Genomic DNA, 72,089 nt, shown 5'->3' with positions numbered 1-72,089 from the left:
TGCAGCCGTAGGAGAGGTCAGAGGGTCCGAAACAGTGTGCAACGTTCCTGTATCCCAGTGGCCTGATGAATACTGTCTCCAAAGTCTCCCCCTCTAACAGAGCAATAAGCTGTGGTCTCGGATATTTGCCAACCATTCATCCACAGGACATTTTTTGAAGTTTCAGGACCCTCCACCACTCAATAGACAGGATTGTTATGTATGATGATCCTGGTCTGGGGGCCGTTGGTAACAGCTTCCAAATCAACGCTATTAAATCCATCACTAATCAAATAATTCACAGCTTGGCCACTTCTCCCTGTCACATATGGACGTGTCTTACCTTCTTTGAGCAGTACTCCGAATTCAGGTAACTGTTCTGCAACAGAAACAGTCCACCTGGGATTTTGCATGAGGCAGAGCTAACAATCCGAGATCAACTTCACTCTGGCGTCACGATTTTTCTCCAATTCACCGCATTTTATGTTCTGCAGCTGATGCATCGCAGTCCTTCCTTGTGCGTTGGCGTTTGCCAGGTCCTGCACTATTCGTGACACATGGTGCCGTTTGCGCCGCCGCACCAGGTACTGCCATCCAAGCTCGTTTCTTGTGCTTGAGGTTGTTCCCGCCCTTCCCCGTCATTCTCCGAGGTCATGAGACTATCAAAGGCGCCAGCCTGTCCCATGATGCTGTAGGTGTGATCAGAAGGGCGAGGCCCTCGGCGTTTACGGCAACGGCTGCGCGTGGGCATGCAGCACACACACACTCGGACATTACGGCTACCCGGCTGGTACTCGCTAGAATTTCTTTAATCCTATGATGGAAGCATTTTTATTTTTATTCCTACATTCAGACGATTTAATTCATTTCACGAAAGCAACAGCACTGACGGGGTTAACAAAGGGTATATATAACCATCAAGATCAAACTTGGTTTGGATAGTCTTTCCCGAGGTGAATCAAAAATCGCTTGGGGGTATGAAGATTGTAAACATACATACATACATCATCTGATCATGTGTTGCCCCATGAAGAGCAGTGGAGCCCGGGGCTAGGCAAGTCGGTCCTGACATTTACGATGAGCGTGACCAGCCTCGCTCATCCTTGAGTGGCATTACGTGGGCAATAAACCCCAACCACCTCTTGGATATAAATCGACACAGGCTCAATCCGGTGGAGCACCTTAATTACCCACTAAACCACCTGGCGCCATAGCTTGGTTATATGGTTACCACCCAGTGTAGTAAACGGTTTCCTGGTGTACAGGAAACCATTTGGCTTGTCACACAGTGTAGAGTCACCCGTAGACGGAAGGAAGAAGAAAGGGAAAGGCATAAGAGGAAGGAAAGAAAAAAGGAAGAGATGAAAAGGCAGCCACCCGAGAGCAGCACTACACTGAGTGACTGAATGGTAAGCGTCCACACATACCACAAATAAAACGAAAAATACAACGAAAATGGATGTATTAATGGGGTGCTTCTGAAAAGCCTAGTATTCCGTCAGATAGCTCCACTGTAGCAGTAAACACATTCCCGCGCTGTTTAAAAAGCATAATTTTATTTGTTAAATATTTACACTTGTGTGAAATTGTGAATCATAGTAATGTCATATGCCGTAATATAAATAATACAAATAGAACACGTATATATAACATATCATGAATTGTTTATATTTATCATAAACTGAAATTAAAATATCACTGATGGCATGTGATGGCAATCCGCCATTTCAGTGGTCCTATATTATTTAAAATCTGCTACATTTAGTGCAAGTTAGATTCTTAATACATAGTTTGTTCAGAGTGTAAAGTACGCCTAGTGGGTATCTTGACTCATCCAGTCTCTATGTGGGCAGAAATTTAATGTTGAGTAAATACTGGCATTCACCATCATAAATCATCCGGTCTGAGGAACCGTCCCAAAACCAAGATCGTTTACGCGTCATTCTTTGCCCGGTCTCACCGAGGGTAGACGACTGTGGAAGGTTAACAAGCCAAGACATCGCCTCCAAATGATCCACAAGATACACACGGAGTCAATATATATATATATATATATATATATATATATATATATATATATATATATATATATATGCAAACGTTAACAAGCCAAGACATCGCCTCCAAGTGATCCACAAGATTCACACGGAGTCAAGTTCAGTATTCACGATTTTATATATATATATATATATATATATATATATATATATATATATATATATATTTATATATATATATATATATATGCAAACGTGAGAACACATGACGAGTAAATACTACTGCATTCTCTTAAATGTCTACCCCTAGTGAGACTGCATCCAGGTCAAGAGGACTGGTATGTGCACAAGCTACTGACTCAGTCAGTGGAAGATTTTACAAACATGTGTGTGGACAGGTGGCCTGGAGACAGTTCTCACATGACCATACCATAAGGGACTTGCCAAGAGGGGGCAATGTGTGTGAGATATTGATGATAAGATGACCTTAAGGTATTTATTTGGTAGGCACTTGGTGAAATGTAAAAATTAAAATAACCACTAGTTCTCAACAGAAAAAGACAAAACTTCACTGTAACACTTTATTTACAAAAAGCTACAATGATACATATGAATATGACTCACTCATGGTGCAAGGAAGCTGCAGGGGAAGGTCTCTCTCTCAGCTCAACAGTCAGGAACTCACATTACTGAACTATATGTGTTTGTGGGTGTGTCCATTTACGACAGTAATGTAACCAACGTCGGGTACAGGGACATGAGAAATGGGCGTAGCTTAGTTAACAGCTAAAGAGGCAAGATGTGGGATGAGATTCACACAAAGATATCGCTCAGTGAAACACTGCCTGTACATAGTCACTTATGAACCAATGACGAATGTTATGAATTTAGCTTGTTTCTACTCTGAGTGAATCCGTGACATTACACGCCATCAAAATAAAATTTTTCATAGAATCTTGACATCCCTCGTGAAAAAACTTAAACACGGGACTGTCTTGTGGTGCGCATGCGTGAAGCAAGCGAGCAAAATGTTGAATGCCAGTATTTACTCAACATTAAATTTCTGCCCACATAGAAACTGGATGAGTCTAGATACCCACTAGGCGTACTTTGAGTCTGAACAGACAATGTATTAAGAACCAAATTTGTACTAAATGTAGCAGAAATTAAATAGTATAGGGTCACTGGAAGGACGGGTTGCCATCACATGCCATCAGTGATATTTTAATTTCCGTTGATGATAAATATAAACACTTCACGATACGTTATATATAAGTGTTCTATTTGTATTATTTATATTTCGGTATATGACATTACCATGATCCACATTTTCACACAACAGTATAGATAATTAACAAAGAAAAATATGCTTTTTAAACAGTGCGGGGAATGTGTTTACTGCAACAGTGGAGCCATCTAGCGGAATACTAGCTTTGAAAGCACCCCATTCCACCACAATGAGGTCTCCCTAATACTAAATAAAATCACGTAAAAAGGGGTCGGGGGCGGGGTAAGAAGTCACTGTCTTGAAGGGATTAAAGGTTTATAACCTCTTTATGATGAGAGCCGTATAAAATAATCTGGCCCACTGGCAAGAAAATATGAAGTAAGGATGACGACTGTGTAAGTAGGAGATACGGTTAGCGTAGGTGTGTATATATATATATATATATATATATATATATATATATATATATATATATATATATATATATATATATATGGTAATCGTAGCAGTATGTGTTTAGAGTAGCAATTGGACAGAGGGGGTTACCTAATCTATCTAAATATTGTATTTAGTAGGTAGAAAGTGGACTGGTAGCTGACCTTGCACAACATCCGCAGGCAGGGAACTAAACCACATTTCACAGGCATCGTCAGAGTCTGGGTTGGAACTACTACATATACATCTACGCTACTATAGTCTGTTTTCTGGGGTAGGCTGGACTTGTTACCCATTGACAGCAGCTGACCTAAGAGGAGGAAACCCGACGTCTTAAGTGGGATTATTCATAGTGGTTGTAGACGCCACAACACACACACACACACACCACTTGGTGGTACATTGGTGGTCGTCGAGCTATATGGCATCATCACTGAGAGCTTCCAAAATACATAAACTATACACACCCCATTCATAAAAACACAAGTGTCTCTCCTGCGCTGCAATCGCCAAGCAGGTCATGAAGGTTGCATATATACTGTGAGTGAGAAGGGCGTGTGCTGTCCACATATCGTCAATGAAGTACACACAGTCTGCTACTGTGATCTGACATTGGTATGAAGTTTAATTCTACTCCACTTAATGAAACTCGTTTCGTTTCGTTTTTAAAGGCTCCAACATGCCTGCATGCGTCGGCCTTTGTCACCTAATGGCGGCTCTCCATGCTGCACAATCTACTGCAGCCTCCCTGTTCAGTCCCTTAACCCTGAGGTCACACTTAATGACCTCGTCCCATGTCTTTCTCGGTCTGCCCTATAGCCCCATCCCCAATATTAACAATTCTCACCTTCCTCACCCAATTATCATCCCCCATCCTCTCCACATGCCCAAACCATCTCAATCTACCTCTCCTCATCCAGCCCCATCCTACCTCTCAAATCTTCCATCATAAACCCAGCACCCCCAGACCTTGCACGCAGGGACGCACTACACATCCACCTAATCATTGTCATTTCTGTACGTCAGAGCCGGCGAAAATCCTCCTTTACCGCACAGGTATCACTACCATACAGCATTACACTCCTAACACATGCTGCATACAAAAACCCCTTAGCACGTAGGAAGAGTCCTCTCAATGTCAGGGGAGGCAAGAGCTCCCTGAACTTCTTCCAACCACTTCTCACCCTAGCCACAGAGCTAGCTCCAGCCCCAGCTCCTGCAAACAACATGTCTCCCAAATAACAAAACTCTTCCACACACTCAAGAGATTCACTAGCAAGTTCAATCCTTTCACGTCTGACAATCTCCACCTGCTCTCTCCGACACGCCGTACACATAAAATCAGCATTATCTCGCAGTCTACCTCTGATACCACTACATCTCTTGTGCACCCATTTATCACAAACACCGGACAAGATGGAATTACTTCCTACGCCCTTGTGGCAAACTGCACATGGCCACTCTCCCTCGTCTTTGACAGTACCTCCACCAATCCTATAGATATCATCATTTTTGTTTTATCTGCATTTACCCTTAAGCCCTTGTGCCCCATATCATCTCTCCACTTCCTAAACCTTTCCTCCGCCTCCCTTTCATTCTCTGCAATCAACACCAAATCATCAGCATACATCTCCCACGGGAGTCCGTTTCTGAGGTCACGTGAGACGGCTTCAAGTACCATGATAAACAACATGGGACTCAAAACTGACCCCTGATGCACACCATCGTTCACGGAAAACTCATCACTCAAATCTCCATTCACTCTTACCTGGGTGCGAGCACCCACGTACATAGCCATGCATAACTACCCTAACTAGCCACTCTCCACGCCAAGTTTTCTCATTGCCCATTTCACCACCTCTCTAGGGACTTTGTCAAAGACCTTTTCCAAATCAACAAAAACAAAATACAGATCCCTTTTCATACCAATATATTTTTCCTGAAGTTGTCGAACAATGAATATGACATCAGTGGTCCCCCTACCTGGCATAAACCCAAACTGCATCTCATCAATATTTACTCTCTCTCTAATCATACCTTCTAAAACTCTCTCCATTACCTTCATTATCTGATCTAAAAGCTTTATACCTCTATAATTTCCTCTTTCCAGGGCAACACCCTTCCCTTTATACACATCTACAACTACACTGTTCAGCCAATCATCTGGGACAACACTCAATCATATTTACCAGGTAAGTGACTAACCTCACCCCTATATCTCCTGAGGCCTTCAACATTTCCACAGTCAACCCAGACACACCTGCTGCCTTCCCCACCTTCATCCTGCCTATTGCCTCACTGACAGTAGCAGCATCAATCAAAGGCCAAGGGCCAAACACTGCATCTGCTGGCTTCAAACCTTCGCTGTCCCAGTCAAACTCCTCATTCAACAACCGGCTATAATGCTCTCTCCATGCATTTTTAATATCCTCATTGTTCACCACTACCTTTCCTTCATCATTCTTCACACACTGCTCACTTATAATATCCCGATTATCCATCTTCATTTGATTTGCCACCTTAAATATATTTTTCCTTTCCCCATGATTTAGGTTATCAAGTAAAAGTCTCTGTGACTCAGACTTCGCCCTGTATACCTCTCTTCTAGCCCTACGCTTGGCAGCCAGGTATTCCTCCTTGTTACCACCCTTCTTCCATTCCCGGAAAAGCCTTTTTTCCTTAACTGCAGCTTCTACACCCTCATCCCACCACCATGTTACTTTATGTCTTGGTGGTCCTCTTGTCCAACCACATATTACATCAGCAACTCTCAAGAGATTGTTCTTGAGGGCTCTGTACTGTTCATTAACGCCTCTGTCTAAATCTACGGCTCCCTGTTCAGCCACCACTCTCCTCATCTCAGTATAGAAGGCATCCCTTACTACTTGGTTTTCCAGCTTCCATATTTTCCTCCTAGATACACAAGTCCTATTTTTCATCACTCGTTCTTTAAGCACCATATCACAGATCAATAGTTTGTGCTGCTGCACACACTCCTCACTTCCTATAATTTTAACATCTCTCACTAACCTCCTGTCAGCCCTCCTAACCAGAAAATAATCTATCTGACTGCTATATTTTTCCTAAAATATGTGTTGCACAGAATCATGTCCGTTGCCTCCCCAAACTAGAGTATCCTTTCCCCTTCCGCATTCCTTAGACCATACGCACATCCCCCATGTACTCCTTCATAACCTTGTGCTGCTTCACCTACATGACCATTTAAGTCTCCTCCCAAAACCACTTTCTCATCATCCCGCATACCACTCACTACACGTATTAAATCATCCCCAAATCTATCTTTCTGTACTTCATCCAGTCCTGCCTGTGGAGTATATGCCGATATAATTGTAGTTATCTTTCTACCGAACAGATTTTTCACTACCAATATCCTATGGCTTGCTCTCATAACATTCATAACATATTCCACCCATTTCTTCGCCACCATCGCTCCAACACCCCCATATCTGTCTGTTCCCCCCTGCCGAAACAACTTATAGTAACAGTCCGTCCCAACAATCTTTCTGGCTGATTCACCCCTGCAACGGACTTCCTGCAAAGACGCCACATCCACCCACCTCCTACTGAATGCCTCAACGACTTCCCCCGCTCTTCCCCTCAAACTTCCCACATTCCATGAACCCACCCTCATCCCCCTGGGTGATTTACTGTCCTCAGGCTTGCTTTGAATTTTAATCTGAAACTGAAGGTGCAATATAGAATATTTAATGTCCATGCTTTCTTTTCTACCTATCACATCCAAAGATCAATGGATCCTAGTAAGCAAAAAGAATCAACATGAGAATACCTACTGTACATAACAATCAGCATTTTCAATTAACAACATATGAATTTCAAAAGATCACCCAGGAGAGAGAGAGAGAGAGAGAGAGAGAGAGAGAGAGAGAGTACCAATTGCAGCAGCATCTATAAACTGCTTAAAAAAAAAAAATCTCATGCTTCATCCTAAAACTTTTAGTAAGTGGCTGACGGACAGCCTGCTTCCCCGCGTTGCTCTCGTACCGGTATCTACAAATATAGCCTACTTCAACAAAAACCCAGAGTTTAAAACTGAAATACCCACTTCAACGGGCGACCATGGAAGGGGTGGCGCAACACCCACCCCATGGAGCCACGGACAAGGTGTTGCAACACCCACCCCAGGGGAAGACCACAGGGAGGCACATAGGGCGCACGAAGGGCCCAGTCAAGACGGACCTATATCACCCACTACCTTGTGCCCCTCTTCCCCTCAACAGAGCCAAACACGAGAACGCCTCCCCGGCAGACTACTCTCCAGCTGGACCAGCACTCGCCAGGATCAGGGTGGGACTTGTAGAAATACAGTCCCAGGTAGCACAGCGACAACAGCCACTCCGAGTCGGGGAGAAGTCGGCCACCGTACGCTTCTCAGCTACTACCCCCTTGCAGGACTGCGGTGACGGCCACCATCCGCACTGGGAATGGGTCAACCACCGTACGCCCTTCACCTGCAGCCTCCGCTGGGAACAACACCACGGTGATGGCCACTGTCAGCACCAGGGAGAGATCAGCCACCATACGTCTCTCTGCTGTGACCCCAGAGAAGGGTAGAACCGCAGCAACAGCCACTGTCCGTGCTGGGGAAGGATCAACCACCATGTTCTTTGTCTGCCACCTGCTCAGGGAGCAGGACCATGGTGACAGCCACTGTCCGCTCCAGGGAAGGGTCGGCCACCATACACCCTTCACCTGCTGTCCCAGGGGCAAGTAGTACTGCGTTGATGGCCACCATCTGTGCCAGGGAAAGATTGGCCACCGTACGTCCCTTGTCTGCTGCCCTTGAGACTACCCTCACAGAGGACATCCCTTGCTTGCCTCACCACCCATCCAGAGGCCAATCAGGACACCCTTCTCTTTCTCCCCACAGAGGCAATTCCCAGGCGGAGTTGCAGTTGGAGGATATCTGGCGAGACCCCATGGTGAGTCTAGGGATCCGTGCCCTGCAGCCAGGGCCCAGACGATGCCCCTCACTGTCAGACTACAGGAGGTAGGGATGTCGCAGGCAGTCCCTGACAGGGACTCGATCCGAGCGAGACTGCAGCCCCCATCACCCAGGGGTGCCCCCAGGACTCCGGGGTGTGACCTCCTCAGCGCCATCAGCACGCAGTCGTCCTCCAGGAGCGGGCGCAAACAAGCATGTCCGCTCTCCCTGTTCGGTTCCAGTCCCGAGGGCCACCTTCCCCACCGAGGCCCCACTAGGGAAAAGCCTCCCTCCATGACGCCCAACAGCCCACTCTGGATGACCCGGCCCCTGGCAGTGGTCCCATGACTCCCGTGGGAGGGCACACCTGATGAGATCCCTCCCACACCAGGACGACACCTGTGAGCAAACCAAGTCCACAGCAGCCCAAACCAGAGTCCACCTGTCTTATTGTGACTTTTACCTGTACAGTGTATAATATTAACCCGCCCCATCCCGACGTTTTCTGGACAGTGGTACGCCCCAGTCCCGAAATTTTTGGACCTTTTTTTTTTTTTTGGCTCAAACATCTGCTTTTGGTGAGAAACATCGAAAATTCATAGAGAAATCGCTCACCTGAGGTTTAAAATACTCGATCCAGGTAGGAGTACCTCCTTACCTTACAGGGTTTTCTATCAGGCTGGCTGCAAAGAAAACGAGTTCTATGGGAGGATAACTATTCTACACCACTCATAAACGGTATTTATTTATTTATTTGGTACGAATTTATATGTAGTACAAGAGTATATTGGTTTTCAAATGGTAATATAGGCATTATAAGCATTGTTTCACTCACTAACTCATCACCATTCCTGACCTTTTTTTGCCACATTACCTGATCATCATTTCTGCCTGTTTCTTCCTCTAATGTTTGTCCTCCACATTGTCATCGATTGGGGAATCACTCTGGCCCTGAATTTTGTACTGTGGCATGACATGGCTTTACTGGCCAGGTCACTGATAACAGGTGAATTGCTGAGAAAAGGTCATGCAGGGGGGAAGAGGAGATCATGCTGGGTAAGGCATTGTCCCTGCCTGGAATCTTGTAGAGGAAGGTGTTCCGTGTATACGTGCCAAAAATCACTCGCGAAAATTGAAAATTGTGCAAATTAGGGACCTTGCAATGTTGCTGCGTTAATTTACGTCTCTGGGATATGAGTGCACATCATGTGAGGACGTGAATTCACGTCTCCGGGACGGGGCGGGTTAATGTTGTGTTCAGTACTGTGTTGTGACTAAGACAATATATGTTTAAGGTTGGTTGATCCGAGTTTTTATGCCCTGTTGCTCTAGTTGCATGCTCTAGACCTGGTCTCGAAGGGAACCCCAGATCAGTCGCTAATGTTCTGAGGACAAGAAGTTGACCCTTGAACACATAGCATAACAAAAATATTATATTGTAGTCAGTTTATTTTCATCTGCTAGAACTGGGCCACTGTCACAGTAAGTTGAGGCTACATAAAATTCCATCAATCTTGTTATGAGACTCCGTGGTTACTATTGTAGCGCACATATGCTGTGCACCACATAACTTCCACATGATCACCACACTGCCTCCACACTTTGCACATGGTACCATGGCAGGCAGGCCTGTCAGAACTGCAGTTATTACACTTATGTAACGACAAACGATATGAAACAGTTATGTAACGACAAACGATTGCATTATGTTACACTTGCTACAATTATGTAACTACAAACAATATATAACAATTATGTAACAGTTGCATCAACAAGATGTAACTTTTATGTAACTTTAACTACAATTATAAGGCCAACACAATTATGTAACAGTTGCATTAACAAAATGTAACTACAATTATAAGGCCAACACAATTATGTAACAGTTGCATTAACAAAATGTAACTACAATTATAAGGCCAACACAATTATGCATTACTCCTATATTATGTAACAATTCATACAATGGTACAATTATTACTACAATGTTTCTACAATATTATGTAACAATTCATACAATGTTACAATTATGTATTACTACAATGTTACTACAGTGTAACAATTACAATACAATTATGTAACAGGCCTACGTGACCCTGGAATCATGCTGAAAACCACAAGGCGATGCTATAAGGGTCAAAAGTCAAGCAGCTAATCACAGGACAATCAAACGATGCTATGAGTGTGGAGACGTGTCTAAGCCAATCACCTTCGTTCCCACCAAGGCACAAGGCACCAAAGCTTGGCTTGATTGGCAGGCACATATGAAATACCCGCTGTAGCAGCAGAACACTACCGAGACGTCGCGAACCCCACCCCAGGAGGACACCACGGAGGGGCTTTGAGGGTGCGTGCACTATCCAGGCAGTATGGGCATATGTCCCTTACTACCTTGCACCCTTATTGCCCACAACAAACCTAGTGGGGACTACTCAGTGTGGGGGCATTACCCTCCAGCCCTAGCCACGTTTGGGGTGGGGCTGAATATATTCAGTCCCTAGCAGGACCCTTGTGATGGTCTGTAGCTGCACGAAACATGTTACAGCCTCTAGCCACACACATAATGTGACGGCCTGTAGCCGCACGAGCCAAGTGATGGCCTGTAGCCACACGAGCCAAGTGATGGCCTGTAGCCGCACGAGCCAAGTGAAGGCCTCTAGCCGCACAATAACAGAGACAGCCTCTAGCCACTCAATTGCTGCCAACCTCACCTTTTCTGCGGAAACTGCGTAACGGCCTCCAGCTGCACTCGGGGAGAGAAAGTAACGCCCCCTTTCCTTCTGCACCTGCTTCCGGGAGTAGGACACCTGTGATGGCCTCCAGCCCACCGGCAGGCAGGTGACAGCCTCCACCCACACCTCAGCATCACATCACTGCCCGTGCAGGACATTGGTGATGGTCTCTAGCTGCACCTGTAGTCAGGTGATGGCCTCCAGCTGCACCTCCCCCACAGTCTTGTCAGGAAGTTGGGACCTGGTGATGGCCTCCAGGTGCCCTCCTCCTGTTGACCATGGGACCTCGGTGATGGCCTCTAGCTGTGCCAGGGAGAAACACACCAACCAAAGGCTCTCACCCCCTGAGACTTCCCCTGCGATGGATGACCCTTGGTTGGCTCACTCCTGTAGCCGAGCGGGACGCTCCTCCGCTTCTCTCCATGGAGGCAGCCCCCTGGAGGAGCCTTCCTGCCTGGAAGAAGTGCGGTGAGGCCCTGTGTTGTCCTTGGGAGTGCGGTGAGGCCCTGTGTTGTCCTTGGGAGTGTATGCAGTCCAGCCGGCACCCATGGGACACAACCAGCTGACGGACTACTGCCAGAGGCGACACAGCAGCCCAACCCTGATGGCGGCCTGACGGGAGACCGCAGACACCGGACTCCCCGCGGCGCCCCTGTAACCCTGGGGCACGACCTCCCCAGCCCTAGATGACAGCGACCTCCTCCCCAGGGTGGGCACAGACAAACGCGCCTACTCGTGCTGTTTGGCCCAAGCCCCGAGGACCAGACTACCCAGCCAGGTGCAATGAGCAGAGGGCCTCTCACCACGCCCAGCCGCAGCCCACAGAAGACAATGTCACCCTTGAGGGTCGTCCTGTGGCCCTTAAGAGAAGGGATACCGGATGGAACTCCTCCAACACCTGGGGGCCACCTGACTCCTGCAGCCCAGTCAGAGCCTTCCGGCTTGCCCAGTGTAACAGTGACTATCTAGTGCATATTGTGATACTAGTCCTCATGTTATATACAGTGCCTAGCTAGCACTCTGGTGACTGAATAGTGTACTGTGTGTTCTCTATATTCATATTGCGTACTGTGTCTAACTAATGCCCATACCACCGCATATAGTATATGGCGTGACACTTATTTTCATATTGTGTACTCGAACTCAAGTAACATACTGTATGAGACCTACCCCCAACTTGCGTAGTGTCCGTCTAGTGCCCTTACAACTGGATAATATCCTGCGTGATACTGACACCACACAACCCAGTCAGAACCCTCTAGTCTGTCCAGTACACTGGATACTGAATAGTGCATTGTATGTAACTTGAATTCATATTGTATACTTGGAGTTATAATGAAGATAATACACGTGTAAGGTTGCTGTCCAGAGTTTTTAAGTCCTGCTCTTCACGTTGTGTGTTCTAGCTCCGGTCTCGAAAGAGGACCCCAGCTCTACGGCTGGTGTTTCTAGGACGAGAAGTCGGCCTAAATAACAGTATAAAACTCAGGAGGCGTCCTTCTCCTTGCCCACTCCACTCCTGAGTCCTGACCACGACAGCACGGCTAGCTGGGCCTCTCGCCTGCAGGCTGCAGCTGCATGGCCCCCACGCCCGCGGCTGTCTGGCCACACACACGGATACATTAAAGCACTTATAACTACCTAACTTACAAAGTACTGAGTTTAGGTATCCTCCCCTCTCAACAATCGTAGTCATGGGCCTTGCTCTGTCTCAAACACATGTGTGATATAGTAGCTGTTGGCCACCACGCCCGCAGGCCACACACACACACACACGGATACAACAAAAGCAATTATTATAACTTGCAACGTACTGAGTCGTATTGTCCTCTCTCAATAATCGTTGTCATGGTCCTTTTTCCAGCTCAAACACTATGTGAACCAATTGTGGATGTGTGATAGAGTGTAGGTGACTTGTTAATACACTCCCCACTCTCCCAGGTCGAGTTTACTGCTATCCCTGTAATGCTAGGTGTAAATAGGCTCGACTTCTCGTTCCTAAAACACCTAATGTGGAGCGGGGTCCTCTTTCGAGACCGGAGCTTAGTGCAATAAAGAGAGGCAGGACACAAAAACTCTAGGCAATAACCTTTACACGTATATTACCACAATCAGACACAGGACAAATCAGCAGATATTACAACATAATATATAGCAATATAAAACCCTTATCTAGGACATGTGTATCTCTCATGATACTTGCTTATCTGATATTAATGCCAACCAATCAAACCTAGTGTATTCAGGGTACAGTGAATATAGGCGCGCGTGTGAGGCACGGGGCGTGAGTCTCACAAAGGGGGGGGGAGAAAAGGGGGGGTGCGGGGAGTGACTTGTGACGGGTAGGAGGGAGTTATGGTAATACTGGAGGCAAGGATTAACAATGAGGATTACACGTTTTCCAATAGCAAAGGGACTTTGGTAATTGATTCTATTCTTGGTTTACACTTACACTAGATACTGGGACGAGGGAATGTCGTACAGGATTTACGGGTAGCGAGAGTGGGGGAATATCACTAACACTTTCTCGTATTACTTCTTTAGAGCTCACAGCAGTAGGGGTGTATTACTACGGAGGAATTTCCAGGCGGCACAGTCTTACTAATTGTATATAAGGGACGTCACTCATAAATATAGTTCATCAGATCTTGGTTCGCACACTCGTCCTTTATTCTCACTGTGATCTTACTTGCCCCGATATTCACTATATTAAGTCACTGCACGATATTACACTAAGCAAAGTCACACTTAACCTAAATCACTTGCACTGTTTCTGGGCAGCATCACACGTATTCATCGTGGGGGGCAGGGGCGGGAACACGCCATCGGCAATCCTGCTGGGCTAGGGGCACTGCCAAGGGGAGGCGTGCCAAGAGGGCACGGGACAACTCGTAGGGGCATCCTCTCACGTCCTGGGCTACCCGTGGCTTCTGGGCTGGGCTCAGGGGTATGGCCCTTGGGACTGGGGCCGAATAGCTCCAGGAACCTCTGGTGTAAGTCTCGGCCGGAGGTGGGAGCCTTACGTCGTCGTGGGGGCATATGGAGATTGCGCCCGGGTGTCCTGGGGAGGATCGGGAGAGACTGTGGACTGCGGTCTCCAGCGTCTAGGGGCGCCGACAGGGGAGGGCTGCGGCATCGGCTTACGCTGGGGCCCATCAGGTGCGTCTGTTCCAGAGCCAGGCGTAGGGAGCGGAGGCCAGAGGAGGCTGTGAGGCCTGTCTGGGCCACTCTGGTACGGGAGGCCTGGGCTCTTGTCTCCTGCCGGGGTGACGTCTTGCTCCTTGCCTCCTTCCATGCACCTTCGGAGCGACAGTGGACCGTCTCATGAGGGCGGGAGGGACAATAGGCCATCTCTACCAGGGCACCTTCGGAGCGACAATAGGCCATCTCACGAGGAGGGGAGCAACAATAGGCCGTCTCTACCAGGGCACCTTCGGAGCGACAACAGCCGTCTCTACCAGGACACTTTCGGAGTGACAATAGGCCGTCTCTACCGGGGCACCATCAGAGTGACAATAGGTCGTCTCACGAGGAGGGAAGCGACAATAGGCCGTCTCTACCGGGGCACCTTCGGAGCGACAATAGGCTGTCTCACGAGGAGGGAAGCAAAAATAGGCCATCTCTACCGGGACACTTTTGGAGCGACAATAGGCCTTCTCACGAGGAGGGGAGCGACAATAGGCCGTCTCTACCAGGACACTTTCGGAGCAACAATAGGCCGTCTCACAAGGAGGGGAGCGACAATAGGCCGTCTCTACCGGGACACTTTCGGAGCGACAATAGGCCGTCTCACGAGGGCGGGAGCAACAATAGGCCGTCTCACGAGGGCGGGAGCAACAATAGGCCGTCTCTACCAGGACACTTTCGGAGCGACAATAGGTCGTCTCACGAGGAGGGGCGCCGTCTGGAGTGTCTAGAACAACTCCACCCCTAGCTGGTTCAACAATCCCACTCCGTGAAGGTAGTGTCCTTCTCCTACGACGGTGACGGCGTGGTGGCTGCGTGACATAGGGGCGCACGGCCCGGGCTGACATATGCCGTTGTTGCCGGGGGTTGTTCCGACTGGTGGCGGCTACCCCGTGGGGTCCGCGTGGGGGTGTCGGCACGTTCCCGGCCATACTGGGCTGTATCTTGCTTGCCCCGTTGTCGGGGGCACTATGGTATTCTTCTGTTTCCATTTTGGGGGCACTGCTTTGTAAGTCACGCATTTTGATCCCCATTGTGAATAACGAACATTTATAAAAGTTGCGAACTACTTCACTCGCTAAAGCGCTACACAGGTAACTGTGTAGCGCTTCAGCAAGTACCCAGAGCGCCACACACCAGCGGGCGATCACTGCTGTTAATAAACGCTGCACTATTCAAAACAATTCTCTAAGTCCACTATTTATGGCCATCAGTATATATATATATATATATATATATATATATATATATATATATATATATATATATATATTAGTTCTTCATGAAATTCTTCATCTTTTCTGAAAGCGTATTCACCCACCACCTCCTTCTGTTGTATTAGCGCTCTTTACCTTTTACAACAAGAAGTATTTCAATCCAAATTCAATTTCGTTTTTTTTTTCCTTAAACTTTTAAATACCGCTTGCAATTCCCTAAGGTTGCCGAAGACAGACGGACGCCATCTTAGAACGCCATTTTTGACCGAAATTAACATTATCACAGTCAATTTTTTCCAAATCTAACCAAAATTTTCGCAACAAAACGCCTTATTTACCCTAAGCTATTTTATGCGAACCCAGCCTAACTAAACATCAGTCCACACTGACTACTGCTCTGCTGCCTGTATGGGGGTGCCAAAACCACTAAGAGCTTGGGGGCAACGACCCACCGCTTCCTTTTGTTGTGTATGTACTGTGTACACCTTAACAACAATAAATATTTTAATCCATCAATCAATCTGACATCCTTTATGTAACCATCTTTTGTGATGGATCCTCTTCGTCGTATTCACACTCGAAAATGCATTTCTGTATTCCTTAGCAGTCACTGAATCAGTTCAAAGGTATGTACAAAAAAGAAAAGAAATGCGGTGATCCCGTCTCCTTGAAATTTACCCTGTTGTGATAGCGGTTGTGACAGAGGTGTGAAGTGCTAAACTGAGCCCAGAAGGCTGAACCTATTAGACAAACGAAGCAGGGCATACCTGAGAGCACCTACCATTATTTGATCAACAGGTTGTCAGTCGGAGGTGGTCGGAAAATTGCCAGCACTAAAGGTATCACCTGAAGAATTCAGTGTTGTTTTAAGAAGTTCCTATCTTGTGCCGGTATACATAATCCTTATCTGAGGGAAAGCTGCATTACAAACTGGACTAGGTGACCTTTAGGATGTAAAGAAACATTACTTCAGTTAGACTTCAAATATATTGGTTATAAGACTGGGAAACCGTCCTAAATTAATGCCAGTATTCTAGCACAAACGGTTAACTGAATAAAAGTTGGGGTACACTATGTATATTGATTTGTGTGAGAGAATGCCTGATCGGCATCACACACTTAAGTACTGTACACCTATAAGCTATGGTAAGTATCATGACAAAGTTCTGGTTACACTGATTCAATATTATATCTATCTGTCTGTCTATATCAATCAATCACTCTATCTATCTATATATGCAGTTGGACAAGAGGACCACCAAGACATAAAGTAACTTGGTGGTGGGATGAAGGTGTCGAAGCTGCAGTTAAGGAGAAAAGGCTTTTCCGGGAATGGAAGAAGGGTGGTAGCAAGAAGGAATACTTGGCTGCCAAGCGTATAGCTAGAAGAGAGGTATACAGGGCGAGGTCTGAGTCACAGAGACTTTTACTTGATAACCTATATCATGGGGAAAGGAAATATGTGATATTTAAGGTGGCAAATCAGATGAAGAGGGATAATCGGGATATTATAGGTGAGCAGTGTGTGAAGAATGATGAAGGAAGGGTAGTGATGAACAGTGAGGATATTAAAGATGCATGGAGAAAGCATTATAGCCGGCTGTTGAATGAGGAGTTTGACTGGGGCAGGGAAGGTTTGGAGCCAGCAGTTTCAGTGTTTGGCCCTTGGCCTTTGATTGATGCTGCTACTGTCAGTGAGGAAATAGGCAGGATGAAGGTGGGGAAGGTAGCAGGTGTAGCAGGTGTGTCAGGGTTGAGTACCGAAATGTTGAAGGCCTCAGGAGATACAGGGGTGAGGTTAGTCACTGACCTAATAAATATAATTATTTATGAGAGTGTTGTCCCAGATGATTGGCTGAAGAGAGTAATTGTAGATGTGTATAAAGGGAAGGGTGATGCCCTGGAAAGAAGAAACTATAGAGGTATAAAGCTTTTAGATCAGATAATGAAGGTAATGGAGAGAGTTTTAGAAGGTATGATTAGAGAAAGAGTGAATACTGATGAGATGCAGTTTGGGTTTATGCCAGGTAGGGGGACCACTGATGCCATATTCATTGTTCGACAGCTTCAGGAAAAATATATTGGTAAGAGAAGGGATTTGTATTTTGTTTTTGTTGACTTGGAAAAGGCCTTTGACAGAGTCCCTAGAGAGGTGGTGAAGTGGGCAATGAGAAAGATTGGCTTGGAGGAGTGGCTGGTTAGGGTGGTTATTGCTCTGTATGTGGGTGCTCGCACCCAGGCAAGAGTGAATAGAGATTTGAGTGATGAGTTTTCCGTGAACGATGGTGTGCATCAGGGGTCAGTTTTGAGTCCCATGTTGTTTTTCATGGTACTTGATGCCCTCTCACGTGACTTTAGAAAAGGACTTCCATGGGAGATGTTGTATGCTGATGATTTGGTGTTGATTGCAGAGAATGAAAGGGAAGCGGAGGAAAGGTTTAGGAAGTGAAGAGATGGTATGAGGCACAAGGGCTTAAGGGTAAATGCAGATAAAACAAAAGTGATGATATCTAGGGTTGGTGGCGGTATGGTCAAAGACAAGGAAGAGTGGCCATGTGCAGTTTGCCACAAGGGCGTGGGAAGTAATTCTATCTTGTGCGATGTTTGTGATAAATGGGCGCACAAGAAATGTAGTGGTATCAGAGGTAGACTGCATGATAACGCTGAATTTATGTGTACGGCGTGTCGGGGAGAGCAGGTGGAGATTGTCAGGTGTGAATGAATTGAACTTGCTGATGAATCTCTTGAGTGTGTGGAAGAGTTTTGTTATTTGGGAGACATGTTGTGTGCTGGAGGTGGGGCTGGAGCTAGCTCTGTGGCTAGGGTGAGAAGTGGTTGGAAGAAGTTCAGGGAGCTCTTGCCTCTTCTGACATTGAGAGGGCTCTCTCTACGTGCTAAGGAGTCTCTGTATGCAGCATGTGTTGGGAGTGTAATGCTGTATGGTAGTGAGACCTGGGCAGTAAAGGAGGAGGATATTCGCCGGCTCAGACGTACAGAAATGACAATGATTAGGTGGATGTGTAATGCGTCCCTGTGTGCAAGGTCCGGGGGGGCTGGGTTTACAATGGGAGAGTTGAGAGGTAGGATGGGACTGGAGTGTATTGGTGTTGAGATGAGGAGAGGTAGATTGAGATGGAATGGACATGTGGAGAGGATGGGGGATGATAATTGGGTGAGGAAGGTGAGAAGTGTTAATATTGGGGGTGGGGTTATGAGGGGTAGACTGAGAAAGACATGGGACGAGGTCATTAAGTGTGACCTCAGGGTTAAGGGACTGAACAGGAAGGCTGCAGTGGATCGTGCAGCGTGGAAAGCCGCCATTAGGTGACCAAAGCCGACGCATGCAAGCATGTTGGAGCCTTTAAAAATGAAAACGAAAGATAATAGCTTTTGGTAATCCTTAAGGAGACATTGGGTCACCTCGTAAAAAAAAGAAAAAAAAGACTGAATTCATTCAGTGACTTTATAAAGATGTAGTAAAGTGCATTTTCGAGTACGAAGAGGATCCAGCAATAAACAAGGAAAATATTACATAAGTGATAGGTTAGGTTAGGATAGGTTTGATTTATTTAGCTTAAAATACAGCAGAATCTCCTAAATCATGTTATCCTAAACAGAAGATTCATAATACACGGCAACAGTTTGAAACATCTGTAAATTGCGGAAATTACATGAAATTTGCGGATGCAGCCTAGAAAGTGACAGTTTTCCGATGCCTCGTGTATTATGCGCCACCATTACCTCAAGTCCGTGTGTCTAGCCGGCTGTTAATTAAGCCAATCATATTCAAGCATAGTACTTACTCTAAACCAATCATAGCGCTTCCCTCCCAAACCAAGCATGAAGGGCGCATGTGTGTCAGCCCTGGCACCTGCCTAGCTCAGTGCACTGTCTTTTCTCTGTTGACAGCTTGTGGTTCCGGTGTGGTGTACAAGATGATTTTTTTTCCCCTCTGTGCTTCCTCCGTCTGCCCATTGTTACCATGGCTGATCATAACCCTCCTTAGCCTACAACTTCTTTGAGGAAGGGGGAGAAGAAGCCAACATTACCTTACACCCAAAAGTTTGATGTAGTAAGGAGGATTGAAGGCAGTAAGAAGAAAGCCAAAGTTGCCCACCATTATGGACTCAACGAGGAAGATCTGTCCAACTGGCCACAATGTTTACCAACCACTCCTGTGACTGGATGCGTCAATGTATTACACATTCTAAATCCTCATTTATAGCTTTCAGAGGGATGTTTATAAAAATGCCCAGTAGCTGTGGCAATCCAGGAATAATGAGTAAAATGTGAAAGCCTCATTTCAATAGAAAATATGGAAAGGCTGTGCCCGTCTGGTAAAGAATTAAGTCCAACAAATTGTCGACTCTTACGATGACATGGAGGCAGCCGAGGGCGACGATGACACTGCTTCTGTTGCCATCACACTGGATTTTGAGGGGTTCCTCAGGGAGTCTGATGTGCAGGAAGCAGCACGTAGGCGGCAGCATGAGGCAGCAGCACACTCGCCTTGTGCTGAGAGACCGTAGTCTGCATCAAGCCTCAGAACCCCTCCCCCCTCCCCTGTCCATTTGAGCAGTGTTGTCAGTCATAGTCAGGTATGAATCTTACAATACTGCTCATTTTCATTAAATATGCTTTACTAATTTCTTTCCAGGTTTTTAGTGTTTGCTGGTGACCAGTTTGCTGTAGGTTTGGGGGTAAGGGGGGTATCGTTTCCAAAATGACACTCATAAGTAATTTTCCCCGTAAGATTACAGTGTCTAACTCACGGAATTCTCAAATTGCGGTGTGTGCTCAGTCTTGTAACAGTGCGATTTAGGAGATTCTGAGGTAGGTTAGGTTATGACAGGATAAACAAGGTTGGGTTGTCACAAAAATTTTGGTTAGGGTTTTATAAACAGGCACTGATAAATACAGATCCTATCAATCCCCACCTTTTTAAAATACTTTTTACTACCTTGAAAAAATGAAAAACACTGTAATATGAAAACAAAATCAGAAAATACTCAGAGAATCCCACAAAGAGCTGAAAAAATAAAACTGAAAAATAAGGTGGTCCAATGTCTTCTTAAGGATTACCAAGCTTTGTAAACTGTGATATCTTATGTGATGGTGCAGTGTTTGTCATGCAGCTTTATGTATGGTGCAGTGTTTATCATCATCCACTCACCTGATGTAGTGCTGCCCACTTCTTCATTCACCATTATCATTTTTTCTGTGTCTGTTCTCTCTCTTCATATTTCTCCCATCTTTCCTGTCACTTTTTACTACTCTTCTTTCTTTTTCAGGTGGCTGCACACTGAGTGACAAACCAAATGGTTTCCTGTAAGCCAGGAAACCATTTACAACACTGGGTGGTGCCATTATAACCAAGCTCTATGTGTCAGCAAATGGGTTGGTGGAGGGTTAGTGCCCATCCCCAAAAAACAGTTAACCCAAAGACAAACAGCCACCCTTTATGGGATTATGGCATCTGGCCATAAATATATACCATAGATAGATCATTTCACTCAGGAGTGGTGTCACATAGTACTACCAGCATAATCTGGCTGTTGTCAGACTTACTTAGCTTATGGAAAGGTCACCTCTGAAAGGACTGAACCGACTCATGATGAAACCCATTCAGGTGTGATGTCACATAAGAACTGTGGAGTACAGTATTTTAAATTTAGTTCATGAAAGTGTTATATTAGAATTACACCCAACCAATGGACACTGAAATTAATGTGCCCATCATTTAATTTAATTGCACAATGTTATGCAATTTCTCCTTCAAATCTTGTGTTGGGACTTTGTAAAATATAATCAGTCATCCAGTGACACAGATGATATGGACTGGACAAGGACCGTGCTACTCAAACTTGAATTACTCAAACAATATGTTTGCATGTATAATGGTACAATGTGTTCTGGCAACTTTCCTGAACTCTCACTTTTATACCTTCTTATCACCCTGCCCCACATAAATTACCCCATACTTATACCCATCATCAGGTAAAACACTGAAAGATATAACTGTTGTGATTAAGAACATGATTAGTATTAAAATAGCATTAACAAAAACAAACGTTAGGCTGGGTACCCGTGTGTTGTTGATGCGTAACTCCGCGACGCTCTCCCCTCACCCCCCTACTTCCAATGTTGTTGTTGTCATTGTTGAGATGTTGTTGCTCCTGCACTTCCTTCTTCAACATCTAAATCAAATCATTTGAAGTCCAGGGTTGAAAACAGAGTTGACCTTGGTGTTGGAAGTGGATGTACTTGGATGTAAGCCAGCCAAGCATGGTGAGTCTGGCAGGTGACGTCACCACATGCGGCTTTCAAATTGTGCTGCCAGCCAGCTGACACTTTCCACGTTAGCTCGAGATTTTCCCCGTGTTGATTATGATCGGCTGCATTATGCTGATCGTTTTAGAACAAAAATGCGTTACTCAACCACGCATTACTCAAGAATTTACTGTACTGTAATTACAGTACACAAAATGGGGATTTTCTAGCTCCTCAGTAGTAACGGAGGTAGGGCTGGGGATAGGGGGAGACTCTCAAACTGCTATGTCTCTCGTAATGCATTTGTGTTACAGTTAGGTTAGGCTAGGTTTACAGTACTTATGGTAGGCTTAGTTACACTGTTAGGTTAGGCTAGGCCTGGGACTAAGGTACCCACTTCAGACATTTAAAGTAAGAGTGGCATTATGTCAGCAATTAACTTTAACCCGTCACGTCCCAGCAGATTTTTCACCAGACCCCCCCCCCCCCAATCCCGGCAGATTTTGGAAACATCTTTTTTTCTTTTCTTTTTTTTGCTCAAACCTCCACTTTTTGTGAGAAACGATGGCAATTCAGAGAGCAAATGCTCACTTGAGCCTAGAAGTGGTCTAAATAGGTGACTCTCCGCACACCTGGTACCGTGTTCTCTGGAGGCATGCTGCTGCTGTCACGTTTTCTGTGGTAGGGGTAAGTATTGGAAATCACTCAGAATACATAAATATTTATTAATTTGGTACAAATATACATGTAATACAAGAATACATTGGTTTTCACACAAAAATATAGGCAGTATAGATATTGTTCCATTCAGTGATCACATGAATATTGCCAAATTCTTGCACATATGACTCACTATGACTGTTGTTTCAACTTACATTCTATTTTTCCACTGACAATATACCAGTTTCCACCATATATAACTGTTATCACATATTTACAGGCCTTACTATTATAGTGAGCATCATATTATCGCATATTTACAGGCCTTGTCATTATATTGAGCGTCATATTACTACATATTTACAGGCCTTACAATTATTGTGAGTGTCATACTATTTCAAGCACACACAGTATCAGTAATGCACTAAGGTGTGGTATTCTTTGAAACATGGCTTAACACACAATCCTACATTGCAATCAACACACTTGTACTTCGTGTCTTTTCTCTGAGTGGTTCCTCTCACTTTTGAGTGACTGCATACATAGCAGCAGTGCTGGGGTCTAGGACGGTTCGGTTGAGCAAGGATGGTGGTAGGGAAGTGGCATCCTGAGAAGCGTTGGGGAGTCTGGGCGGCAGTGGTCAGGCAGGGGCAGCGGTGGGGCTTGTCCTCTGCATATTTTGCGATGATTTCCCAAGACAGCCCCCTCACAAACCCATCGAAGGTCTCTGAGGTTCCCATAGTCAAACTGTGGAGGTGGTGAGCGATGAGGACCGTGATGTCGGGCAAGTGGAAAAATTGCTTTTTGTACCACTTCATTGTGGTCCTGGCACATTCCACAATGGAAATCATGGAGTCAGACTGGTCTGCTTGCCTCATGTTGACATCGTAGTCCAGTACTGACACTGGTTTCCAGACATGGAGCCTCATCTCGCTGTGGTAATCCACAGAGTCTGTGTGGTGGATCAGGGGGCTGTGTACCATCGACAGGAGGAAAGCTTCCCTCTTGTAGTTCCATACGGTAGCGAGGATGTTATTTGATTTTGAAAAAAAAAAAAAAAAAAAAAAATTGCTGCACTTCCTCCCAACTATGACCATATGTTGGTGTTTTTTTTTCACAGTGCCACAGACTCCGGTGTCATGAAGATGGAGGTTCCGAGCGAGAAGGGGGCTAATGTACCAGTTGTCTAGGTACAAGACGTGACCACGTGAAGGTACTGCTCTATCAAGGTCTTCACCACGGCCCCTGAAAGTCCAATACTTCAATCTTCTGTTATGTCTGTCTGTGCGCCAGTGTACAAGACTATGTCTTGCACATAACCAGTCTTATAGTCACACATAATGAAGATCTTGAACCCAAAATGGTGGCTCTTGCTGGTTATGTAATGGCAAGAAAAAATATTGCTTCTCCACAACACGAGACTCTCATCTATGACCAAGTTTCTGTAAGGATAGCAGGAGGAGCGGAACTTTTCCCACAGGTGATCAAATACCATCCTTATTCTTCTCATTTTATCGGTGTTAATAGCATTCGCAGGGTTGTCGGCATCGTAAAAGTGTAAGCGGCACAGACTTTGCTGAAATCTATTCTGACCCATTATCTTCCCAAAGAAAGGTGTGTTGGTCATAGAGTCTGTAGACCAGCATCCCGGAATTTGTCTTTTCTGTACAATACCCATCAAGAGAACCAGGGCAAAAAAGATGAGCATCTCACCTATGGTAACTGGGTAGTCATACTGTTGGAAGTGCCTGCTTGTTGTACCTTCATGCTCACTTTCACGATGCTGGCTGCTTGCAAATGTGTTGGTTTGCTCCACAAACTCCTCACCAAAGTATAGGTGGAAGAAATCCACCCTGGTGGAGCCTGCATGGAGTCCAGGAGCCGTACAGCCAAACTGCCACTCCTCTGTGAGCTGGTGAATGATAGGTGTGAAGTCACTCCCATCTTCCCAGTCCCACGACACAGCAACGTCCCCATCGTCACCTTTGTCAGGGTGGGCAGGAGAGGGTGGTGGGCGTGGTTGGGGAGGTGGACAGCGACACCCTTCTCCACTCGTGCTCCTCTTCCCTCTCCCTTTTCCCTTCCCCTAACTTCCTTTCCCTACATCACGGGGCTGTGGGGAAGAAGTGTGGGAATCTTGCGGGGAGTAAGAGATGCTAAGGCGCGGCTGCTCCTCACCTGCCCGCTGCCCAGGTGCACCACATGCTTGCCAGGGAGCTGCCTCCCTGCCGCCACCACTTTCCCTTTCACTGCTCACTCCCGCCACACCATTCGCACCTTCCCCAAACAAAGTAAAAGCCCCATGCCTAATTTTCTTCCTCACCGTCCCCTCAGCTCCTCGCAGCGAAATCCTCTCCCTTCCCCACCATGAGGTAATACCACATCCAACAGCTCTGTCCTCGTCCTCGTCAGAACCTTCGTCCATAGGCAGGAGAGAGGTGTGTGCACGTGTTTTGGGTCCAGGCTGGTCTTCCCTAACCCCACAGTACGTGACATACCGCCATTTCCTTGGTGACGGGACCCCCTCATCACTGCACCCTGTTTCTTCCTCCGGCACCACGTAATCTTTGTCCTCCACATTAGCATCGATTGGGGAATCACTCTCGCCTGTGAAGGCATCAAGGGCGGCTTGAATTTCATCATCAGAGAAACCTCGTCGTGCCATGATTGTGCGGGGTCACTGCTAACAGGTGAGTGAGTGAAACAAGGGCGCGCAGGGGTCATGTGGGGTTGGGGAGTGTCCCCGCCCGGCGGTGGGTAGAGGAAGGTGTCCTACGTTGGCGTACCAAAAATCACGCGTGAAATTTGAAAAATGTGCAAATGACGGACCTTGCAGTTTAATTGCAAAACATGCTGATATGTTGATGGGAGTCACAGTGACAAAACGTGACGACGTATCCATACGTTAATGGGATTCATTCATTCATTCATTCATTGCCAGACGCCATGTATCCCAAACGGGGTGGCCAAGGGCTTAGAGTTAATTGTTTTACAGGGAGGGGCACTAATCCTTCACCAACCCCACTTGACACGTAGGGAGAATGCCTTGGGTTAATCACCCTCAGATCTAAACGCATGGGGACAGTGTCCGGTTGGAATCATTTAACCCACTGAGCCACCGGGTTTTCATTTGTTAAGCTGATAATGAAGGTACTGGGGTGTTTTGGAAGGTATGATAAGGGAAAGTGAGTACTGATTAGATACAGTTTGGTGTATGAAGACAAATGAACTACTGATACAACTTTCACTGTTCAACAGCTTCAGGAAAAATATATGGGAAGGAAGAGAGAGTTGTACCTTGTTTTTGTTGATATGGAGAAGATCTTTGACAGAGCGCCCAGGCAGAGATGGTAAAGTAGGCAATGCGAAAGCTTGGGATTGAGGAGTGGTTTGTTTGAGTGGTTATGGCAGTGTACAAGGGTGCTTGCATTCAAGTGAGTGAATGGAGGTTTGAGTGACAAATTTTCATTGAGTGTTGGTGCACATCAGAGGTCAGTTTTAAACCCCTTGTTTATATTGGTGCTTGAAGCTGTCTCACATCACTTCAGAATTGAACTCCCATGGCAGGTGTTGCATGCTGATGACTTGGTATTGAATGCAGAGAATGAAAGGGTAGTGGAGGAGTAAGTGCAGAGAGAAAAAATGGGCACAAGGGTCTGAGAGTAAACAAGGATAAAACAGATGTGATGATACCTAGGACAGATGAAGGTGCCATCAAAGCTGAGGAAGTGTGCCACAATGATGTGGGAAGTACTGGTAACTCCATATTGTGTTGAGTCTGTGATAAGTGGGTGCATAAGAGATGTAATGGTATTAGAGGTAGACTGCAAGATAATGCTGATTTTGTATATGGGGTGTGGAAGGGAAAGCGTGCAGAGACAAAGAGGTAAGAAAGGATTGATCTTGCTGGAGAGTCTCATGAGTATGTGGAGGTGTTTTGTTATTTGAGGGACATGGTATGCACAGGAGGTGGTGCTGGAACAAACTCGATAGCAAGGGTACGAAGTGACTGGAAGAAGTTCAGAGACTTGTTAGCCTTCCCCTATGGTAATTGGACCTTGTATGCAGCATGTGTTAGGAGTGTACTGCTGTATGGTAGTGAGACTTGGGCAGTAAAAGAGGAGGATATTCATAGGTTGGAACATACAGAGGATATTCATAGGTTGAAACATACAGAGATAATAATGATTAGATGGATGAGTTGTTTTTGTGATGAGAAGGGGTAGATTTAGATGGTTGGGCATGTGGAGGGGATGGAGGATGACAACTGGGTGCAGAGGGTGAGAGGTGTAAATGCTGAGGGTAGAATAGTGAGAGGCAGACTGAAAAAGATCTGGAATGAAGTAACAGGGTGTGATCTTAAAGATAATTGACTGAATACAGAGGCTGCTAGGGACTGAGCAGTATGGTATGCTGCCATTAGGTGACCAAGGCAGACACATACAAGCATGTTTGAGCCATTACAAATGGATGATATGGTTATCGTCCAGTGTATTAAATGATTTCCTGGACCACAGGAAACTATCTATCTATCTATTGCCAGATGCCTTAATCACATAAGGGATGGCCACAAACAAATTGCCTCCATGTCGCCCTGTCCCCCGCAATTTTACTGCCTTCCTCCAAGTTCACACACCCCCTCTCTCACATACCTCTCCACTCCATCCCCCCAGCTCATCCTTGGCCTCCCTCTCCCTCTCCTCCCCCTCCACCTCTCTCACATAACTTTCCTCGTCAGTCTTTCGCTCTCCGTCCTCTCCACATGGCCAAACCACCTCTATGTGTTTCTCCTAACTGTTCCTATTACATCCACATCCACACCACAATGCTCCTTCACTTCCTCATTTGTCAGTCTGTCTCTCCATGTGACTCCACATGCTCCTCTCAAATAAATCTTTTCCACTGCTCTCACTTTTGACCTGTGATCCTCCAATAAGGTCCAAGCTTCACTTCCATACATTAGAGTTGGTATCACAATACCGTCATGCAGTAATTTTTTCACTTCATGCTCACTTCTCTGTTCCTTATCACTGCTTTCAAAGAACCAGCAACCTTTCTTCCTTGTTGTACCCTTTCAAGTACTTCACCCTCTAAACTTCCATCCTTACTCATCACACTACCCAAGTACTTAAAGGCACTCACATTTTCCATTTCCTCCTCATCCAACCTCGCTGTACATTCGGTGACTTCATTTCTCTCGAAGACCATAAGCTTACTCTTCCCTATGTTCACCTTTAGATTCCGTTTCATACACATTTTCTCAGACTTATTCACCAAGCCTTGCAGCTCCCTTTCATCTTCACCTAACAACACAGTATCATCTGCAAACAACAGTACAGGGAGTTTCCACACATTGCCCTCTCTTATTAGGGTCGCTCCAGCATCCACTGCTCTACCTTGTATCATTTTTATAACCCCATCCATATACAGACTGAACAACCATGGAGACATGACACATCTCTGTTTCAATCCAACCTTCAGACAGAAAAATTCACTCAGTTCACTATCCACAAGCACTGCAGCCTTAGCACCCTCATACATACTCTTGATGGCATTCAGCAACTTCCCATTTACTCCATATATTCTTACTACTTTCCACACTCCTTGTCTATCCACCCTGTCATATGCTTTCTCCAAATCCATGAAGGCCAAATGCAACTTGTTTCCCTTCTCTAGAAACTTTTTCACTAAAGACCTAAGAATGAATATCTGACCTACACAACCTCTTCCCTTCCTAAAACCTCCCTGTTCTTCTGCAACTAATTCGTCTGTTATTTCCCTAACTCAGTCAATAAGTCTATCTAGATATCTATTGCCGGACGCCTTAATCCCTTATACGGGGTGGCCACAAACAAATCGCCTCCACATCACCCTCTCCCCCGATTTCACTGTCCTGCTCCCAATTCACATCCCCCTCTCTCATATACCTCTCCACTCCATCCCTCCATCTCATCCTTGGCCTTCCCCTCCCTCTTTCCCCCTCCACCTCACTCACATACACTCTCCTCATCAGTCTCTCACTCTCCATCCTCTCCACATGGCCAAACCACCTCAGTGTGTTTCTAACTAATTCTTCTGTTATTTCCCTAACTCTGTCAATAAGTATCCTATTAGAATTATACTTTTCCTGTTGCACTAAGAAGACAAATGTCCCTATGATTACCTCACACTTCTTTCTCCCCTTTTCCTTCGAACAGTGGAATAAGTATACCTGACTTCCAATCCTTCGGCACTTTACCTTCCTCCCAGTCCAATCTGCACATCTTCTGCATCTATTCTACTACTGTCTCTCCCCCATGCTTCAGCATTTCACCACACACTCTGTTTTGACTTTCCATTTTGACTTTCTTCATTGCTTCCACAACTTCCATCTTACTGATTTCTTCCTCTCTTCTGACATCCCTCCTTCTCATAGCCATTCCCCAGCCACTTATACTTGCATTACTTTCATTCTCTATGTTCAACAGTTCGTTAAAATGTTCTCTCCATCTGCTCACCTTTTCTCCCTTCTTCATTTGTAATCTATCATTTTTATCTTTCACTCCCCAACTAACTTCTTAAACACCCTGTCCAACTCTCTTTACCTCTTTCCTAAACATTTTCTTACATTCCCTCCACTTTACACTCAAATTCCTTCCAAATTCCTCATCCACACTCTTCTTACTCTCTCTTACTAATCTTTTCACCTCTCTCTTCCTCCCTACAAATAATTCTGTCTTCCATCTCTCAATTTCTTCCACACCCCTGTTTCTCATCCACTCACTATATGCCTTCTTCTTTTGTGCCACAGCCTGTCTCACCTCTTCATTCCACCATGCTGTTCCTTGCACCCCCTTTCATCTTCTCGTCACCCCACACATCACCTCACATACTGCACAGAGTCCTGCTGTGAATATCTTGCACACATCTTGCATGTCCCCTTCTGCTGCAGGTCATATTTACCCAGTCACTCCTCCACTTCTCTCTTATATTCTGCCTTTTTTCCATCTTCTTGTAAACTTTCCACTCTCTTTGTATGAACTACAGCAAACGAACACCCCATAACTCACTAAAACATGGACATTTACCTCAAGTGATTGGGTAAGGCATGGAAATCAGGTCACAGCTGTAACTATGAACAATGTAGTGTCTGTCAGCATTAAGTTAAAAAAAAAAGGAGTTACTGCATTTGTTATCTGGACAGTGAATAGTTGACAGTTATTCTCTCCTAGAGTTTCAGTACAGTCCAGTAATTTATTTTTTAATTTTCAACCCAGGCTTTGTGTCACCAGCATGGCAGACCAACGGGTAGAGCAGATCACGAGAAATATTGCAGCCTATAAGGACTTTCCTAAACCTGGAATAGTATTTAGGTAAGTTTTTTTTTTTTTTTTTTTTTTTTTTTTTACTACTGCAGTGGCTGAATGATTAACACTGATGACTGCAAAGCTGCCATCCCATTAGCACCAGGGTTTGAATCCTGGTACAGGCAGCTGGCACCACTCGACTCCAGTATCCATCCACCCTTTGTGGGTGAGATAAGTTAAATGAGTATCTAGGATAACACCTAGGGGAAGTAATTGTGGTGACCTGGATGATGCAGTGGCCATGTATCCCAGGGTATTGGGTGAATAACCCACCACAGGCTCAAATGCCTGTTACAGAGGGGGTGAGCACCACGGCAAAGTGCCTCGTGGTGTCTGCCCAACCTTTACTTTTTTTTTTTTTTTTAAGCATGTATGCATAAGTTTATAAAGTCAAACCCTGATATGTGATACCTCGATAAGTGATACCCCAGCTTAATGATGGGGGTATAAATACCACTGTACACCGCCTAACGATGGCTGAGCCCCAGTTTTGTGATGTGCCCTGCAATGTATCTAATGGGAGAGATGAGCCAAAAGTTTGAATCATGTGGTTTTCTGCAGGCAGCTTTGCCCGCCTGCCCACGAGGATGCGCAGAATCACTCATGCAGCCCCGGACTCGTCACTCACCCCGCGTGCACCCATATCGTTCATCTTGCACTGCCCGTCACCGAGTGAGGATCTCCTGTACGCTCGCCTACCCCACATCGTGTCTTATCACCAATAAAATGCAAATGGTTATCTCAGTGCATCATAACTGTGTCCCAACAGTGCCCTGAGTAGGGCAGTGATAATAAATGTGCATGGATTGCGATTTTGTATTAATTTTGGCCTAATTAAGTATGATCATGTCTGGTAAGGGCATTGCACTTGGTGGGGCCAGTGGTGGTGGTGGTGGTGGTGGTGGTGGTGGTAATGGTGACCCTAGTTGGGGTGGTAAGCTACCTGCTTGTGATGTTCCCACGAAGCACCCTCATAAAACTCTGTCTGTTTAAGTGTAGTTAGATATTCTTATGTGCCACAACAATGGCGAGGGCATGTTTGCTATCGCCTTGGCTCTCCACCTGGCCCAGTCAACTGTCTTGACGATCATCAAGAAAGGATAGGCCATCGTGGCTGCCGTGTCACCCGCCAGAGAGAGTGTGTGATAGAGGAGCTGGAGCGAATGCTCCGCATGTAGGTGGAAGATCAGGAGAGGAGGAAGGTGCCCATGAGTCAGGCAATCATGTGAACAATGGCTCTCTTCCTGTAGGACGACTTCAAGATGAGACACGATGTTAGTGGAACCTTTAATGCCAGTCATGGGTGGTTGGACCGTATTAAGAAGCAGGCAAGCTTGCCCAACGTGAAGATGTCTGGTGAGGTGGTGAGTGCAGATGCGGTGGCAGCGGCAGTGTTCCCTGACAGGCTTAAGTGGATCATTGTGGAGGGTGATTACAGTGCGAAACAGGTCTTGAATTTTGATGAGACTAGGCTTTTTTTTTTAAGAGAATGACCTCCAAGACATATCTTGCAATAGAGGAAAAGTCTGCATTGGGGTTCAAGGCCTTGAAGGACCAGCTTAACACTGCTGCTGGAGGGCAACGCTGAGGGTAACCTGAAGTTAAAGCTGCTCCTAGTCTACCACTCTGAAAACCTGAGGGCTGTGGGTGGGTATGTTAAGAAGAATCTGACGGTAATTTAGAAATCAAACAAGAAGGCCTGGTTGACGCCTGACATCTGTTCTTCCTATTTTCGCTCCTGCCTTTCTTGTGTCCTCAAGAAGTAGGCCTCCAGGGAGAACTTAGCCAATAGATTTCTCTTGGTGGTGGACAACATGCCCAGCCATCCTCCTGTGATGAAGAACTGAGCAAGTACCATAGAAGTGGTGCTCCTACCCCCCAACACCATGTCACTATTGCAACACTTGGACCAGGGGGTTATAGCGACGTTCAAGGCACACTACCTGCGCCGCATTATGCAGCAGTTGGGGAGGGCGTGTGACAGCGACGACATGGTGATGGTGCAGCTATTCTGGAAGGGCTGTAATATATGGCACATCATCAAAAACATCGCAGCTGCATAGAGGGAAGTAAGCCAGCCCACCATGAACGGTATGTGGCGCAAGCTGTGGCCAAAGTGTGTACACCCCTTCACCAGCTTCCCTGAGGGTGTGTGAGCACTGCCAGTAGAACTGGTGCAGCAGGACATAGTGTAACTGTCGCACGAGATGGGCTTCAGAGAGGTTGAAGAGAAGTGGAGGAGGTCCTGGACAGCCAGAGGGAGGAGCTCATTAACAAGGAGCTCCTCAATATGGAGATTCAGCAGGCACACCAGGAGGAGGTTGTCCCCTAGGTGCGAGCCCTCAGTATGAAAATTCCAAAGGAGATGGTTTCCAAGGTTGAAGGCCGTCGTGCTTATGCGCACGGACACTAGATTACCAAGAGCGTGTTGAGAAGTTGTTGCAGGCTTATCAGGATGTGGGGTGCCGAATGTCTCTCAAGACTCACTTTCTCCACTCCCACCTCAACTTCTTCCCCCAGAACCTCGGAGCAGTAAGTGACGAACATGGGGAAAGGTTCCACCAAGATATTTCTAAGATGGAGAGCAACTACCAAAGCAAGTGGAACCCCAGCATGATGGGGGACTTCTGCTGGATGCTCCTGCGCGACATCCCGGAGGCAAAGTATACCAGATCATCCAAAAAAAACTCACTTCTGACTGTCCGTAGTCAGTGCCGGTCCTAGCTTTTCTGAGGACCTACGCTGGATCCCCTTTGGAGGCCCCCCCCCCCCAACTCTTATTTACATTTCTCCCCCTACCCTTATATTCACCAAAGTTATACCCCTATCCTGAGCAATGTAAAGTAAAAAACTAGCACTGCATAAGCTTGTATTCTCTGAATAAAAAAAAATAATGATACTTTGTGTGAAACTATAAATACAATTTAGTATGCATAATTTAATGTCCTAACTCCAATATTACGCTCCACGACGCCACCATGGAAGTTTTTGTTTACTCGTATTCGTTATGGAAATGTTTAGTCTTGTAAAATTTTATGAACAGCCTTGTATTTCTAATATATTTAAGCCTGCCAAGGAAAATTTTCTTCCTGAATTATTCAGTGTTTATAAATGGAAAAACCTTTACCATATTTGTGAATATTTAAATTTGTTATACTAAAGGAGGGGGTTCCCCTGGGGAAAGGGGAATAGAATACTTCCCCAGTATTCCCTGCTTGTCGTAAGAGGCGACTGAAAGGGACACTTTTATCTACATTCTTTTTGCTCTCTTTCTTTCCCTTGTACTTTGTCTGTCCAAACCCTGTGCATTTTACTTTCATTTAGTTAATTTCCTCTCACCACTGTCTGGTTCCTGCGAGTCACTGGCATTGGCTCCAGGGTAAAATATTTTACTGCTTAACCCCTTAAACGCGGATCGTCGCTTTTGCGACGGTCGGCCCAAAGGACATAACGGTGGATCGTCGCGTTTGCGATTTGAGTAAATTTTGAATAACCGCGGGCAAGCAGGCTCCAGCTGGTATTGTCTATCAGTACCGCCACCCTTGAGCTACGTTTAGCACACTTGACCTTTGTACTACTGACCTCGGTTGTTGCCAAGTTTCATTTTTTTTACCCACCCACGCACCGATGCGCGGCCCTCCCTCGTCGTGCGATATGGCAGCGCGCGGACGGCTCATACGTGTCAATCTGCGCCGTCCTTTCGCAAGCACTTTATGCTATTTGGAAACGCTTGTTTCCCCAGTTGTCACACTAGGATTTTTTCGCGCGGTTTGCCCCTGTTTAGCGTCAGTCCACGCGAATCTTCCAAGGTGACACCATGTCAAATTCAAGCTCTTCCGAGTCTGTGCCTTCCAGCCCTCCGAAAAAGGGTTTTGTGACCTCCACCCCGTTCAAAACCTTACCAGGAACTGCTAAGGGACTGAGTGACTCTGCAATAGCCAATGAATTATTGAAAGCATCGATGGATTATGGGAGTGACGTCGGTGTTTTGTCAAGCCTGGCAGAGTCGGACATGCAGTCGAGTGCTGAGTCTGAGGTGCCAGAAGTGACTGTTTCTGTGCCAAGCACCTCAACAGGCAAGGCTCCTGTGAAAAGGGGCTTAGAATATGGAAAGGGGGCGAAGAGGAAAAGGAGTGGTGACCCCGGTTCACAGCCATTGTCCCCTACGCCACGTCACGCCACCGCCAGCCCGCCACGCACTCCCAGCCCCATTCTCTCGTCCTCCTCTTCAGCTGCCCTGTCTCCTGAGTCTTCTGAGTCGCCTTCACCACCTCGGAAGGGAAGTAGACAGTCAACTTTACGTAGTAGAGGTTTCCGTAGGCCCAGTATTCGTGGTAGTAGGGCTAGAACTTTGTCCCCTAGTGTAAGGCTAGCTCATAAGGTAACTCGCACTAGGCAACTCGCCAGTCACGCCACCGTGAGTGACCTTGAACCCTCTGATAATCTCCCCACCACCACCACCACTACACCAACACGACCTAGGACAGCCTCTGCCTCATGCACTGTCTCACCGCCTGCCTCACCCACTCCCACACAACCTGCCTCACCCCCCGCCGCCCCCAGCACCTCCCAGCCTAGGCAGGGCACTCTTGATGCCTTCGTGTGGTCAGAGGGCTCAGATTTCTTGCCGGAAGATCTTCCCTTTGATGACAGTGGGTGTGGAGTTCAGGCTGACTTCCCTGTCCAAGAGGATGGTGAATGCTTGGACTACCTGTTGGCCTTCCTTGACAACGAGGTAATGGAGCAGATTTGTACCGAGACGAACAGGTACGAGGGGCAATCTGCTGCAGTTCGTGAAGGAGAAGGTGAGCCTGCAACGCCATCCACATCGCGGATGGCATCATGGGTGCCTCTAACGATCAGGGAATTCTTTGTATTTATTGGGTTGATGTTATTGATGCCCCACAATTGGAAACATAAGCTGGAGGAATACTGGAGTTCAGACGATCTTTGCCCCACACCAATCTTCAATAAATACATGAGCCGCGATCGTTTCAGGCAGCTCATGACTTACCTTCACTTCGCGAACAATGATGAGCCTTCCTGAACTGACCCATTATGGAAAGTGAGGGGAATCCTGAACTTGATCAAGGATAAGTTTACGAGGTTCCTGCGCCCTTTCAAGAAAGTGGTGATTGACAAGTCCTTGGTTTTGTTCAGGGGCCGTCTTCGGTTTGTGCAGTATATTCCAAGCAAACGGCACCGCTTTGGAATCAAGTTTTTCGTGCTGTGCGACTGCAAGACGGGGTTCATCTTAGACTTCATGATTTACACCGCCAGCAATGTCGATTTGGACAAGACTGACCCTCTTGGATTCTCTGGTTCTGTGGTGAAAGTGCTTTTGGAAAAGTACTTTGGCGAGAATCATGTCCTGTATACGGACAATTACTATACAGCTCCTAAACTCGCCAAGTACCTTTCTGAACACGGCGTCGGATCCTGTGGCACTGTCAGGAGCAATAGGGCTCACTACCCTGCCTTCCCCGAGGCTGAAAAATCAAAGCGGGGAGACGTGCACCTGAAGAAAACTGACAAGACGCTTGCGATCAGGTGGCATGATAAGAGAGTCGTGAATGTGCTCACCACAGTACACAAGGGGGAAATGCTGGCCACAGGGAAGGTCGACAGAAGGACTGGCGAGCCTGTGATGAAGCCTGATGCTGTCATTGACTACAACGTCAATATGCGGTTGGTGGACAAGTCAGACATGATGATCGGAGAGATAGACTGCCTGAGGAGGAATCGTCGCTGGTACAGGAAGGTGTTCTTGCACTTGATTGATATGTGCATGCTGAACGCCTTCATCCTGTATAAGATCAAGAACAGGAAGCCAGCAAACTACTCTCTCTGAAGATTTTCTAAGACTTGTGTCTACCAGCTGCTTCAGCATTATGGACAGGTACTGGCATCAGGTCCCAAGCGCCACCCTCAGACACCTCCAGACCGCCTACAGTGTCAGGACTACCTTCAGCGACACCGCCTGGAGCCACTGCCTGCCACTGCCAAAAGGGGAAAAGCACTGAGGAGGTGTCATGTGTGCAGCCATACTACCAGGCAGGACAGAACATTTAGGCGCACCTCCTTGCAGTGCAAAGAGTGCAAAATTCCCCTCTGTGCTTACCCGTGTTTCTTTGACTACCACAGCCTGACTAGATATTGAAAATAAGGGTAAGATCCTTGGAAATAATACTGAGAGTGACAGTGATACTAGTGTTTAGTTTTCTTTAACGTACTGACAGTGACAGTCTGATGAGTGTAAATTAGTGTATGTACTTGTAAAAGCACTGACAGTGACAGTGTTTTTTTTGTGTAAATAATTGTACATAGTAATAATATAAGTATTGCGAGTGACAGTCACTCCAGTGTTTGAAGTTGAAAGCATATATTCCTCTTCTATGTTCTGACAGTGACAGTTTGTTGTGTAGAAAATATTATTTTTATAACAATGGACAGTGACACTGATGAATACGGCAAAAAAGGGACAGCTAGAGTGAAAGTGAGCGATAGAAATGAAGTGCGAGTGGCCGACCGGAGCGAGAGTAAAGTGCCTGCCGTAAGGCTGAATAAACTCGCGCCGCGGTGGTCTTCCTCAATCCCGATTCACAATACTGGCAGTGACAGTGATTTTTATGGCCGTAATAGTGACAAGTGAACATTTGCGAAGTACTATGATGGAAAATAATGTAGTATACGTGTTTCTAGCCGTGAAAAGGGAAATGTCATCAGTGACGGGAAGATCGCCGCCGCGCTGCATGTCGGCCGTGCGCTCCGTTCATTATAGCCTTATTTTCAGTGCTTATTGTACAAATACGGATTCCAAACAACCTGTACGTTGTTGTATAAAGTGTACTGTGACAGATTGAGGCTGTGGTAGAAAGAAAACCGGGTTTCTGGAGGTGTGAAAGTGAAGACTTTGTTACCCAACTTTGCAAGTCTTCACAAGTCCTTTGGTAGTCCACGAAGGCTCAACATGTGTCTCAGGAGAAAGCTGAATGTAAGTACTATATGCCATAAAAATTTCAATGCTCTAGGGTTAATCTCTGATTTTTGGCAAATATTTTCCCACAGGTACTCAGACCCCGCTACAACCCCGCCACAGCGGGGGGGGGGGGGGGCGTACACAGCCGCGTTTAAGGGGTTAAGAAATCTTTATGAACTCTGGTGACGAAGCAATGGCCCTCAGTTCCGTGCAGCCCTTAAGTGGGCAGGGGGTGCTAAGAATCCCACGGTGTAAAAATAAGTTCATAAATCCACAAAAAGAACCTTAAGAATAGGAAACTGGAATGTTCGAACTCTCAATCAGGCTGGTAAAATGGAAGAACTTATTTCAGTGTTCAAGGAATACAAGATGGATATTTGTGCTCTTACAGAAACGAGGTTGCTTGGAGTTGATAAAATGAATTTGGAAGATGGTATTACTATGTTGGTTTCTGGTAGGAGTGATGGAAATCATTACCAAGGAGCAGGCTTACTGCTCAGTAGAGATGCTTGCAAGGCACTATGTGAGTTTGAACCAATTAATGAGCGCTTGCTTTGTGCTCGCTTAGAATCTGACCATGGTGATATCAGTGTGGTTGTAGGGTACGCTCCGACAAATGGGGCTGCTGATGAAATGAAGGATGACTTTAGTGAGAAGCTGCAGGATGTGGTGAATGGAGTGGCAAGACATGGTGTGTTGGTTTGCATTGGTGATTTTGGTGCGATTGTTGGCCGTAGTAGGGATGGCTTTGAAGATTGTGTGGGTGGGGAGGGTGTTGGTGTGGGAAGTGAGAATGGGGTGCGACTTGCGAGCTTTTGTTTGGTAAGTGACCTTATAATTGGTGGAACTGTCTTTGAGCATAGAAAAATGCATAGGGCTGCTTGGATTTCACCATGTGGTAAATATTGTGACCAGATTGACCACATTGCGGTTAGCAGAGGGCATGGGAGTTGTTTGCAAGATGTTTGCGTGGGGAGGGGGGCAGGTGTAGGTAGTGATCATCAACTTGTGTCAGAGATTGAAATAAAACTTGGGAGAGGCGTTCATGGTAATTGTACAGGAGGTAATAATTGTGATTTTGATGAGCTGAGGAGTGATGAGGGCGCGAGGGAAGGGTTTCGGTGCGAATGTGGACACAGGTTTCTAGTCCTGCAGACATTGATGGAATCTGAAGACAGTGATGTTAATCAAATGTGGAGAGAGGTAGGAGAGGTTTTGCATGAGAGTGCTAAGGTTACTATTAAGAAAGGGGGAAAAGCGAGAAGGAGGGCGTGGATGTCAGATGAAACATGGAATGTAGTTCAGAAAAGGAAAGAGGCTAAGTTGATAAGTGAAGAACAACATGTTGATGGCCAGGTAGTTGAAGTGCTTGGAGCAAAGTATTGGAGTTTACATTCTGAAGTAAAAAGACTCGTTGGACGTGATAGGAGGAGACTATATGATGGTGGGGCGACGGAGACAGAAATTGAATTAAGTGGGAATGACGGTCAGAGCACGGGAGCAGCGTATCAGGCCATAAAGGAGTTAACTGGGACTGAAAAGAGAGGGAAGGAAGTACCTGTACGAGATAGAAATGGTAATTTGATGACTAAAGATTTGGATATGGAAGGAAGATGGAAAGAGCACTTTGAATATGTTCTAAATAGACCAATCCCAGCTGAAGAGGACATTCTGCCAGCCGAGAGAGATTTGCAGATAGAAACAGGAGATATAACTTAGGAAGAGGTAGCAAAATCTATAAAGGAGTTAAAGAATTTTAAGGCTCCAGGTGAGGATGGAATATTCCCTGAAATGCTTAAGGTGGAAAATGACGAGTTGATGAATGCACTTTTGAAACTTTTTAATGTGGCTTGGGATAATGGTGGAATTCCAGAAGAGTGGAAAAATGGAGTGATTATAAAAATACCAAAAAAGGGAGATTTAAGTGTGTGTGGCGACTGGAGGGGGATAACTTTGACACCTGTAGTTGCAAAGGTCTTTTCCAAAATCTTGTTGAACACAATAGAGCCAGTAATTGATAAAATTTTGAGAGAGGAACAAGCGGGATTTGGAAAGGGTCGAGGTTGTAATGATCAGATTTTTATTGTAAGGCATCTAATGCAACAAGCTAATGAGATGAAGGTGCCACTTAACATGTGTTTTGTGGATTTTGAAAAGGCGTTTGATAGTGTTTCACGTGGAGCTGTGTTGAAAATTGTGAGATTCTGTGGTATGCCAGAAAAGTTTGTAAATATTATTGGAAGCCTGATGAAGGTGCTTTTTGTGGGGTAATGGTGGGTGGTTCTTTGAGTGATCCATTTCAAGTTAGGTCAGGAGTGATTCAAGGAGGAGTTCTTTCGCCATTATTGTTTGTTTTGGTTATGGATTATGTTATGAAAAAGGTTGTAAGGAGAACAGGTGCAGGAATTAACTGGAAAGAGAATAAGAAGCTGATGGATTTGGACTATGCTAATGATATTGTACTGATTTGCGGAAGTATTTACGAGATGCAGAGGGTGCTCGATTGTCTGGTGGAGGAAGGAGAAAAAGTGGGATTGGTAATAAATTGTGGAAAGACTGAAATTATTAATATGAACGTGGAGAACCAAATCGATTGTGTAATTGGGAATAATGTGGTGAAGAATGTAGAAAACTTTAAATATCTGGGAACGATTGTATCATCTAATGGATCATTAAACAATGAAATTGAGGAGAGGATTAGACAGGCTTGGCGAGCTGTTGGAATGTTGAAATCTGTTTGGAATAATAATATGCTTTCGGTACATACTAAAGTGAAAATTTACAAGTCCATGGTTAGACCCATTTTAATTTACGGGCATGAGTCATGGTACAGTACAATTGCAACAGATCAGAAAGTATTAGGATTTGAGTATAAAATACTGAGAAGGATTCTTGGGGTAAAGTGGCAAGACAGAGTTACAAATAAAAGAGTAAGGGATATTACGAGAGTGGAACCAGTTAATGAATATGTGAGACTGTCTCGCTGGAAGTGGCTGGGGCACATATACAGAAAAGAAGGTTGTTTAATACAGGATGTGCCAGAGTGGATTGCTAGAGGAAGAAGAGGTAGAGGTAGGCCGAGGGAAACCTGGTTGAGGACAATGAAAAAAGAAGCAGGAGAGGAGTGTTGGTGGGACCTGAAGGAGATGGCAAGAGACAAATATTGGTGGAGAGAGTTCATTGAGACCCTATGCATCCCGTGGGGTGCCACAGGAAATGATTGATTGATTGAAAGGAGGGGGGGAGGTCTCTTGTGGCGTTTATCCTCCTATCACATTCCAGTACTATTTTACGCCATAACCAGGTGACGAACGCCTAGCGTGAACAACAAATTTATGGTACGAAAAACGAGAACGTTAGATACCCACAGAGTTATACATATAGAGCGCGCGTCCCTGTGTTGTGGTATGGGCGATAAGTGAAGCCAGCGGGCCCGGGGCGGCGGCCATCTTAGGATGCCCACTCTACCGAGTCCCGACCTTCCCGTACAGCTCATCATTATTCACAAATACTAACCTTTCCCGAGTGTTTTTTGCATTATATCCTGATGTAAATAGATAGAGCAGTTATCAATATAATTACTTTAGCTATTTTAAGCCTTTTCTCCATTACTATTGCGCTCTGAATGAAGTGAGAAGAAAAGTTATTCCCTGTCCCCTTACCTAGTCTCTACGCACCATTTTACTTTGGATACACAAAAATCAACGATTAGAAGCGAACATATACCAATTCATTAATAGCATTACATTAATTGAGTGGATGGTGAGTGCCCTCACTTACTGGTTCTTAAATAATACTAACTTAGTGTTTTCCTAACATAACAGCCTCTTACTTTAGCAGTGGTTGCTTTTGCAAGATGATGCAAACGTATCTTGCAATATGCAAGCACCACTGCTTTAATAAGAGAAAAAATGTGATTATTATCAGGTGAACATTCAAACATATGGGAATTATGTGTTTTAAATGCAGTGCTACCAGTCTCTTTCAATACAGAATATGCAACTAGAGAGGAAATTCTGGGAATGTTACGTAGCTCTTTGTCATGACTTTTCAACATTTTCTGAAATATTTTCTCTGTGGATTTGCAGACAGACACAGCACTCATAGAGGGCTTTATCAAGCCGCCTTTGTCCTTAACCAGTATCAATGCACAACTTTTATCATTGTTCTTAATTTCTGTTGCTGTAAGTGCAGACAAGCAGTCTGGACATGAAATATTTCTCTTTACCATTTTAACTGCATATCCGGCAATGTAACCTACTGCAGCTTCCTTATAATCTGACACATCTGTAAAGTTTGGACAGTCTACATAATCATGATCTTCTTGGGCAGGACTACGAGGAATATCATATCTTCTTGCCATCATAATATCTTCAGTTTTATCCTCTAAAGCTTTCTTCATGACACTGCTAGATGTTGCAGATGTGAGCACTTCAGTGAGGTCTTGTGCAGAGACATTCCCGTTTGACGTTTTTATTTCATGCCTCAGAAGGAGTCTCTTGTATGCTGCCATGAGGTTTAACGCAGAAGGGTTATTTCGAAAGCCACCAGATGCTCGAATTGCACAGAAAAAGAGTTCTAAGTGATCCTGTGACAGCTTATAAGTTAGAAAGTACTGGAGTGGCTTATTTACACCTACAAACTGTTTATAAAGTGCCTGAACACTCTTAATGGCAGCCAAAAAAACAATGAAAGGTGTCTTTCTAGAAGTTTTGTACATGAGGATGTCATCAGAATTAGTGATAGTCATTAGATAAGCAAATGCTTGATCTAAGAATGACATTGAAACTACTTCTGTCTCAGGTTGAAGTGCTGCTTTCATTCCTCTAGCAAATTTGTTTCTCGAGTTCAGTACATCAAAAAGTTTATCGGCCATTTGCAGAAATTTAACTGTACCCTGACAATCCTTAAACTGTGGGAGATGTAATGAATCCCGACAGAAGATTAATGCATCAGCTACACTAGAACTCAGTGTTTGCGGAGCAAGTTTTACTTTCATCTTTTGAGTGTGCCATGAAAGATGGATATCCCTGAGTTTATTTCCTAAATGAAGGCCCTCCTCTTCTTGAAGTTGATGCAGTGCTTGAATATATTTACAAGTCCATGGTTAGACCAATTTTAATTTATGGGCATGAGTCATGGTACAGTACAATTGCAACAGATCAGAAAGTATTAGGATTTGAGAATAAAATACTGAGAAGGATTCTTGGGGTAAAGTGGCAAGACAGAGTTACAAATGAAAGAGTAAGGGATATTACGAGAGTGGAACCAGTTAAGGAATATGTGAGACTGTCTCGCTGGAAGTGGCTGGGGCTCATATACAGAAAAGAAGGTAGTTTAATACAGGATGTGCCAGAGTGGATTGCTAGAGGAAGAAGAGGTAGAGGTAGGCCGAGGGAAACCTGGTTGAGGACAATGAAAAAAGAAGCAGGAGAGGAGTGTTGGTGGGACGTGAAGGAGATGGCAAGAGACAAATATTGGTGGAGAGAGTTCATTGAGGCCCTATGCATCCCGTGGGGTGCCACAGGAAATGATTGATTGATTTATTTATTTTATTTCCTGATCACAGAGAAGCGAGAACATCTTACCTGTTTTGAATTGAGCGTGAGACTGGGCATCCCAATATGGCCGCTGAGCCACTTCCGGTTGCGTCACTTTCAAACCAGGGTGGCGCACTCTATATGTATAACTCTGTGTAGATACCTTCGTCAATACTGGCTCTTAGTTTTTAAAGTACGGCCATAAAACATCGGTCAGGAACGTTAACAGTAAAGTTTGGTCAGTTTAGCCACTTTCGATATTAGAAAAACAGTAGCCTACAATCTCATGATGAGTGGCAATATTAAATAATATAATACTAACCTTTACGGTTAGCATGAGCTTCCTCATGTAGCCTTTTCTTTGTTCGTTTATCAAACCTGGGAGATGTTTACGCTTCGATGTCAGTTCCTGACTGACAGCAACAGTCAGCGTGACAGGCGCTCTGCTGATCTGCAGTGCAGCACTCAGTATTGTCACCAGAATTTAATGTTAAATCCCACTAATCAAATTTCTAATTACCACTATTTTTTGTTACTCTAAAAGACTAATGTAATTTTTGCCTGCAATTATTCAGTTATTATTGTTTATACAACGTTCATGCACGTGGAACCAATTAATCAATATAAGAACCATTCTCGACGTACTTTTATTTTTTTTTATAATTATTTATTTTTATAATACACATCCTGAGGACGGGAGGCCCCACCAGTGATCGGAGGCCCTACACACTGAGCGTAGTGAGCGTATAGGAAAGACCGGCCCTGTCTGTAGTACTATGGTGTGTATATATGCTTATATCCAAGTAATGGTAATGTTTAGTTATGTCAGTGTTCTGTGTCTGTTTTGTTTCGTTCTGTAATATGCCATTTTAATATATGAAATAAACTCATTATATTATAAATGTCTATCTATCTATCTATCTATTGCCAGACGCCTCAATCCCTCCACCTCATCCTCGGCCTCCCCCTCCCTCTTTACCCCTCCACTTCACTCATATACACTCTCTTCGTCAGTCTTTCACCCTCCATCCTCTCCACATGGCCAAACCACCTCAGTGCATAACGCTTCCTATCACATCCACATCCACACCACAACGTTCCTTTATATCCTCATTCGTCAGCCTGTCTCTCCACGTGACTCCACAGGCTCCTCTTAAATAACTCATTTCCACTACTCTCACTCTTGACTTGTGTCCTTCCAACAATGTCCAAGCTTCACTTCCGTACGTTAGAGTTGGTATCACAATACTGTCATGTAGTAACTTTTTCACTTCCATGCTCACTTCCCTGTTTCTTATCACTGCTTTCAAGGAACCAGCAACCTTTCTTCCCTGCTGTACCCTTTCAAGCACTTCATCCTCCAAACCTCCATCCTTACTCATCACACTACCCAAATACTTAAACGTACTCACATTTTCCAATTCCTCACCATCCAACCTCGCTGTACATTCACTAACTTCACCTCTCTCAAAGACCATCACTTTACTCTTCCCTGCATTCACCTTTAGGTTCCGTTTCTTACACACTCTCTCAAACTCATCCACCAAGCCTTGCAGCTCCCCTTCTTCTTCACTCAACAACACAGTATCATCTGCAAACAACAATACAGGGAGTTTCCAAACACTATCCTCTCTCACCAGGGCCACTCCAACATCCACTACCCTACCTTGTACCTCTATTATTACCCCATCCATGTACAGATTGAACAACCATGGAGACATGACACATCCCTGTTTCAAACCAACTTTCAAAGAGAAAAATTCACTTAGTTCACCATCCACACGCACTGCAGCCTTCGCACCATCGTACATACTCTTCACAGCATTCAACAACTTCCCATCTACTCCATATATTCTTAACACTTTCCACAATCCTTGTCTATCCACCCTGTCATATGCTTTCTCCAAATCCATTAAAGCCGCATACAACTTCTTTCCCTTCTCTAGAAACTTTTCCACTAAAGATCTAAGAATGAATATCTGATCTACACAACCTCTTCCCTTCCTAAAGCCTCCCTGCTCTTCTCCAACTAATTTCTCTGTTCTTTCTCTAACTCATTGTCTATAAGTATCCTACCATACACTTTTCCTATTATACTAAGAAGACAAATGCCCCTATGATTACCACACACTTCTTTTTCCCCTTATCCTTTGTACAAGGGAATAATTATACCTGACTTCCAATCCTCCGGGACTCTACCTTCCTCCCAGGCCAATCTGCACATCTTCCACATCCATTCTACTACTATCTCTCCCCCATGCTTCAGCATTTCACCACACACTCCATCAATTCCTGGGGCTTTCCCCGATTTAACTTTCTTCATTGCTTCCACAACTTCTATCCTACTGATTTCTTCCTGTCTTCTCACCTCCCTCCTTCTCCCAGCCATTCCCCAGCCACTTATACTCGCATTACTTCCATCCTCTACGTTCAACAACTCCTTAAAGTGTTCTCTCCATCTGCTCACTTTTTCTCCCTTCTCCACTAGTAATCTACCATTTTTATCTTTCACTCCCCTGCTAACTTCACTTCCACCCTGTCTTACTCTTTTCACTTCTCTCCGGAACATTTTCTTACAGTCCCTCCACTTTACACTCAAATTCCTTCCAAATTCCTCATCCACTCTTTTCTTACTCTCTCTTACCAATCTTTTCACCTCTCTCTTCCTTTCCACATATAACTCTCTCTTCCGCCTCTCAACTTCATCCACGCCCCTATTTCTCATCCATTCATTGTATGCTTTCTTCTTTTGTGCCACAGCCTGTTTCACCTCTTCAGTCCACCACGCTGTTCCTTGCACCCCCCTCCGTCTTTTTTTCCTTCCACACACCACATCACATCTATCTATCTATCTATCTATTGCCAGACGCCATAATCCCGTAAGGGGTGGCCATTTGACTCTGAGTTATTTGTTTTACGGGGAGGGGCACTAACCCTCCACCAACCCACTTGTTGACACGTAGGGAGCACGTATGGTTTGGTTATATGGTTACCACCCAGCGTTGTAAATGGTTTCTTGGCTTATAGGAAACCATTTGGCTTGTCACTCAATGTAAAGCCACCTGTAAAGGAAAGAAAAGCAATAAGAAGTGACAGGAAAGATGGGAGAAATAGGAAGAAAGGAGGGCAGGCACAGAAAAAGAATGATAAAGGCTAAGGAAGAAGTAGGCAGCACTACATCAAGTGAGTGGATGATGGTGAGAAATAGGAAGAGAGGAGGACAGGCACAGAAAAAGAATGATAAAGACTAAGGAAGGAGTAGGCAGCACTACATCAAGTGAGTGCTGCACATATTTCTTCTGTAAATATCTTACACATACCTTCCACGTCTCCCATCTGCTCCAATTCATATTTGCCCAATCATTCCTCCACTTCTCTCTTATACTCTGCCGTTTTCTCATCCTCTTGTAACCTTTCCACTCTTCTTGCAACTACTCCTTCCTCTCGTCTTTCCCTTCTTCTATTCCTCCATCTTACTTGCATCCTAATTCTGGCCACCACCAAGTAGTGGTCAGAAAGTCCACTCCCCCAACCTCTATACACTCTTGCATCCTTTACACATCTTCGCATCCTTTCATCCACACACACATAATCAATCATTGCCTTCCTTTCATTCAGTTCACCACCCACCCTTCTCATCACTCGCCATGTATACCTGTGGATCATTTTATGCCTGAAGAGGGTATTGGCTATCACCAACCCCCTCCCAGCACAAATGTATGCATTATAAATGTATGCATTATAAAAAATGGGATATGTGAAAGCAAAAAACTAGAGGTGACAGAGCAAAACTGTTTAGAAATTTGAATTAAGCATATCAAATTTAGTCAAAAACACCTATTCACATGCTTGCCTCAGATTTTGTGTGTGTGTGTGTGTGTGTGTAAACCAGTGTAATTTTGTTCAGTCAGGTTATAGTAACTGAGATCTTGTTGGCTGTTTCATGTGGAACTAGTTTTGGTAATCTGATCCAGTGGGCTATTTCTGGTGAAATCCAGTCAGTTTCTAATTTTTCGGGAGCATGGGTTGAGGGAAAAAGTGAAACTACAATATACACGATATATTTAAGGGAAAAACTAGAATTAGTTGCCCAGTCTGGTTTCAGTCTGATTCTGATTAGGTAGGTTGATTCCAGAAGATTTCATTTTGGTAATCTAGTCCAGTCAGGTCTCTTTAATGTGGTCTTAGTGTGTCACTACTTTACACATCCCCTCCATGAAGTAAGTGGTGTGATTTACGAAGCCAATTACATACGTGCTACTAAGATCGTGTAACCACAGTGGGTGAAGCTGTAATTAGCGCCTGATCGAGGAGTTGAGATGAGAATTATGGCTGGCACCGAGCCTGAGCTCACTGATACAAGTCTTTAGCTGCTGACATTTAAAACTACTGCATGTGGGTTCTGGATAGATTAGCATACTTGGAGTACTACCAGTGTGTTGTAAAGGTTTCTACATATAAGAGTAGAGGAGCATTACTTAAAGGATTTGGTGGGGGTACAAGTAGGGCAGTATATGATACTGAGCGGCTTTTATTTTAGATTTCTTACTTCATCTATCACCACCTGCCTCTGAGACTGTCTAATGAACTGGGCTGGAGCTGTCAACTGCTTGTGGTGGAAGACTTTATAGAAAAAAATGTCACAATGATCATGAGGGCATTTAACTACACCGGTAAACTTCACATGTTCATGAGGGCATTTAACTACACCGGTAAACTTCACATGTTCATGAGGGCATTTAACTACACCGGTAAACTTCACATGTTCTCCTTATCTTGTTTCTGTAACTTACTACTGTAATTTTACGATACACAGTACTGTATTTATGGCAAGATGAAATAGAATTGCTTCAAACCAAAGCATTGCAAGTTAAGGCACTGGGGGGAATAAGTAACCAGATTAAACTGGAGTCTTTTAGCAAGAGCCCGGGCTTGCAAAAATTTTGTAGGTTATCCTTGTAGGTAGACAAGTTTTTTTTTTTTTTTTTTTTTTTTTTTTCCCCATAATAGTGACAGTTGCTAAATTATAAGCAAAGCAATAATTATCATTCAGTTGTGACTTTCTTGAAATAACCAAAACCTAATATGCTTACTATTTTTTTTATTTGTAAATGCCTGTGTCTTTTTCCCCAGGGATATATTTTCTGTGATGGCTGAACCATCAGTGTTCCGTGATCTGATAGCAATTATGGAGGAGCGTGTGAGGAAGGCATGTCCTGGGGTGCAGGTAGTCGTGGGGCTTGAGTCTCGAGGCTTCCTGTTCGGCACACCACTCGCCCTGGCTCTGGGAGTTCCATTTGTACCAGTGAGAAAGAAGGGTAAACTACCAGGACAAGTGAAGCAGGTGTCATATGAATTGGAATATGGGACAGTTAGTATCACTGATTATTTCTGTACAGTCTGAGGGTGCATATACAGCAAGGTCTTGTTATTTGTTGCTTTTTTTTTTTTCTAGTCATTTTAGTCATCTACAGTACTGGTAAATTGTAAAAATAGCCTATTAAAGTTTCTGTGCTACCAATGAAGCTGATTTGGCAGTTTCCCTTATTTACAGCACCAAATTCCACAACATAGTTCCACAAGGCTCCATTCTCTCACCCACACTTTTCAACCGATACATGTACAATATTCTCACACTTCAGCCACTCATAACATTGCCTCATATGCAGATGACATCACCTTACCAGCTACACACCACATTGCAGACCCAGCCTGCACACTGCAACAGGGCTACCACAGCATGCCGTAGACTTGGGTTGAGAATGATAGGATGATGATTGCCCCAGCCAAATCCACCACCACACTCATCGGCAGCAGTAAATATGACCACAGGAACTCCCCTCACATTACACTTAACAATGTAAGTGTGCCACACACCACCTCCACTAACATTCTTGGAGTGACATATGACACCAGACTCATCTTCAAGCACCATGTACAAGTCATCAAGACCACTGACTCATTGCACTTAGGGCAACTAAAGAGCTAGATTTAGGACGACAAAATGAAATACTCCCTTTACTCTACATACAGTGCATTAGACAGTCTCCCTGGCAAGGGCTTCTATCCTGTCTAATACTGACTATTACACTTTACAAACAATACTGAACAGCAGCCTATGCATCACCACTAGCTGGACCAAAACCACTCCCACAGCTCATTTACACTGACTCTGAAGTCCAGACTACTTCAATAAGGAAGCAATTTTGTGTATGCCTGTGCCAGTACACAACACCTGTCATTACATGACACACATAACACACCTAGGGACATAAAACAAATACCACACATTGTTAAACCCTTTACAACAACATCCTGCCTCTACCTAGACCATTCCAGCACTACCAGAGAAGAAACACTTGCATACTTCATAGGCATGACAGTACAGCATCTTGATCAGAACACTATATTACAAGTCTTCCCCCTCTCCTGACATCCACCTGTCTGGGGTGTCCTTAATTACAGTTGATTGAGTTCATCTAGCTAGGTTTAGAGCAGGAAATCACCAAGCCCTCCTCATCTACCAGCTTAGATTTGGATTTGATGGAATCCCAGATGGCATGTGCACAGCTTGTAGAATAGCCTAACAAAACATAACACACAGAATGTAGCACTGCACTGTGCATGCCACACTAAGATGCAGACACAATATCAATGGTGCAGGGAAGCTGTGGAGCAACTTCATAGGAGCATCAGCTTACTTGCAGTCAATAGGTCAGTTCAGTCAGATGGACCAGGTTTGAGCAACAACAACAGCAGCACCAACACCACCAAATGTGTGGAAAAAGTTGCACATTTTGGAACACATTCCTTACGTATGGGACAACATGAACCTCGTCAAAACTTGCTGCCCTCTGTTGATAAAGATTTTCACAGCATTCTCCACATCTACAAATGGCTCATTCTCAGGCATCACGGTCCTTCTTTGCAAATCACCAAAACCAATCATGTTCCTGTCCTGTGATCATTCCCATTCATCAGCCCTTCAAAACATTCTTTACATTTTTTTTTTTTTTTTTTTTTTTTAATGCAACGAAGAACGAACCAATGACTAGAAGCCCACAAGATTGTTCCTGCCAAGAAAAAACAAAAACAAGGTAACAGAGAGCCAAATTCAAGATCCATTCATTTCGAGATGCCTAGACACACTGCATTTAAAAGTTTGGAGGTCACAGGCTGTAGGAAATACAGACAAAGGAAGACAGTTCCAGAGCTGACCTGTTGCATACATGAAGAACAGGGAGTAATGATTAACTCTTGCATTAGAGAAATGGACAGAAATGGAATGAGTGTTTGCTACTAGACAGATGCTATGTGCCCACTGTAGTGGTGGAAGGATGCAAACAGACATCTCAGAGAAGCAGCGACCATTGAAGCAGCGACAGAAGGGAGATAAAGATGCAACACTGCAGTGAAGAGACAGATACTGAAGGGAGCCAGTAGGAGGAGGAGAATTAATGAAACGAAAAGCCTTTGACTCGATCTTGCTGAGACCAGCTGTATGTGGGGAACCTCCCCACATGAGAGTTGCACTGTACAAGGTTAACAATTGTGCAGGGGTTAAGAGGGCAAGGAGTCAGCTTAGCAAAGTTGATTTCTTGAAAGCAGATTTTTACAAGAGGTAATTTGATCTCTCCATGATAAATCCCAAGGAAATGAAGCCCCAAGTATGTTAAAAATTAGAGGATACTCCTGTGGTAGATTTTGATAGGTCAAAATATGTAAGAACTGAGTTTTTGATGCATTAAAAACAAGATAACTTTTACCCCAGTCAGAGATATAAGCCAAGTCAGACATTAGGTGTGTCAAAGCCTCATCCCTTGTTTGTTGAAGTAACTGCTGAGATGCATGCTGCAGGAAAAGGATGCAAAGGTAAAGAGTGGAGTCATCAGCATTTGAGTGGACAGGGTTAGATGTACTGCTTAGAAGGTCACTGATAAACAGAAGGAAGAGAGTTATTGACAGGACAGAACCCTGAGGAACATCTCTCTTGATAGCCTTGGGAAAAGAATGGTGGCCGTCTACAATGGCAGCTACAGAATGACCAGAAAGGAAACTAGAGATTGCAGGAATAGACAGAAGGATGGAAGCTGTAAGAGGGCAGTTTGGAAATCAAAAGATTTATGTCAGACTTGATCAAAAGCCTGTGTGATGCCAAGTGCAATGGCAAAACTTTTGCCAAAGTTCCAACAGAAGAATGATCATGAGTCTGAATGGAAGGTGAAAATATTGACAATGGAGCATCCTGGGCAGAACCCATACTGACAATTGTAAAGAAGGTTATGATATTAAAGATGCTTTGAAATTTTTTTGCTAAGAACAGATTAAAAACTTCAACTGGGTGATAGAGAGCTGGGAATGCTCACCCTTCTTAGGGACAGGCTGAATGAGAGCAAACTTCCAGCAAAATGGAAAGGTACAAGTTGACAGACAAAGGCGAAAGAGTTTACCTAGGCAGGCTGTAAGCACAGAAGTGTGGTTTTTAAGGACAACTAGAGGTATGCCAGCACTGAGGCCAATGATGGCAGAAAACACATCAGTTGAAGAAATTTTACTGTCAGTCATGAGGAAGTCAGAGGGAGGGGATAGTGCCAGATAAACAGCACCAGAATCATCTAAGGTGGAATTGGAGGAGAAAGTCTGAACGAAGAGTTTTGCTCAGTCGAAGAAACAGCTACAGAGCAATCAGAGTGGAAAAGAGGAGGGAAGGATGATGAAATAATGTTATTAGAAAGGTTTTTGGCAAAGTGCCTGAAGGACCAGGAAGAATGTGTGTTAGAGAGTTCAGGGCATTCAATTTGAATGAAATTAATTTTAACAGTAAAGGACAGACAGCATGGTTTCAGGCAGGGACAGAAAATAGATGAGATTCAAGGGTGAGTTGGTTCTGGTACCATTTGTAGCTCTTCTTGTTGTGGACAGCATTAGAACAAGTGTGATTAAACTAATTTCTTTATTTTTTGCATTAGTTCAGGATAAAAGAAAGGAATGTTTTCTTCCATGCCCAAGAAAACAACCATCGTCATGCATAAGGCACACTTAGGGATGGCTCTTGGCCGTGGAGGCAATACTCACTCTAGGGAAAATCAAAGACATTCTGCCGGAGAGCCTCCCAATCAGTAGCTCCAAAGTGCCAGAACTGCCGCTTCTTAGAAGGGTCCACAGGCCTTACTGGAATGATAGGACAAGTAGGTTGTGATCAGAGGAGCTTAGTGGAAAGAAAAGATACCAGCATAAGAAGAAGAATTAGTTGTAAGGAAAAGGTCAGGGACGTTGGAACTCTCCAAGGCAGTCAGGGATACAAGTAGGGTGCTGTACAAGCTACTCCAGATCATTAAGGATAGAAAAGATGTAGGCTTGTTCACCAGGTGGATTAGTGATAGGCGAGGTGAGCCAAAGGTGATAGTGAACTTTGAAATCACCTAGAATGGAGAGTTCGAGAAAGGAGAAATGTATAGTATGTGCTCCGTAAGACAGTCAAAGAATTTTTCAGTCAGTGGAATTACGGGATGCATGCACAGCACAGATAAATTTAGTCTGAGAATGACAGGATAGCCAAAGCCAGAGAGTAGAGAATTCAAAAGATTCAAGTATGGGAACATGAGAGCAATATACTGTATATTGTTGTGTACATAGACAAAACAGTCACCTTTGGCTTTGAATAGAGAAAGCAGGAGGTTACAGAGGAAGGTTTAATATCACTTGCCTCAGACAACTAAGTCTCAGTGAGGAAGAGAAGATGAGGTTTAGAGGAAGAGAGGTGGTGTTCAACAGACAGGAAATTAGAGGAACGGCTACAAATATTGCACAAATGAAAATGGAGTGATTGGGACAGTGGTTCCACGCATTTGTCTCTTGGCCATCACCAGGAGTGAGGCGGATGGTAGATGCTTTTACACCCCCCCCCCCCACCGACTCCTAGGTGGGACGTTGAGATGCCATTTTTGCTGATTTTGGAATAGGAAGTGTGGTCTGTATTGTGTATGTATCTTGGTGTTGAGAGTATGAGGAAACTGTATAGGAGAATAGTCTGGCCTACACTCTGTGCTACTGAAACACTGAAAAAGCTCAACAAAGGGGAATGGTCAGAAGCTAGTCCCAAGGGATGATGAAATGGGAGCTCCAGCTCTACATTCACCCTGGGAGTACCGTACTGCCCTGTATGACTGGTGATACAGTCTATTCCTCATTTTCCTCCATTTACTGTATTTGTATGTATCTATCTATCTACAGCCCGATGCCCTAATCCTGCAAAAGGGTGGCTGCAGACAAAACACCTCCAAGTTGCTCTGTCACCCACCATTTGACTGCCATCCTGCCAGCTCATTATTCTTGGTAACATTCTTGATAACACTCTTGCACTCTCATTCCTTACATTTTCATGCTCTTTCCATCCTCATTCCAACATTTTTACACTTCTTTCCAAAACAGTTCCTCTTTTCAGAGTAGTGTACATTTTTTCCCCATGGTCATAATTATTACAATTTTCTTATCTCTTCATTTGTTTTGTGGTGGATGGTGGCAACCATCATCCACTCACATGATGTAGTGCTGTTTACTTCTTCCTCCACCTCTATCATTCTTTTTCTGTGTGTACCCTCCTCTCTTCCTGTTTCTCCCATCCTTCCTGTCACTTGTTATTACACTTCTTTCCTTTTCAGGTGGCTTTACAATAAGTCACAAGCCTGATGTTATCCTGTAAGCTAGGAAACCATTTACAACACTGAGTGGTAACCATATAACCAACCCACACGTGTTCCCTGTCTGTCAACAAGTGGTTGGCAGAGAGTTTGTGCCCCTCCCTGTAAAACTACTAACTCAAGACAACGCCCACCCGTTTGTTTCGTTTCATTTTTAAAGGCTCCAACATGCTTGCATGTGTCGGCCTTGGTCGCCTAATGGCGGCTCTTCATGCTGCACGGTCTATTGCAGCCTCCCTGCTCAGTCCCTTAACCCTGAGGTCACACTTAATGACCTCGTCCCATGTCGTTCTTGGTCTACCCTTCATAACCCCACCCTCAGTATTAACACATCTCACCTTCCTCATCCAATTATCATCCCCCATCCTTTCCACTTAACCAAACCATCTCAATCTACCTCTCCTCATCACAACACCAATGCACTCCAGTCCCATCCTACCTCTCAACTCTTCCATTGTAAACCCAGCCCCCCCAGACCTTGGACACAGGGACACACTACACATCCACCTAATCATTGTCATTTCTGTACATCTGAGCCTGTGAATATCCTCCTCCATTACTGCCCAGGTCTCACTACCATACAGCATTACACTCCCAACACATGCTGCATATAAAGACTCCTTAGCATGTAGGGAGAGTCCTCTCAATGTCAGGAGAGGCAAGAGCTCCCTGAACTTCTTCCAACCACTTCTCACCCTAGCCACAGAGCTAGCTCCAGCCCACTCTCCAGCATACAATATGTCTCCCAAATAACAAAACTCTTCCACATACTCAAGAGATTCACCAGCAAGTTCAATCCTTCACACCTGACAATCTCCATCTGCTCTCCCCGACACGTCGCACACATAAAATCAGCATTATCTCACAGTCTACCTCTGATGCCACTACATTTCTTGTGCACCCATTTATCACAAACACAGCACAAGATGGAATTATTTCCCATGCCCTTGTGGCAAACTGCACATGGCCACTCTCCCTCATCTTCGACAGTACCGCCACCAACGCTAGATACCATCATTTTTGTTTTATCTGCATTTACCCTTAAGCCCTTGCGCCCCATACCATCTCTCCACTTCCTAAACCTTTCCTCTGCCTCCCTTTCGTTCTCTGCAATCAACACCAAGTCATCAGCATACAATATCTCCCATGGAAGTCCATTTCTGAAGTCACGTGAGAGTGCTTCAAGTACCATGATAAACAACATGGGACTCAACTCTGACCCCTGATGCACACCAACGTTCACGGAAAACTCATCACTCAAATCTCCATTCACTCTTACCTGGATGCGAGCACCCACATACATAGCCATAACCACCCTAACCAGCCACTCCTCCACCCAAGCTTTCTCATTGCAAACTTCATCACCTCTCTAGGGACTCTGTCAAAGGCCTTTTCCAAATTAACAAAAACAAAATACAGATCCCTTTTCTTACCAATATATTTTTCCTGAAGCTGTCAAATAATGAAGATGGCATCAGTGGTCCCCCTACCTGACATAAACCCAAACTGCATCTCATTTATATTCACTCATTCTCTAATCATACCTTCTAAAACTCTCTCCATTACCTTCATTATCTGATCTAAAAGCTTTATACCCCTGTAATTTCCTCTTTCCAGGGCATCTCCCTTCCCTTTATTATACTCTTCAGCCAATCATCTGAGACAACACACTCATAAATAATCATATTTATCAGGTCAGTGACTAACCTCACCCCTGTATCTCCTGAGGCCTTCAACACTTTGGCAGTCAACCCAGACACACCTGCTGCCTTTCCCACCTTCATCCTGCCTATTGCCTCACTCACAGTAGCAGCATCAAAGGCCAAGGGCCAAACACTGGATCTGCTGGCTCCAAACCTTCCCTGTCCCAGTCAAACTCCTCATTCAGCAACCGACTATAATGCTCTCTCCATTAATCTTTAATATCCTAACTGTTCACCACTACCCTTCCTTCATCATTCTTCACACACTGCTCACCTGTAATATCCTGATTATCCCTCTTCATCTGATTTGCCACCTTAAATATCATATTTTTCCTTTCCCCATGATTTAGGCTATCAAGTAAAAGTCCCTGTGACTCAGACTTTGCCCTGTATACCTCTCTTCTAGCCCTATGCTTGGCAGGTAGGTATTCCTCCTTGTTACCACCCTTCTTCCATTCCTGGAAAAGCCTTTTCTCCTTAACTGCGCTTCTACACCCTCATCCCACCACCAAGTTACTTTATGTCTTGGTGGTCCTCTTGTCCAACCACATATTACATCAGCAACTCTCAAGAGATTGTTCTTGAGGGCTCTGTACTGTTCATTAACGCCTCTGCCTACGGCTCCCTGTTCAGTCACCACTCTCCTTATTTCACTATAGAAGGCATCCCTTACTACTTGGTTTTGCAGCTTCCATATTTTCCTCCTAGGTACATAAGTCCTCTTTTTCATCACTCATTCTTAAAGCACCATATCACAGATCAATAGTTTGAGCTGCTGCACACACTCCTCACTTCTATAACTTTAACATCTCTCACTAACCTCCTATCAGCCCTCCTAACCAGAAAATAATCTACCTGATTGCTATTTCCCCCAGACTCATACGTAATTAACCTACTCTCACTTTTCCTAAAATATGTTTTACACACAATCATGTCCGTTGCCTCCCCAAACTCGAGTATCCTTTCCCTTTCCGCATTCCTTATACCATACGCACATCCCCCATGTACTCCTTCATAACCTTGTGCTGCTTCACCTCCATGACCATTTAAGTCCCCTCCCAAAACCATTATCTCATCATCCCGCATACCACCTACTACACGTATTAAATTATCCCAAAATCTATCTTTCTCTACTTCATCCAATCCTGCCTGTGGAGCATATGCTGATATAATTGCAGTTATCTTTCTGCTGAACAGAATTTTCACTACTAGTATCCTATTGCTTACTCTCATAACATTCATAACATATTCCACCCATTTCTTGACAACCATCACACCAACACCCCCATATCCATCCTCCCTCTCTGCCAAAACAACTTATAGTAACTGGATTATGGTGTCTGACTATAGATAGATAGATAGACGTGTTTCTTTACTATCAATATATTTCCAGCTCCTTTCAGTAGGAGTTTTTCATGCATCCACCCTAACCACTTCTTTCCTTTTCTTCCACTGCTCTTCCAGCCTCCACATACCACCAAGTTGTACATTTCTTTCTAGTTGATACCCTTGCTACACCACACAGCCTTAGCATTCCTAGCCAAACATTCCTTTTATGCACTACAAGTTTTTGAAAACCACTTCCTTCCAGTTCACTGACTTGAACTCCCCCACTGCATTATGCTACGAGCAGGTGAGCAATGTTTACTCTCAGTGAAGTTTGGAAATGAACGGTCCAGCCTGACCTGACCATCTTGCTGGGCAAAAGCTAATAACTTTACTCCATTGTGAAGTAGAGTTGAAATTATTTCTGCATGTGATACTTTCATTCGATAAATTTTATCAACTAAAAACTCACCCATATAGGCACAGGAACCCCCTGGAATCCTGAGTTTTCCAAGGGAGTGTTCAGCTTTAACTGGTGAACACCTCAAATACAAAATCAAATTTAAAAAGATTTTCCATCGTAATACTGTGTTCTTTGGCATCAACTCTAGCAGTTAAGTATCGGAGATTCCATCCATATTTTTATATCAGAAGGAAATTGTGATAACATGGTGCTCACTCACTCAACATGCGCTTACAAAGCACACTTTCTTGGTGCTAATAAACATGCATTCATTGCTTTGTGTCTCAGCTTCTTTGCTCTCAGTCTTTGGGGGACATGTTATGTGCTGGAGGCAGGGCTGGATACAGCTCTGTGGCTAGAGAATGGAGTGGTTGGAGGAAGTCCAGGGAGATGTTTCCTCCTGACATTTAAAAGCTCTCTCTCTGTGCTAAGGGACCTTTGTATATTTGTATGCAGCATGTGTTTGGAGTGTAATGCTGTATGGCAGTGAAACCTGGGCAGTAAAGGAAGAGGATATTCATAGGCTGAAACAAACAGAAACGACAGAGATTAGATGGATGTGCAGTGCATCCTTGAATGCGTGCTGAGAGGAAGGATGTGACTGGTGTGTATTGGTACTGTGATGAGGAGGGGCAGATTGAGATGGTTTGAGCATTTGGAGAGGATGGAGGATAACAGTTGGGTTTGGAAAATGAGAATTGTGAATGTTAGGGGTAGGGTTGTGAGAGGCAGACCAAAAAAGACCTGGGAGGAGGTGACAGAGTGTGACCTCAGAGATAAGGGACTGAACAGGGAGGCTGTCAGAGATCGAGCAGCATGGAGAGCCGCCATTATGTGACCAGGGCTGATGCATGCAGTTATATTAGAGCCTTTATAAACAATCCAACGATACAACAACTCTTAGTATTTATCTCACCACTTATTCTTCAAGTTTCTATCAGTTTCACCTTCCATACCATAATCACCTGATCAGATAAATTTCTGTACTGTCATCTAACTGCCCTCAGGTCAGTAATTCTCTCTCCCTCTCTCAATCACTGTCAGTCATAATTCTCCCTTGAAAAAAAAATGTTGTGTCATCTCTCACATTCAGCTTTTCCATTATAGACACAATCATGTCTGGGCATCTGTCCCATCAATCAATATAACTGGTTCCAAAACCTGTTCTTTTTCTTATCTCTACCATTATAAAGAGCATATGTAATGATGAATGGAACATTCATCATTTATGATGACTGCCACTTTCACCATCTATGAAGAGTGCAACTTCCATCATCTGTAAGTTGTATTTTTATTTTTTGTGGGGCACTCACCATCCACTTACTCGATGTAGTGCTGCTCTTGCCCATTTCTCTCTTCTTTCCTCTTCTGTCTTTATTTCTTTCATTCTTTCTGCTTCTTACTGTCTATGGGTGACTCTACACTATGTGACAAGCCAAATGGTTTCCTGTATACCAGAAGACCATTTACTATCTGGGGGTAGGGGGGTTTCAAGAATACTCCCCCAGTATCCCTGCTTGTCGTACGAGGCGACTAAAAGGGTTGGTGGTGGGTTAGTGCCCCACCCCGTAAAAAGAACTAACTAAAAAAGCAAATAAAGCGCCTCGGACCCGGACGGACCATACGTTGACGACTAAGGAACGGACAAAGGACATTCTGAGAGTAGGAACATGGAATGTGAGAGGAGTGAATGATGAAGTGAAAGAGAGAGAGATTGTCCAGGTGCTTGAGGATGCAAAAGTGGATATATGTGGATTGACTGAAACTAAATGGAAAGGTGAAAGGATGAGAGAATGGGAATACGGTGTAGGTATATGTGCGGGAGTCAGTGAGAATGAGAGGGCAAGAGAGGGAGTATGTCTGATGATAAGCAAGAAGTGGAAAGAGAAGATAAGAGAGTATGGAACAGTGGGTGCAAGGATTGTATGGATGAGGATGAAAGTAGGTATACAAGCATGGGCGATTGTATTTGTGTATGCTCCAACAGAGGATTGAGTGGCAAGAGTGAAAGATGAGTTTTGGGCAAGAGTAGAAGCATGTATGGACAAGTTTGAGAGAAGCGAGAGAGTGCTGTTGATTGGAGACATGAATGGCAAAGTCGGGAATGTACGAGTGGATGGAGTGGTTGGTCAGCGGGGTGTGCCAGCAGAAGTAGATGGGAATGGTAGTGCTTTGGTGGACACCTGTGCTGGTAAGGGGTTGGCAATAGCCAACACCTACTTTCGTCATAAGATGATCCACCGGTATACATGGAGAGTAATGAGGAGGATGGATGGTGAACTTGTTGAACGAAAGGCAATGATAGACTACGTGTGTGTGGATGAACGAATGAGAAGACAAGTGTTGGATGCAAGGGTGTGGAGAGGGTGGAGGAATGGAGTCTCGGACCATCACTTAGTGATGGCCAAGGTAGAGCTGCAAAGAAAGTGGTTGAGGAGGCGAAGGGGAAGACAGGAGGAAACAGCTCCTGTGAGAAGAGTGGAGAAATTGCAAGATAGTGAGAAGAGGACAGAGTATAAGAGCATAGTGGAAGAAAGATTGGGAAGGTATGAGCTAGAGCAGATGGAAGGGGTGGAAGACGTATGTAAGATATTCACGGAAGAGATAAGCGCAGCGTGTGAGGTGGTTTGTGGAGTGAGGAGGAGATGCAAGTGTGTGCAAGGAACAGCATGGTGGAATGATGAGGTGAAACGAGCTGTGGAACAAAAGAAGAAGGCATATGGTGAATGGTTGGCGAGTAGAGGTAGGGGAGAAGATGACAGAGAGAAGAGAGAGGTATATGTGAGCAGGAGAAGGGAGGTTAAGAGACTGGTGAAGGAGAGTAAGAAGAAAGTGGATGAAGAGTTTGGGAGGAATCTGAGTGTGAAATGGAGGGAGAGTAAGAAATTGTTTTGGAAGGAGGTAAAGAAAGTAAGGCAGTGTGAAAGGGGAAATAGTAGGGGAGTGAAAGATAGGAATAATAGATTGTTGGTGGAGAAGAGAGAGAAATTGAGATGGAAGGAGCACTTTGAGGATTTGTTGAATGTAGAGAGTGAGAGCAGTGTGAGTATAAGTGGTTGGGGAATGGCTGGGAGAAGAAGAGATGAGAGGAGGGAGGAAGAGATCAGTAGGTCGGAAGTAGTGGAAGCGATGAAGAAGATTAAGCTGGGAAAGGCCCCAGGAATTGATGGAGTGTGTGGTGAAATGCTTAGGTATGGGGGTGAGATTGTTGTGGAGTGGATATGGAAGTTGTGTAGATTGGCTTGGGAAGAGGGAAGGGTTCCAGAGGACTGGAAATCAGGTATAATTGTTCCTCTGTACAAAGGAAAAGGGGAGAGAGAAGTATGTGGTAACCAAAGGGGTATTTGCCTTCTTAGTGTGACTGGTAAAATATATGGTAGAATACTCATTGATAGGGTTAGGCATATGACAGAGGAGCTAGTTGGAGAAGAACAAGGGGGATTTAGGAAGGGAAAAGGGTGTGTAGATCAGATATTTGTTCTAAGATGTTTAGTGGAGAAGTATCTAGAGAAGGGAAGGAAAGTGTACGCTGCCTTCATGGACTTGGAGAAAGCTTATGACAGAATAGATAGGAAAGGTATGTGGAAGGTATTAAGAATATATGGAGTGGAGGGGAAATTGTTGAGTGCTGTGAAGAGTATGTACGAGGGAGCTAGGGCTACGGTGCGAGTGGATGGTGAGCTGAGTGAGTTCTTTGATCTCAATGTGGGACTGAAACAGGGGTGTGTAATGTCTCCATGGCTGTTTAATATATATATGGATGGGGTCGTAAAGGAGGTACAAGGTAGGGCAGTGGATGTGGGGGTGGCCCTAATGAATGAGGGTGAGATTTGGAAGCTTCCGGTGTTGCTGTTTGCTGATGATACAGTATTGTTGAGTGAAGATGAATGGGAGTTGCAAGGTTTGGTGAATGAATTTGGGACAGTGTGTAGGAGGAGGAAGCTGAAAGTTAATGTAAACAAAAGTAAAGTTATGGTGTTTGAGAGGAATGAAGTCACAGAGTGTGCAGTGAGGTTGGATGGTGAGGATATGGAGAATGTGAGTGCATTCAAGTACTTGGGTAGTGTGATGAGTAAGGATGGAACTTTGGGGGATGAAGTACGTGAAAGGGTACAGCAGGGAAGGAAGGTTGTTGGCACACTGAAAGCAGTGATGAGAAATAGGGAGGTGAGTATGGAAGTTAAGAAGTCTCTGCATGATGGTATTGTGATCCCTACCCTGACGTATGGAAGCGAGGCGTGGACCTTGCAAGAGGGGAACAAGTCAAGAGTGAGAGCAGTGGAAATGAGTTACTTGAGAGGAGCATGTGGAGTGACATGGAGGGACAGGTTGACGAATGAAGAAGTGAAGGAACGTTGTGGGGTAGATGTGGATGTGGTTGAAAAGATTAGGAGAAATACACTGAGGTGGTTTGGACATGTGGAGAGGATGGAGAGTGAAAGACTGACTAAGAGGGTGTATGTGGGTGAGGTGGAGGGAGGGAGAGGGAGGGGTAGACCGAGGATGAGGTGGAGGGATGGAGTTGAGAGGTATATGAGGGAGGGGGGGGTGAGTTGGGGGGAGGGGAGTCAAATGGTGGGTGACAGAGTGACTTGGAGGCGTTTTGTCTGCGGCCACCCTTTGCGGGATTAGGGCGTCGGGCTATAGATAGATAGATAGATAGATATGCAATGATGAATGGAACATTCATTTATGATGACTGCCACTTTCACCATCTATGAACAGTGCAACTTCCATCATCTGTAAGTTGTATTTTTATTTTTTGTGGGGCACTCACCATCCACTTACTCGATGTAGTGCTGCTCTTGCCCATTTCTCTCTTCTTTCCTCTTCTGTCTTTATTTCTTTCATTCTTTCTGCTTCTTACTGTCTATGGGTGACTCTACACTATGTGACAAGCCAAATGGTTTCCTGTATACCAGAAGACCATTTACTATCTGGGTGGCAACCATATAACAAGATTATGGCGCCTGGTGGTTTAGTGGGTAATTAGGGCATTCTAGCCAGATTGAGCCTGTGCAGGTTTATATCCAAGGGATGGTTGGAGTTTATTGCCCATGTAATGCCACTTAGGGATGAGTGAGGCTGGTCGTCTCATCTTGAAAGTCAGGACCAACTTGCCTAGCCCCAGGCTCCTATGATCCTTATGGGGCAACACTGGGCTAGATGATGATGATGATGATGATGATTTTATTACAGTGTAATTATTATTATTGGTGGTTGGTGGTGGTGACCATCATCCACTCACTTAATGTAGTGCTCCCTACTTCTTTCATCTTTATCATTCTTTTTCTGTGTCTGTTCTCCTCTCTTCCAATTTCTCCCATCTTTCCTCTCACTTGTAAGTACTCTTCTTTCCCTTTCAGGTGACTTTACATTGAATGATGAGCCTAATGGTTTCCTGTAAGCCAGGAAACCATTTATAATGCTGGGTGGTAACCGTATCACCAACCCATACGTGTTGACTGTGCATCGACAAATGGGTTGGCAGAGGGTTAGTGCCCCTTCCCTGTAGAACAACGAACCCAAAGACAAACGGCCACCCTTTACAGGATCTTAGTATCTGGCAACAGACAGATAAATTTTTTAGTGAAGTACGTTCATAAGCTAATGCACTATGACCTCTAACAGAAGTGCTGCTGTATACACAGACTTATTAGGTACATATATATATATATATATATATATTTGTCTTCTTAGTATAATAGGAAAAGTGTATGGTAGGATACTTATAGACAGAGTTAGAGAAAGAACAGAGAAATTAGTTGGAGAAGAACAGGGAGGCTTTAGGAAGGGAAGAGGTTGGGTAGATCAGATATTCATTCTTAGATCTTTAGTGGAAAAGTTTCTAGAGAAGGGAAAGAAGTTGTATGCAGCTTTCATGGATTTGGAGAAAGCATATGACAGGGTGGATAGACAAGGATTGTGGAAAGTGTTAAGAATATATGGAGTAGATGGGAAGTTGTTGAATGCTGTGAAGAGTATGTACGATGGTGCGAAGGCTGCAGTGCGTGTGGATGGTGAACTAAGTGAATTTTTCTCTTTGAAAGTTGGTTTGAAACAGGGATGTGTCATGTCTCCATGGTTGTTCAATCTGTACATGGATGGGGTAATAAAAGAGGTACAAGGTAGGGTAGTGGATGTTGGAGTGGCCCTGATGAGAGAGGATAGTGTTTGGAAACTCCCTGTACTGTTGTTTGCAGATGATACTGTGTTGTTGAGTGAAGACGAAGGGGAGCTGCAAGGTTTGGTGGAAGAGTTTGGGAGAGTGTGTAAGAAACGGAATCTAAAGGTGAATGTAGGGAAGAGTAAAGTGATGGTCTTTGAGAGAGGTGAAGTTAGTGAATGTACAGCGAGGTTGGATGGTGAGGAATTGGAAAATGTGAGTACGTTTAAGTACTTGGGTAGTGTGATGAGTAAGGATGGAGGTTTGGAGGGTGAAGTGCTTGAAAGGGTACAGCAGGGAAGAAAGGTTGCTGGTTCCTTGAAAGCAGTGATAAGAAACAGGGAAGTGAGCATGGAAGTGAAAAAGTTACTACATGACAGTATTGTGATACCAACTCTAACGTATGGAAGTGAAGCTTGGACATTGTTGGAATGACACAAGTCAAGAGTGAGAGCAGTGGAAATGAGTTATTTAAGAGGAGCCTGTGGAGTCACGTGGAGAGACAGGCTGACGAATGAAGATATAAAGGAGCGTTGTGGTGTGGATGTGGATGTGATAGGAAGCATTATGAGAAACACACTGAGGTGGTTTGGCCATGTGGAGAGGATGGAGGGTGAAAGACTGACAAAGAGAGTGTATGTGAGTGAGGTGGAGGGGGGAAGAGGGAGGGGGAGGCTGAGGATGAGATGGAGGGATGGGGTGGAGAGGTATATGAGAGAGGGGGGTGTGAGTTGGGAGCAGGGCAGTGATATATATATATATATATATATATATATATATATCTATCTATCTATTGCCAGACGCCTCAATCCCGTTTGGGGTGGCCACAAACAAATCGCCTCCAAGTCGCCCTGTCCCCCGCCATTTCACTCCCCTGTTCCCAACTCACACCCCCCTCTCTCATATACCTCTCCACCCCATCCCTCCATCTCATCCTCGGCCTCCCCCTCCCTCTTCCCCCCTCCACCTCACTCACATACACTCTCTTCATCAGTCGTTCACCCTCCATCCTCTCCACATGGCCAAACCACCTCAGTGTGTTCCTCATAACGCTTCCTATCACATCCACATCAACACCACAACGCTCCTTCACATCCTTATTCGTCAGCCTGTCTCTCCATGTGACTCCACAGGCTCCTCTTAAATAACTCATTTCCACTGCTCTCACTCTTGACTTGTGTCCTTCGAACAACGTCCAAGCTTCACTTCCGTACGTTAGAGTTGGTATCACAATACTGTCATGTAGTAACTTTTTCACTTCCATGCTCACTTCCCTGTTTCTTATCACTGCTTTCAAAGAACCAGCAACCTTTCTTCCCTGCTGTACCCTTTCAAGCACTTCACCCTCCAAACTTCCATCCTTATTCATCACACTACCCAAGTACTTAAACGTACTCACAATTTCCAATTCCTCACCATCCAACCTCGCTGTACATTCACTGACTTCACCTCTCTCAAAGACCATCACTTTACTCTTCCCTACATTCACCTTTAGATTCCGTTTCTTACACACTCTCTCAAACTCATCCACCAAGCCTTGCAGCTCCCCTTCGTCTTCACTCAACAACACAGTATCATCTGCAAACAACAGTACAGGGAGTTTCCAAACACTATCCTCTCTCACCAGGGCCTCTCCAACATCCACTACCCTACCTTGTACCTCTTTTATTACCTCATCCATATACAGACTGAGCAACCATGGAGACATGACACATCCCTGTTTCAACCCAACTTTCAAAGAGAAAAATTCACTTAGTTCACCATCCACACGCACTGCAGCCTTCGCACCATCGTACATACTCTTCACAGCATTCAACAACTTCCTATCTACTCCATATATTCTTAACACTTTCCACAATATATATATTTTAAGTACACTAAAGGATTTATCTGCCAGTATGATAGTTTAAGCTCAAGAAATTATCTGTATCAACAGGATGTGTTTGAAGCTCAGAGCAGCAGCATCAAGGCTGGCCAGAAAGTGGTTATTGTGGATGACTTGTTGGCCACTGGAGGTCAGAATGCTGTTTATCTAATTTTAAAATAAACATTTTTTTTTATGAGTTTTGTGAAAAACTTCAATATTCACTGCTTATTTTATACTGTACAATGGTTATTTAGCTCTTTGGTCCTACACTCATTACTCTACTAAATTTTACAAACATAGCTTGCCACAACTCTGTATTTATTTTAAAGAAATTTATACATATTGAGAATTTGATCAGCAATGACTTGTCCTGAATAACAAACTTCTCTCCTTATAGGCTCAATGAAGGCAGCTTGTGACTTGGTGAAGTCCATGGGGGGAGAGGTGACCCTCTGCCTTGTCTGCATAGAACTTCTGAGCTTGAAAGGCCGTGAGAAGCTTAAAGACCCAGTTGATTCTGTTACTGAATACTAAATGAGGATGAGAACAGTAAGCAGTACACAGTACTACAGTCAGTTTGTTTCTGCCTGACAGCTCTGGGCCACTCCCACAACCTCAATACCTGTACTCATATTTTTTTTCTTTTTTTTTTTCAACTAGTGGAAGTCTTGACAGTCAACATCGCCAGCACCTGAATGGGGAAGACAATACTTTTTTTTTCTCCCCAAATCCTTCCTCATACAGACACATTCCAAACATTTCCACTCTCTCATGAAGATTATGAATAAATACAGAAGCCATCTAGGAAAAAAAAAAAAAAAAATTCATTGAGTTTAAATGTAAAGAAAACAAACAAACAAAAAAGTTTATAAACATCTCTATGATGAGATTGGCTTTATTGGTTATCCAGATGCACTGACTGTAATCATGTATACCTCCTACATTTCCTGAAGAAATATCTTGTTAATGCCTTTGTACAGTACATAATAATACAAACAAAAATTAATAAGGAGAAAAATTTAATGAATATTGTGTCAGAGCCAGCATCAATTCAGTATTTTGAAATACTGTATCTTGATACCCCCCCCCCCACTGGCCACATTGGCAGGATATTAGCAGACTCCCGCTCATTTGCATCACACCGCCTCACACCTGTCGCTGCTATTTTGCCTGAAATTATTGGTTTTAGCTGTGTTATATTGGTGTTGTGTATAAATCTGAGGTCTTTCTCCCTGCCTCCCACCCTTCTCTCCACTTCCTCTCTCTCCCAGTGTAATGGCACCAGTAATCTGTAGAGGTCATTTATAAGTTCTGAGTACAACTTTTCCCTTCACTCAATTGTCGCCAAAAATATGCACAGTAATCTTTGTATGTACTTTAATATTAAGGCTCCATGAATGTAATGGGCGTGAGATTGGATTCGAACTGCCTGTCATACTTAACTCAGATACCCGTGACCCTGGCATCACTGTTCTTCCACTGTGACATCACCTTCTGCTTTCCTCTCAGCTCCCTAAAATCCTAGTAAAATTGAATTATTAGGAACAGACGAGTGCACGATGACAATTGTATTCAATAACCTTTCCTCTCATATTAAAATCATACTGCCAAATTAGCTAAGGAAAAAGTTGGTGAATGGAATATTCCCTTGTCTCATTCCTGTAGCGGCTTCCCCTCACCTTTGTTTATATCACAACGCTGAGCGAGTTGGTCAGAGTTTACCCCTCACACTTGTACTTCCCATGGATCTGTAGGTTATTTTTCCCTCCTAAAGAGTTTATTACTTACAGTGTCTATTCCCTATAGACATATTTAATGTAGCTTGAAGTAGTCATAGCATAACTTCTCAAGGGATTAACAAGAGAAATGAAGTGAACAACATATGCCTTTGTTCACTGTGGTAGTATACACCACAGTATCATATTCCCTATAGACATATTTAATGTAGCTTGAAGTAGTCATAACATAACTTGTCAAGGGATTAACAAGAGAAATGAAGTGAACAGCATATGCCTTTGTTCACTGTGGTAGTATACACTACAGTATCATTCCTGTATGTTACTTTATAACCAGTGATTACATTCCAAGTACTAAATGAATAGAAGTTAGAATCTTTACTTTTTCAAGGTCAAGTGGAAAGAAACTAGAAGTTTATGGGTAAATCTACCTATTCTAATTACAACTCTGGCTCGTAAGTTCATTCCCTTCTACTGTTTTTTCAAACAAACGCAATAATATTTACTCTTGGATAATTTTTTAATTTGTACTTACTCATTACTGTGAACTTAAGATCACACATAGTATTTTTCTAGCATGCATCAAATAAATTTCCAGGGCATAAGTGCTGGGGGAAATGCTCAGGTAAGGGACTGGCATGACCTCAATAGAGGGACCCTAGGGGATGTTACGGTGGAGACACCATGCCAAAAGTTACCTCGCCACACCTAGCTCTGAGCTCTACCTCATGCACCCCACTCACCTGTGTTTCGAGTATTATTTGTATTTTTCAGTAATGGTGGTCCTAAGTAGGCAGGAAAGTGTGTGTATTGATTTATAAGATTGTAACCTAGACTTTAATAAGACATAACTTAAGGTAATTAGCTGTCATATTACCGTTTTTTCTTATGCATGCAATAACGGGAGTTAAGGGTATGGGTTGTGCTTTAACTTGGTGAGCTGATGGCAGTTGGCATGAAAGACGAAACGACTCGTTAGCCCATTACTCGTTAACCGACCCCCATTACACCAGCCTTCCTCCTTCCCTTCTCTCTTTCCTTTCTCTTCCAGCTCCTCCTTTGTTTCCTTTTTCTTCCAACTCTCCTTCCTCTTGCTTGCACCCCTGCTTCTCTCCTTCTCTCTCTCTCACCCTACACTCTCTCATTCCTCCCTTTCCCAACACCCTCCCCACCCCTCTTTCTTCACTCCAATCTAAACTTTATCTGCCATCCCTCCCACCCACATGTAGAGTCTGCAAAGTCTTATACTCAGTAGTTTATGGTGCCCTTCAAACAGTGAAGTGTACAAGATATGTAATATGCTTTAATAATAATATTATCAAGGATGAGGTGGAGGGATGGATTGGAGATGTATATGAGAGAGAGGAGTATAAGCTGGGGGGAGGGCAATGAAATGGCATGGGACAGGGCGACGTGGAGGCAGTTTGTTTGTGGGCACCCCTAACAGGGTTAAGGCGTGTGGCTATAAATAGAGAGATAGATAGATTACTATCTGTTTTTCTGTTATTGTTTTTGAGGCACCCAGCTGATTTTTTTATTTACTGGTATTATAATATCTAGTAACACCTTACTGCTCAGTTAAGTGTGAAAGATTACTAACCATTGGTCAGTTTGACTCATATTAGTGTCCAAGATATTAAGCAACGTTGGGTCTGGTTAGTACTTGGATGGGTGACTGCCTGGGAACACCAGATGCTGTTGGCATCCCTACATGTCAAGTGGGGTTGGTGGAGGATTAGTGCCCCTCCCTGTAAAACAGTTAACTCTAAGCCATTGGCCACCCCGTCTGGGATACATGGCGTCTGGCAATGAATGAATGAATGAATAATAGTACAGGAGAGGGATATTTCAGTCCAAGGATTTTTATTCTCTTACCCCATATTATTCCAGTGAGTTTTCAGGCATGACTGGCAGCAGCATTAGGGAAATGAAGGAGGCTGTTGCTCTCGGGAATTAACTTTGTGAACTGGAATGGAATAACAGAATACGCTGTCTTTTGAAAATATTAAATGAGAACAAGAGACTGAACATTTTTAGCATTTTAATAAATGTTAACAGTGAAAACATAAATGTGAGAAGTACATGTAGATACAAAATATTAACAAAATCAGCAAGGATCATAGAGAACTGAGTATGAGGCTTAATGAATGTATCAGTAAGGTGAAGGGATGGGAGCTGGGAGGTGTTGACAGTACATACTCTGTCAGAAGGATAATGGTAATGCTTGTAATTGTTTACTGTTGGGCAGTTATTGATTACTGAGATTTCCACCAGCTGAAAATATATATATATATATATATATATATATATATATATATATATATATCTATAGCTACATAAATTTGGTGAACCTCTAATGATGTGGGAGTAAGTCTCCTTAGATACTAACCAAACTGACCTCAAATTAACTCAGCCATCAAGCGCACCAAAAAACGGAACATTTTTCAGTATTGAGTCTTTGGGTCTTGTAAACTTTAGTGACTCCACTCTACTGATTTCATTACTGAATTCTGTATAAGGCATTACAATTAGTGTGTGTGTGTGTGTGTATATATATATATATATATATATATATATATATATATATATATATATATATATACACACACCAGTATATTGTATATATATACAGTTGGGCCCTGCTATGCCAGGAATTGGTAGAATGATATCTAAGAAGTTCTACCTGGCCTTGCTGAGTGATCACAAGAATCATTATAGTGATTTTTTTTTTTCCCATCCACATTAATTATTTTTATTTTATTTCCTTGTTAAAGCCAGTTCTTCTTTTATACTTCTTTCATTCACTCTTTAATCTAGTTATCTTTTACTAATTGATCTCATGTAGAATTCTGATGTATCATCGAGGAACACTAGTTTGCTTTGTAGTTAGGAAGTATTTCACTTTAATTTAAAAAGATACTGTCCTCATAATTTGGAAAGATTAAAACCCACAGTAAATGACTGGCAACATTCCAAAGGGAATTGCAGAGAGGTCTTTGCACAGCTGTAGTACATTGACAGACTTCTTTGGAAATTCCCATAATGAATGATGAATATACCTCCCCAAATTCCTCATTGCCTGATCTTTGCTATCCTGGTTATTCTCCCTCACATACCCTGTACTACAGAATGGTTATTTTCTACCTCAGAGCTACCTCCTGGCATACAGTTTGTAAGTCCCACTCCTCCCCCCCAGCTAAAAACACATCCCCACTGAACCGATTTTATAATCACCTAGCCATGTGATAAATCGCTATGTGATGGGTTGTCGATGTAATCCCATTGTACAGCAAAGCCCAACTGTACTGTATTTGCACAAGGTTCTGTTAGCAAAACCTCCTCATGATGAGTTTACCATACAGTATGTGATATTTGGTGATTAGATGATGATTGTACTACAGGATAATGGCATTCCAGGTTTACATTCCAAGTAATTTCTTACTATGAAACAAAAGCATTTGAGGGGCAAAATGTTAATTGCCTGCCAAAATAAGTTGTTGGCTAAGGTACAAGCTATCTACAAACCAAATCTGAAGATGAGATATTTTGGCAACAGATACACACACTGACAAAAACTATATTGCCTCGCCTTGCTAAAGGCAGGCAATAAATACTAGCAAAAGTCTATTCAATTCAGTCACCCTATTTCATAAAATGCCAGTCCACATTATATATATATATATATATATATATATATATATATATATACTGTATATATAAATGGCCACTGGCATTCAGTCATCATTGATCTATGGCAGCTGGCATTCAGTCATCTTTGATCATGCACTTCCATAGTTGCTGTTTCCTGAAGGTTTGGTGAAAATTTGTCCACAACTTTTTGAGGTATTTTGGCAACAGATTCATTTTTCTTTTTTTTTTAATGCAAGAACAAAAGAACCAATGGCCAGGAGCCCACAGGATTGTTCCCTCTAAGAAAAAAGAAAAAGAAGATAACAGAGAGCCAGATTCAAGATCTTTTCATTTTGAGATGCCTGGACACACTGTGTTTGAAAGACTGGAGATCATAGGCAGAAGGAAATATTGACAGAGGGAGACAGTTCCAGAGTTGACCTGTTGCCTGCATGAAGGACTGGGAATAACAGATAACTCTTCCATGAGAGAGTTGGACAGAAAAGGGATGAGAGTTTGTTGCTCGATCGGTGCTCTGTGCCCGTCATAGCAGTGGAGGGATGCCAGCAGACAGTTCAGAGGAGCAGTGACCATTGATGTACTGATAGAAAAGAGATAAAGATGTAACAGTACGGGAAGGAGATAGAGGTTGAAGGAGCCAATAAGGGGAGGAGAGTTAATGAGATGAAAAGCCTTTGATTCCATCTTGTTGAGAAGAGCTGTATGTGGAGAGCCCATTCACATGAGTTATACTCTGCACAGGCGAATAAAACCCATGTATAAAGTCAACAACTATGCAGGGGTAACAAAGGCAGGGAGTCGGCATAGCACACCTAATCTCTTGGAAGCAGATTTTACAAGAGGTGCAATAATATGATCTCACTATGATTAATCCCACAAGAATGAAACCCCAAGTATGTTTAACTCCTCAACGCTGGGCTATTTTTACTGCAGTCGTCCGCTCAGTATGGGCACTTTTCCCAAAATTTCTTTTTTTCAAACCTTAGTATCTCAGAAAGTACAGTATAGTAATTAGGGAAACAAATTAAAGACCATATTACTCACAAACTCGTCTTCTTGCAAATAAATGCATCCCCAAGTCTGTTGGTGGTTGCGTCAGTGAGTAACGACATGGAGATGATGATTAACTTTTGGTGCTCGAGGCAGGATGTATTTGTGCATGTGCGTGCAGCTGGGACTTTGGATTTGCTTTGTGTGATAACTTCTCCATTACGAGATGAAGTAAACACAGTTGTGTCCAAGGCACGCCCTATGGCATTATCACTGGGTCCTTTCCTAGTATCCTTGGAAAGAGGCTTGGCAGGGGTAGATAAGGCAAGGGGTCCTCGTAAGGTGGGAATGGAATCGGACAAGAGGTGTAAGAAAACATCGTCCTACACCTAGCAGAGTCACAGAGACGACTGAGGTATGCTTGCCTCAGGTGGTGGGAGTCTACCCCAACCCTTTGGTGACGAGATCAAGTAGCGGCTACTTCAAACTGTGGTGCAAAAACAGTTGCGGTTCCGACCGACACCTGGCAATGTCTCTCAACCTACTTTGCTTCGGTCCCGACCAACGCCCAGCAGGTATTGGTTAAAGATGATGCAGGATTGAGCTGGACATTGTTAAAAATTAGAGGACACGCCTGCAGAAGTTTTTGTAAGGTTGAAAGATGTAAGAACTGAGTTTTTAATGCATTTAAATCAAGATTACTTTTAACCCAATCAGAGATATGAGTCAAGTCAGACATTAGGTGTCCCATAGCCTTATCCCTTGTTTGTTGAAGTAACTGCTGAGATGGATGCTGTGGGTGGAGTCATCAGCACATGAGTGGATAGGGTTAGATGTACAACGCTGAAGGTAACTGATGAATAGAAGGAAGAGTTGGTGATAGGACGGTGCCCTGAGGAACACCACTATTGATAACCCATTGATAAGCTATACATACGGTATTCATAATTACGAG

General features: G+C 44.2%; 1 protein-coding gene across 1 annotated transcript; it reads left to right on the top strand.

The window, feature by feature from the left end:
• The first annotated feature begins 29,939 nt into the window (after positions 1-29,939).
• Positions 29,940-65,369, top strand: Aprt (adenine phosphoribosyltransferase). Its single transcript, XM_080266797.1, has 4 exons — positions 29,940-30,019; positions 47,666-47,903; positions 64,827-64,905; positions 65,155-65,369. Exons 1-4 carry the CDS (start codon positions 29,940-29,942, stop codon positions 65,289-65,291), a joined length of 534 nt encoding a protein of 177 aa, XP_080122923.1. The 3' UTR covers positions 65,292-65,369.
• Positions 65,370-72,089: the final 6,720 nt, after the last annotated feature.

The sequence above is a fragment of the Coenobita brevimanus genome, chromosome 22, assembly GCF_032717465.1.
Source record: "Coenobita brevimanus isolate Jiangsu-jjx chromosome 22, ASM3271746v2, whole genome shotgun sequence".
NCBI classification, from domain to species: Eukaryota; Metazoa; Arthropoda; class Malacostraca; order Decapoda; family Coenobitidae; genus Coenobita; species Coenobita brevimanus.
This window is presented reverse-complemented; position numbering and strand designations above follow the sequence as displayed.

Excerpts from the sequence above, each read along its gene's own strand:
- Aprt (XM_080266797.1), top strand. The coding sequence starts at position 29,940 with ATGGCAGACCAACGGGTAGAGCAGATCACGAGAAATATTGCAGCCTAT. Across the intron at positions 30,020-47,665 it reads AAACCTGGAATAGTATTTAG|GGATATATTTTCTGTGATGG; the intron begins GTAAGTTTTTTT and ends CTTTTTCCCCAG. Across the intron at positions 64,906-65,154 it reads TGACTTGTTGGCCACTGGAG|GCTCAATGAAGGCAGCTTGT; the intron begins GTCAGAATGCTG and ends CTCTCCTTATAG.